The sequence below is a fragment of the Lytechinus variegatus genome, chromosome 1, assembly GCF_018143015.1.
Source record: "Lytechinus variegatus isolate NC3 chromosome 1, Lvar_3.0, whole genome shotgun sequence".
NCBI lineage: Eukaryota > Metazoa > Echinodermata > Echinoidea > Temnopleuroida > Toxopneustidae > Lytechinus > Lytechinus variegatus.
The window spans coordinates 72,942,380-73,006,729 of NC_054740.1; the positions used below are offsets into that span (position 1 = coordinate 72,942,380).

General features: G+C 37.3%; 4 protein-coding genes across 7 annotated transcripts in view; 3 read left to right on the forward strand and 1 right to left on the reverse strand.

Moving 5' to 3' along the window:
• Positions 1–19,910, forward strand: part of LOC121422249 (nose resistant to fluoxetine protein 6-like) — a 23,081-nt gene extending 3,171 nt beyond the window's left edge. The window contains exons 4-16 of one of the 3 annotated variants that reach the window (XM_041617162.1): positions 1,140–1,242; positions 1,647–1,813; positions 10,303–10,527; positions 11,135–11,317; positions 11,618–11,711; positions 12,445–12,537; positions 13,154–13,310; positions 14,195–14,274; positions 14,819–14,920; positions 15,442–15,589; positions 16,710–16,896; positions 18,000–18,142; positions 19,732–19,910. In XM_041617162.1, coding sequence (XP_041473096.1) covers positions 1,140–1,242; positions 1,647–1,813; positions 10,303–10,527; positions 11,135–11,317; positions 11,618–11,711; positions 12,445–12,537; positions 13,154–13,310; positions 14,195–14,274; positions 14,819–14,920; positions 15,442–15,589; positions 16,710–16,896; positions 18,000–18,142; positions 19,732–19,857 — 1,808 coding nt within the window. In that variant the 3' untranslated portion in view covers positions 19,858–19,910. Of the gene's footprint in view, positions 1–1,139; positions 1,243–1,646; positions 1,814–10,302; positions 10,528–11,134; positions 11,318–11,617; positions 11,712–12,444; positions 12,538–13,153; positions 13,311–14,194; positions 14,275–14,818; positions 14,921–15,441; positions 15,590–16,267; positions 16,347–16,709; positions 16,897–17,999; positions 18,143–19,731 lie in introns of those variants that run through there. The other 2 variants (XR_005971141.1, XM_041617170.1) reach the window with 2 other exon arrangements.
• Positions 19,911–33,261: 13,351 nt separating this feature from the next.
• On the reverse strand, positions 33,262–34,317 carry LOC121431838 (5-hydroxytryptamine receptor 2-like). Its single transcript, XM_041629600.1, has one exon. It carries the CDS (start codon positions 34,315–34,317, stop codon positions 33,262–33,264), a length of 1,056 nt encoding a protein of 351 aa, XP_041485534.1.
• Positions 34,318–37,392: 3,075 nt separating this feature from the next.
• On the forward strand, positions 37,393–48,056 carry LOC121422267 (procathepsin L-like). The gene is made up of 7 exons (XM_041617187.1): positions 37,393–37,487; positions 37,520–37,682; positions 38,509–38,661; positions 40,955–41,179; positions 43,070–43,235; positions 45,507–45,618; positions 47,848–48,056. The coding sequence occupies exons 1-7, from the start codon at positions 37,393–37,395 to the stop codon at positions 47,945–47,947; spliced, it is 1,014 nt and encodes a 337-aa protein (XP_041473121.1). The 3' UTR covers positions 47,948–48,056.
• A 6,875-nt stretch (positions 48,057–54,931) lies between these two features.
• Positions 54,932–60,695, forward strand: LOC121422276 (chondroadherin-like). 2 transcript variants are annotated; one of them, XM_041617199.1, is made up of 3 exons: positions 54,932–55,200; positions 57,974–58,274; positions 58,770–60,695. In XM_041617199.1, exons 2-3 carry the CDS (start codon positions 57,984–57,986, stop codon positions 59,745–59,747), a joined length of 1,269 nt encoding a protein of 422 aa, XP_041473133.1. In that variant the 5' UTR covers positions 54,932–55,200; positions 57,974–57,983; the 3' UTR covers positions 59,748–60,695. The 2 variants fall into 2 exon arrangements, with proteins under 2 accessions (XP_041473133.1, XP_041473143.1); XM_041617209.1 differs by having other exon boundaries at positions 57,977–58,274.
• The last annotated feature ends 3,655 nt before the right edge of the window (positions 60,696–64,350 follow it).

Here is a 64,350-nt window from a genome sequence, read left to right on the forward strand (position 1 = left end):
CATCGGGTCCAGTTTTCCCGACCATTCGAAAAAAAGGCCCCTAAATTCCCGAATGGTTAGGTCTAATTTACCCAAAGTTTCGTGAAAATTAAAGCCAAATTCTCGAATGGTCGCGGGTAAACTGGACCCGACGTTTTGGTAATTTAGGGAGCCCTTTTCTCGAATGGTTGGGTTTTGCGATCATCAGATGCGATGTGATGGCACAAGCTGGCGAAATTGCATGCTCATAAAACGTTCAATTTTGAAGGTATTATGTTTGATTTGATTATTGTAAGGTTTGATATTTGTGATAAGTGTAATGTGATTTTACGATATGTAAATTTTTAACTTTACGGTGTTTTGTCAACAACAAACCATATATAATCAGAGCATTAACGTTGATATCATCATTCAAAAACCACCAGGACTACAGCTAACCATCGATTCAATTTTATCTTAATAATACAGTGTAAAAATGCTGTTTGAAATTTTAAGCACGTTGTATAAGCCCTTCACTCTAACAAATACTTTATAACACTCTAAAAACAAGAAATGTTAACTTCACATTTGAAATGTTGGAGGAGTGAAAACATTTTCTAAATATTGCATTTACCACTTTAAATGGTTCTACCCAACACTTAAAATGTTGGATACAGCTTTATACAATTAAGGTTGGATGTAACATTTGGAAAAGGTTGTCACTCCTCCAACCTTTCAAATGTTGATTCAACATTCGAATTTTTAGAGTGTAGACTTTTGAAACATCTGGTTGAACTTCTTAAACTAGTTGTTAAAAAAGTTTAAACAACTTGTTGTTAGAGTGACGGGCTAAAATAACGTGCTATTTTTTTTTACTGTGTAGTTATGTCCAACAAACTAGTTAAAGTAGCCCCTTCTTAAGTTCACATGCCTTTTGTAGATAATATCGCTTTGAAATTCAATTCAAGTAAACAATTATTTTTCTTCCGAGTAACATTTTTAGTATGATTATCTCCATTTTTTCACCCCTTTCAGAATTCCAGGGGGTGCTGCCTATCAAGAATAATGCACGCAGCACCCACCAGGAAGATACACCCCGCTTCCCAGGGCGATGGCATGCTCCCTAGCTCCTTCTCCTTTAAAATATATCACTCATTAATTGGAATTCTCTTTCCGTGCAGACCTGATATCCGCACCTTTTAACGACACCGACATATCAGCAGCAATTGTGCAGTGCTCCGAAGAACCTCCTGCTCCGTTCACCAAAGGCTTCTGGGCAACTCTGTGAGTGTTCCCTTTTAACATATAGCATTGACTGCCAAGATACTTAAATAGGCCTGTTCAAATCGATATTTTCAACATTTATTATTGACATTTTAACAAAAAACATTAATCGTTAAGATATTCAGATACGTTAAATCTGTGTTAGTTCGGTGCAACATTTTATGATTATGAATATAAGAATGAATGAAACCTCAATCGCCTTTGATAAAAAAAATCGAAATGAAAGATTATTGTATAAGTTAACTCAATGCACGTGTATTGTAGCGATGTGAGCATGATAATATATCATTTTCTTTTTGATAAGTTTGAAATTTACCTGAAGAGCTTCACGTTCAGAAAAAAAAAAACCAAAATCACTCTGAATTACTCATGATTACTGCCCTTCTTTATACTCAATTCTTCAGATCATTGAGTTGTTTCTTTGCCTTGTTAATGATTACCGGGGCCCTCCAAGATGAATTGCGGATTTGGCGGTCTAAGGACAGGCACGGAGGGTCAACTTTATCAAAACCCTCACAGAACGTACCTGCATCACAAAACACGACTGCAGAAATGCCAACAGAAGTTTACGGTAGGTATGACATTTCCACCATCTCCATCACTACCACCACCGCAGCCGCATAAGCCACCATCACTAAAATCATTACCAGTGTAAATCTCTTTTCTTTCTCTATTTTATTTTCCGGGGGGGGGGGTATGGAACCACACATAAATGGAATACTGGATCCACCCCTGACCAACACCACGAACTGCCACCACCTCCACCACCACCGCCTTCACTATCATCATCTTCATCATCATCACCAACATCATCACCAGTTTAAACCGGGGTGTCTGGAAAACGAAGACCGAAGACCGGGGACACATATCACACTCGTGTGAAAGCGTTTGTAGTTCACGCACGAAGTGTGTACAAAGCAGTGCAAAGTGTGTACAAAACACGTGCGCGGGTTAGAATGGACTTTGGACCTTGCCCCCTACACATGTTCTCCCATTGACATAACGCATGTCCCCGGTCTTCGATCTTCGTTTTCCAGACCTGTTGTTGGGTGTCTGGAAAACGAAGACAGAAGACCGGGGCCATCGCATCCGTCTAGCTAAAATAAACCATTATTATATTCAGATCAAATTCAGGAATATTCTGATATTGGATATGTAATGAATTATGATTGGTTAATGATTAATTGTATGGATATCGTTATGTGAATGATAATTGATTGAGCAATATATCGCGCTCAGCTCAGCTGGCATTAAAATTTTATACCATTGACATAACGCATGTCCCCGGTCTTCGATCTTCGTTTTCCAGACCTGTTGTTGGGTGTCTGGGAAACGAAGACAGAAGACCGGGGCCATCGCATCCGTCTAGCTAAAATAAACCATTATTATATTCAGATCAAATTCAGGAATATTCTGATATTGGATATGTAATGAATTATGATTGGTTGATAAGTTAATGATTAATTGTATGGATATCGTAATGTGAATGATAATTGATTGAGCAATATATCGTGCTCAGCTCAGCTGGCATTAAAATTTTATACCATTGACATAACGCATGTCCCCGGTCTTCGATCTTCGTTTTCCAGACCTGTTGTTGGGTGTCTGGAAAACGAAGACAGAAGACCGGGGCCATCGCATCCGTCTAGCTAAAATAAACCATTGTTATATTCAGATCAAATTCAGGAATATTCTGATATTGGATATGTAATGAATTATGATTGGTTAATGATTAATTGTATGGATATCGTAATGTGAATGATAATTGATTGAGCAATATATCGTGCTCAGCTCAGCTGGCATTAAAATTTTATACCATTGACATAACGCATGTCCCCGGTCTTCGATCTTCGTTTTCCAGACCTGTTGTTGGGTGTCTGGAAAACGAAGACAGAAGACCGGGGCCATCGCATCCGTCTAGCTAAAATAAACCATTATTATATTCAGATCAAATTCAGGAATATTCTGATATTGGATATGTAATCAGTTATCATTGGTTGATAAGTTAATGATTAATTGTATGGATATCGTAATGTGAATGATAATTGATTGAGCAATATATCGTGCTCAGCTCAGCTGGCATTAAAATTTTATACCATTGACATAACGCATGTCCCCGGTCTTCGATCTTCGTTTTCCAGACCTGTTGTTGGGTGTCTGGAAAACGAAGACAGAAGACCGGGGCCATCGCATCCGTCTAGCTAAAATAAGCCATTGTTATATTCAGATCAAATTCAGGAATATTCTGATATTGGATATGTAATGAATTATGATTGGTTAATGATTAATTGTATGGATATCGTAATGTGAATGATAATTGATTGAGCAATATATCGCGCTCAGCTCAGCTGGCATTAAAATTTTATACCATTGACATAACGCATGTCCCCGGTCTTCGATCTTCGTTTTCCAGACCTGTTGTTGGGTGTCTGGAAAACGAAGACAGAAGACCGGGCCATCGCATCCGTCTAGCTAAAATAAACCATTATTATATTCAGATCAAATTCAGGAATATTCTGATATTGGATATGTAATGAATTATGATTGGTTAATGATTAATTGTATGGATATCGTAATATGAATGATAATTGATTGAGCAATATATCGCGCTCAGCTCAGCTGGCATTAAAATTTTATACCATTGACATAACGCATGTCCCCGGTCTTCGATCTTCGTTTTCCAGACCTGTTGTTGGTGTCTGGAAAACGAAGACAGAAGACCGGGCCATCGCATCCGTCTAGCTAAAATAAACCATTATTATATTCAGATCAAATTCAGGAATATTCTGATATTGGATATGTAATGAATTATGATTGGTTGATAAGTTAATGATTAATTGTATGGATATCGTAATGTGAATGATAATTGATTGAGCAATATATCGTGCTCAGCTCAGCTGGCATTAAAATTTTATACCATTGACATTACGCATGTCCCCGGTCTTCGGTCTTCGTTTTCCAAACCTGTTGTTGGGTGTCTGGAAAACGAAGACAGAAGACCGGGCCATCGCATCCGTCTAGCTAAAATAAACCATTATTATATTCAGATCAAATTCAGGAATATTCTGATGATTGGATATGTAATGAATTATGATTGGTTAATGATTAATTGTATGGATATCGTAATGTGAATGATAATTGATTGAGCAATATATCGTGCTCAGCTCAGCTGGCATTGAAATTTTATACCATTGACATTACGCATGTCCCCGGTCTTCGGTCTTCGTTTTCCAAACCTGTTGTTGGGTGTCTGGAAAACGAAGACAGAAGACCGGGCCATCGCATCCGTCTAGCTAAAATAAACCATTGTTATATTCAGATCAAATTCAGGAATATTCTGATATTGGATATGTAATGAATTATGATTGGTTAATGATTAATTGTATGGATATCGTAATGTGAATGATAATTGATTGAGCAATATATCGCGCTCAGCTCAGCTGGCATTAAAATTTTATACCATTGACATAACGCATGTCCCCGGTCTTCGATCTTCGTTTTCCAGACCTGTTGTTGGGTGTCTGGAAAACGAAGACAGAAGACCGGGGCCATCGCATCCGTCTAGCTAAAATAAACCATTATTATATTCAGATCAAATTCAGGAATATTCTGATGTTGGATATGTAATGAATTATGATTGGTTGATAAGTTAATGATTAATGATAATTGATTGAGCAATATATCGCGCTCAGCTCAGCTGGCATTAAAATTTTATACCATTGACATAACGCATGGCCCCGGTCTTCTGTCTTCGTTTTCCAGACACCCAACAACAGGTCTGGAAAACGAAGATCGAAGACCGGGGACATGCGTTATGTCAATGGTATAAAATTTTAATGCCAGCTGAGCTGAGCGCGATATATTGCTCAATCAATTATCATTCACATTACGATATCCATACAATTAATCATTAACCAATCATAATTCATTACATATCCAATATCAGAATATTCCTGAATTTGATCTGAATATAATAATGGTTTATTTTAGCTAGACGGATGCGATGGCCCCGGTCTTCTGTCTTCGTTTTCCAGACACCCAACAACAGGTCTGGAAAACGAAGACCGAAGACCGGGGACATGCGTAATGTCAATGGTAGTAAAATAGTTGCAAACGCCAGTTTAAGTTGAGTCTGCTTGTACGTGATTGTGCAGTATGAGGTGTATTGTATGCAAGTTTTCAATTTTATGACAGTTTTGAGAATTGCAATTGCTGAATTTCGTGGGTGAAATAAATTATGTACGTTATAATTGTTATGTATTAATTATGCCCTAGCTGATAACGATATCCTTACAATTAATCATTAACTTATCAACCAATGATAACTGATTACATATCCAATATCAGAATATTCCTGAATTTGATCTGAATATAATAATGGTTTATTTTAGCTAGACGGATGCGATGGCCCCGGTCTTCTGTCTTCGTTTTCCAGACACCCAACAACAGGTCTGGAAAACGAAGATCGAAGACCGGGGACATGCGTTATGTCAATGGTATAAAATTTTAATGCCAGCTGAGCTGAGCGCGATATATTGCTCAATCAATTATCATTCACATTACGATATCCATACAATTAATCATTAACCAATCATAATTCATTACATATCCAATATCAGAATATTCCTGAATTTGATCTGAATATAATAATGGTTTATTTTAGCTAGACGGATGCGATGGCCCCGGTCTTCTGTCTTCGTTTTCCAGACACCCAACAACAGGTCTGGAAAACGAAGATCGAAGACCGGGGACATGCGTTATGTCAATGGTATAAAATTTTAATGCCAGCTGAGCTGAGCGCGATATGTTGCTCAATCAATTATCATTCACATTACGATATCCATACAATTAATCATTAACCAATCATAATTCATTACATATCCAATATCAGAATATTCCTGAATTTGATCTGAATATAACAATGGTTTATTTTAGCTAGACGGATGCGATGGCCCCGGTCTTCTGTCTTCGTTTTCCAGACACCCAACAACAGGTTTGGAAAACGAAGACCGAAGACCGGGGACATGCGTAATGTCAATGGTATAAAATTTTAATGCCAGCTGAGCCGAGCACGATATATTGCTCAATCAATTATCATTCACATTACGATATCCATACAATTAATCATTAACTTATCAACCAATCATAATTCATTACATATCCAATATCAGAATATTCCTGAATTTGATCTGAATATAATAATGGTTTATTTTAGCTAGACGGATGCGATGGCCCCGGTCTTCTGTCTTCGTTTTCCAGACACCCAACAACAGGTCTGGAAAACGAAGATCGAAGACCGGGGACATGCGTTATGTCAATGGTATAAAATTTTAATGCCAGCTGAGCAGAGCGCGATATATTGCTCAATCAATTATCATTCACATTACGATATCCATACAATTAATCATTAACCAATCATAATTCATTACATATCCAATATCAGAATATTCCTGAATTTGATCTGAATATAATAATGGTTTATTTTAGCTAGACGGATGCGATGGCCCCGGTCTTCTGTCTTCGTTTTCCAGACACCCAACAACAGGTCTGGAAAACGAAGATCGAAGACCGGGGACATGCGTTATGTCAATGGTATGAAATTTTAATGCCAGCTGAGCGCGATATATTGCTCAATCAATTATCATTCACATTACGATATCCATACAATTAATCATTAACCAATCATAATTCATTACATATCCAATATCAGAATATTCCTGAATTTGATCTGAATATAATAATGGTTTATTTTAGCTAGACGGATGCAATGGCCCCGGTCTTCTGTCTTCGTTTTCCAGACACCCAACAACAGGTTTGGAAAACGAAGACCGGGGACATGCGTAATGTCAATGGTAGTAAAATAGTTGCAAACGCCAGTTTAAGTTGAGTCTGCTTGTACGTGATTGTGCAGTATGAGGTGTATTGTATGCAAGTTTTCATTTTTATGACAGTTTTGAGAATTGCAATGGCTGAATTCCGTGGGTGAAATAAATTATGTACGTTATAATTGTTAGGTATTAATTATGCCCTAGTTGATAACGATATCCTTACAATTAATCATTAACTTATCAACCAATGATAACTGATTACATATCCAATATCAGAATATTCCTGAATTTGATCTGAATATAATAATGGTTTATTTTAGCTAGACGGATGCGATGGCCCCGGTCTTCTGTCTTCGTTTTCCAGACACCCAACAACAGGTTTGGAAAACGAAGACCGAAGACCGGGGACATGCGTTATGTCAATGGTATAAAATTTTAATGCCAGCTGAGCTGAGCACGATATATTGCTCAATCAATTATCATTCACATTACGATATCCATACAATTAATCATTAACTTATCAACCAATCATAATTCATTACATATCCAATATCAGAATATTCCTGAATTTGATCTGAATATAATAATGGTTTATTTAAGCTAGACGGATGCGATGGCCCCGGTCTTCTGTCTTCGTTTTCCAGACACCCAACAACAGGTCTGGAAAACGAAGATCGAAGACCGGGGACATGCGTTATGTCAATGGTATAAAATTTTAATGCCAGCTGAGCTGAGCGCGATATATTGCTCAATCAATTATCATTCACATTACGATATCCATACAATTAATCATTAACCAATCATAATTCATTACATATCCAATATCAGAATATTCCTGAATTTGATCTGAATATAATAATGGTTTATTTTAGCTAGACGGATGCGATGGCCCCGGTCTTCTGTCTTCGTTTTCCAGACACCCAACAACAGGTCTGGAAAACGAAGATCGAAGACCGGGGACATGCGTTATGTCAATGGTATAAAATTTTAATGCCAGCTGAGCTGAGCGCGATATATTGCTCAATCAATTATCATTCACATTACGATATCCATACAATTAATCATTAACCAATCATAATTCATTACATATCCAATATCAGAATATTCCTGAATTTGATCTGAATATAATAATGGTTTATTTTAGCTAGACGGATGCAATGGCCCCGGTCTTCTGTCTTCGTTTTCCAGACACCCAACAACAGGTTTGGAAAACGAAGACCGAAGACCGGGGACATGCGTAATGTCAATGGTAGTAAAATAGTTGCAAACGCCAGTTTAAGTTGAGTCTGCTTGTACGTGATTGTGCAGTATGAGGTGTATTGTATGCAAGTTTTCATTTTTATGACAGTTTTGAGAATTGCAATGGCTGAATTCCGTGGGTGAAATAAATTATGTACGTTATAATTGTTAGGTATTAATTATGCCCTAGTTGATAACGATATCCTTACAATTAATCATTAACTTATCAACCAATGATAACTGATTACATATCCAATATCAGAATATTCCTGAATTTGATCTGAATATAATAATGGTTTATTTTAGCTAGACGGATGCGATGGCCCCGGTCTTCTGTCTTCGTTTTCCAGACACCCAACAACAGGTCTGGAAAACGAAGATCGAAGACCGGGGACATGCGTTATGTCAATGGTATAAAATTTTAATGCCAGCTGAGCTGAGCGCGATATATTGCTCAATCAATTATCATTCACATTACGATATCCATACAATTAATCATTAACCAATCATAATTCATTACATATCCAATATCAGAATATTCCTGAATTTGATCTGAATATAATAATGGTTTATTTTAGCTAGACGGATGCGATGGCCCCGGTCTTCTGTCTTCGTTTTCCAGACACCCAACAACAGGTCTGGAAAACGAAGACCGAAGACCGGGGACATGCGTTATGTCAATGGTATAAAATTTTAATGCCAGCTGAGCTGAGCACGATATATTGCTCAATCAATTATCATTCACATTACGATATCCATACAATTAATCATTAACTTATCAACCAATCATAATTCATTACATATCCAATATCAGAATATTCCTGAATTTGATCTGAATATAATAATGGTTTATTTTAGCTAGACGGATGCGATGGCCCCGGTCTTCTGTCTTCGTTTTCCAGACACCCAACAACAGGTCTGGAAAACGAAGATCGAAGCCCGGGGACATGCGTTATGTCAATGGTATAAAATTTTAATGCCAGCTGAGCTGAGCGCGATATATTGCTCAATCAATTATCATTCACATTACGATATCCATACAATTAATCATTAACCAATCATAATTCATTACATATCCAATATCAGAATATTCCTGAATTTGATCTGAATATAATAATGGTTTATTTTAGCTAGACGGATGCGATGGCCCCGGTCTTCTGTCTTCGTTTTCCAGACACCCAACAACAGGTCTCGAAAACGAAGATCGAAGACCGGGGACATGCGTTATGTCAATGGGAGAACATGTGTAGGGGGCAAGGTCCAAAGTCCATTCTAACCCGCGCACGTGTTTTGTACACACTTTGCACTGCTTTGTACACACTTCGTGCGTGAACTACAAACGCTTTCACACGAGTGTGATATGTGTCCCCGGTCTTCGGTCTTCGGTCTTCGTTTTCCAGACACCCGTTTAAACCGAGTTTCATGAAGGTTGTCAGTACTGACTAAATTGTCAGTGCTGACAACTTAAAAGAAATCCTTGGTTACTATGGTAACTGTCGGAGAAAGTCAGCTTGTCAGTGCGAACAAATTTCATGAAATGGTCCCTATCATCACCACACCACCTAATCCTACCATCATTCTTCTGATATTCATCAAATTCCTCAACATTTAGCTACTGATTTGTGTTGGTGATTCACAAATGTATTTTATTAGAAAGGATCCTAATGGCCAGTGAGTGACCCAACGATCCACCAATGAGTCTATTATAATCATTAACTTGTCAAATCGTCATTGCTAAACAAATTACCGTTGTCTTTTCTGTCATGACTATTATGGCCGATTCCAGAAAAAAAGTTGCAATCAAATCAAAACTTAAAGAGTAATTTCACAACACACTTATCCCTAAATATCCAAAATAATCATGGTTTTATTTCATCAAAAGTAATATTGAAACTGATTACAGTGACTGGCAAGTTGGCGGGGGGAAGGAATGGGTTATCAATATCACTTAAAAAATATGAAATTTATTTTTAATATGTTGAACGTCTTACAGAGGTGAGGGGAAATCAAGACAATCATGACAATGGAACACAGACCGATCAGGGAGTAACCAACGAGGGGTTCAGGATGGAGATTGATGGCGATGGCCAGAACAGGATGGACCAATCCAAAGGCAATGAACTTGATAATGACATCAGTTCAGAAAAGAATACTTCAAGCTCAACATCGGATGGGGATAGTTCTCAGTTATCTCAAGTCATTCGGGATGCTGGGCGAGGTATACATGATTTCCTCCACCTCTTCCATCTTTCTCTATCTCCTTCACTCCACCCCGACCCATTTCTTTATCAAAATGGTAAAGAATGTGGCGGATATATATGTACATCCTAAACACGCACTCACGCAGTGTCCCTTTCTCTTTTCATTGACTCGTTTTTTGTTTTGTTTCTTTTAACTTCCGATGTAGTGTTTAATCATTTCTCCTGAATTAGAATATATATATATATATATATATATATATGCAGCAGATTCACTATCATTCCACTAAACTGTATAGTCTTGGGTCTCTGGTCACACCGAATACAGACATCATAAGTTTACATGGCAGAATTCTAGAACCTTGTGTTATCCTAAGTGTGCCAAATTTTTGTAAGACTTTCATATTCAAACGTCTTCAAATTATACCGAATTCTCTCCAAGCAGTAATTTTTCATGCTTTCTTGCTTTCATTCCTGTTCCCCTTCTATCGTTTCTTTTCCGGTTGTTTCACATCAGATGTAGATATCAGTTATAATCGAATTCTTGCCCTTATTCATGTCCATTCATTTACCCTATTTCTTCACTACGAATAATTTCATAAAAGAAATTACATTGATTTATTTCAGTGATTTCTCGGGTCTGTCAAGAGGTGACTAGAAGCTTCGCTTTTAACCTAAATCTGGAAAGTCTGATGAACACCAAGACGACGAATGCAACCATTCGGTGTTTGGATGGAATCCGGGTACTTAGCATGACGTGGATAATACTTGGTCACGTGCCCTCTTTCCTGATGGGCAATACACTCTATGGTAAAGTTATTGATGTATCATAATATTGCCAAGAATTCAATATAGATTGCCCCTTCAATATTATATTTAGTTTTATAGAATCGACTAAAAACTGAGAAAAGTATCCTAATTTATAGGATAGGGAAGAAAAGTATATTTTAAGATAAGGAAAATGAAAAATGGGAGAAACAAATTGGTTTATTCTGCTTGTGGATTATTCAAAGAACATTAAATTCATCGCTGTTAAGCCAAATGAAATTCATGAAATGTTTTTAACTAATATAATGTACCGAATTTTACCCCTTTTCTAAATGTCTTTAGCAAACGCTCCCTTCGCTCTGGAAATGCTTACCCATTTTGGATTCCAGGTTGTCGTTAATGCCTATCTAGCTGTCGATAGCTTCTTTTTCTTAAGGTGAGAACACCATCGGATGAAAATATGAAGCTGGTGAATGAAGGACAAGAACCGTGACAATATTTTAATCTTGATATTTATTTAGAAATATATACACTTCAGTTAAAATACAATAGAGGCTACGCGGCAAATCTTTTGAAACTATTTAGATAAGGTTGTAGTCTTCTATCAACATGATACATTGTTGATTGCAGTCAACACATTTTCAAGGAATATTTTTTAAAAATAATTAAAAAAAATAACAGAAGACGTTACTTTAAGCAGAACTTTGAGGAAAACATCATCAGATTTGTATTTAAATCTGAAGTCAAATTTAAGCATTTTCTTTACCAAGTATACGTAGGCTTTATACTGCAGAAAATGTTTAATGTTGGGAATAATGATTAAATAAAATTCGAAGTAAATATTCGTTTATATGAGAAAAAAAATCTGGTCGGGGTTTAAAAGAGAGCCTAACATTGAACTTGTAGTATCATATGATTTGATAACCTTGGGTATTCCGAATTGTGCCAACCCTGTGTTGGAATCTGTGCTTAGCAAAAAAAAAATCATATTAACATAAAACGTGTGACATTCGTCTCAAATCTATGCATTTTTACATTTCATTTATTCGATATGACTAAAAAAGATTTGATAGACCATCGATAGCATAACTTTATTGCCTTCATAAAATATAGCATTTGACCATAAAGCTATCTTTGAGTTTGTTCTAACGATGCTCTTTTCTCTGCAGTGGCTTATTAGTGACGTACATGACCTTAAAACGAATGGTGAAAACAAACGGACATATACCTTGGTTTTGTTTCTACTTTCAGCGTTACTGGAGGTAATTATTATTATCAATATTACTATTCATGTTATTTTCCTTAAAATAATAATCATCAAAACTGCATTACTGATATTGCTATTTATATTAATATTATTAATGATATCATTTTCAGCATTATCATTATTATTGTCATCACTATTGCTATCATTATCATTATTGTTTTTATTATCACTATTATTTTCATTATTATTATCATCATTTTCACCATCATCATCATTATTGTTGTTATCATTGATTTATTAATTATTTCTAATATGCCCACTGTATGGACTTTTCCTTAGGGTTCAAATGCAAAGATACAATTACTTAAATAATTGAAATTATACATTAAAACAGAATATCTACAGTAAAAAAGTAAACTGTCATAGAATTAGTACATATGAAATAAAATCAAATTTGTAAACTGTTGTATGTTTTGATTCATCCAGGAAAAGTCAAATTACGAAGGAAAATATAAATCTATTCATCAGGACTTACTTGTTAATAAAATACGATTTTTTTTCTATATTATTAATTAAGACCAAAAGAAAACGACAACGAAACCAAAATAATTATGATACTTTATAGATTAATCAGGAACCGTTTTGGTTTTGAACTGCTCTTTAAACCATAGACTTACCCCGGCGATGGCATTTTCCATGTTGATTTGGATGTATATAAGACCACTGCTCGGAGAAGGTCCAAAGTGGGCAGGACAAGTCATTGACCATGGCTGTAGCGAAGGGTGGTGGGCAAACTTACTCTACATCAACAATTTCGTTCACGGCAGAGTAAGTCAAGACCCACCCCATTATCATTTTTTGATGAAGATATGTAGTCTCTAGATGCAAAAGAGCTATTTTGATCCCGAATCACGCACTCCTCTCGGAGTGAGAAAAGGGAAAAGTCATTTTGGTTTGACATTTGCAAATCTTAAGAATGAAATTTTAGCTCTTTTGGAGCGAAAATGTCCCTAAAATGCAAAGCCGCTTCAAAGGAGCTAACATTCACTCTTCAAAGATGTACAATTCACTCCAAAAGGACTGGTCCTCTAGTTTTACTCTAAGAAAAGTGTGATTAGAGACAACATTGTTTTTGCATTTAGAGACTAATTTTATCATGATCCGTTATTACAATTAAGGTTTGCTTGACACCATGCACCAGGTTGGAGATTTAAACATATTCATTCAATCTACCAAAACTAAGATTGAGAGCTTGGTTCATGAGTCCAACTAGTAGACAATAATTTTGATAGGGTATTTGAGAAAGAAATTTAACCAAATTTCAGTTTGATGCAACAGAAATAGGCAAATTAATATGGCGAGACTGCGAATATGGACGTCGTTAGTTTACATTGGTCTTTTTTGTATATACTCATGAAATTCTTTCAAGATGATTTGCATAATTTCTAAAATTTTCCAGAAACTTTCTTTCCTGCCAAGCCTTTCACTAATTGAATAAGTCATGTATTTTTATACGTAATTGATATCCATTGACTTATTCAAGATGATTTAGCACTTCGGGTAATCTTCCCCCCTAACCCCATTCTCTCTCCCTCACTCCCCCCCTTCTCCCCCCTCTCTCTCTGTCTGTCTCTGCCTCTTTCTTTGTCCATTTCCCTCTTTGTCTGTCTGTCTGTCTATCTATCTCTCTTTCTCTCTCTGCTATAATGTAGTGTATCAGTTGGGTGTGGTATCTTGCAAATGACTTCCAGTTCTTCGTTATCAGCCCCATTTTCATACTTCTGTTATACAAGTAAGTATACAAATGAGCGGTAATTAATTAAAATTGACAACTTATACGAAATGACATACTGATATAAGCTATGCACTACGGCACTAATATATCTCACAGTTCTTTCATGTAAAATGGTTATAATAAAAACCAAAGGTGAACAATTGCAACTTAGAAAAAATAATGTGGTTTGCAATATATACAAGTATATACACAAAGAGAGGTAATTGTCGAACAACAATCTCACCTATTAAAGTAGTATTGCCATTGTAAGAAAGGATATAACTCGACGAATGACCTTTAATCATTTTTACAATACATTTGTCACTTAATTGGTATCATCCATTTGCGCATCATTGGCAAAATTGATTGTATACAGAAAAAAAAACAATTTCTTCTTTTTTTTGAAAAGTCAGGAAGTTTTGATAAACATTTTGGTCCTTCATGACTGTCGTAATTACTCATTTGTAATTAATTGATCAAATTTCTGAAATATCACGTAACTTATTGAAAATATCGATTACCTGTTCTACGTAATAATACATTATATATATTGTTTTCAAAGGAAACCTCGGATTGGCTTTGGAGCTCTGATCGTCACATGCGTAGCAAGTGTTACGACGACGGCTGTTTTGATGGTCATCAATGATTTCAACGCTCGTCTCAAGTATGTCACAACCATTCATCATTTATGGATTGAATTATTAATATTGATCATAGTGCTTCAGTTGAAGTAATGATGAAAATGATGATAAAGCAAAGAAATATATTGCATCATTATGTTGAATATCATTGAAAATGCGTTGTCATTGCTATCGAATCGATACATGATAATGTAATGTTACACTCTGAAATCTATGGACATTTTCACTATAAATGATAAATATATTTTACGATTAATTTAGTTCCATTATTGAGGGTAATAACAATTACCACCTTTATCCTCATCATTATCATTACTATTACTCATCATCATCATCATCTTCATCATCATCATCATCATCACCACCACCACCACCATCATCATCATCATCATCACCACCTACTCCGCCTCCACCACCACCACCATCATCATCATCATTATCATCATCATCATCACCATCCCTATCATCATTATGTACACAAATGATAAGTAGGTAAATAACGCACTCTGAAACTATCATAACTATCTTCAATTATTTCAAATAGCGGTATGTTGGATCTAAATTCAAATGCCGGCGAATTTCAACAGACAATATACGTGAAGCCATACTGTCGCATCCCACCCTATCTGGTCGGTATGGCTGTGGGGTATCTTCTTCACATGAACCGAGATAAAAGAATCTCCATGCATCCAGTAAGTTCTCATTCAAACTCCTTGTTCTATCTGTGTTTTTTCTTTCTGCCTTCTAAAAAAAAGAGACAGTAGTAATAGGAATTGTAGACGTGGTGGTGGTATTAGTTGTAGCAGCAGCAGTAGTAGTAGCACTAGCGCACCTACGGGGGGGGGGGCAGGGGTATCTCCCCCCCCCACTGACGAGCCACAACCCATGCAAAGGACGTATCCCTGCCCCCCCCCCCCCTGACGAGCCACAACCCATTTATGCAAAGGACGTATCCCTGCCCCCCCCCCCGACGAGCTTGAAGACCTTTATTGCCCCCTGACGAACTTGAAGACCTTTTTTTTTTGCTTGTCAATTTTTTTTTCTGGTACGAAATCCTTTATTTGTGATTGAAGACCTTGTTTTTGCCCCCCCCCACCTCCTGTGGAAAATCCTAGGTACGCCACTGAGTAGTAGTAGTAGTAGTAGTAAATAGAAAATGTAGAAGTGCGTCTTGTTAAACGTCATATTGATTGAAGGATAAGGGATTTTAAAAAGTCAATATTTATTCTTTTTCCCAAAAAAGATTACAGATGGTGTTTTGAACAATCCAAATTTTGAAATCCTTTTTGAAGCAATTATGCGTAATATAGGATTCAGACTTTTATGAGAACTGTAACAATGTATGATTATGTATTTATATATTTTTGAAGGTCTAACATGAAGATGTCAGTACGTACATTTTCCAGCCGCAATTAATGTCAGCTTAATCTACTTTTTCAAGCTGGCAAAGTAAGCCATTTGACTTTAACCACTTTAGTTCGAAAATCACCAACAACATTTAATCTTTGTAAAACAACCCTGCAACACATTTTTTTTCTTCTCACCCCAAAGAAATAATTTGAATCTTAAGGTGAAATTTATACTAGTACTTTTTGTAACAATGATTTATTGCTTAATATAATTTCAATGTACCTGCTAAACATGTAGTTCCACACCTGTTTTAGGGGTGATATTGTATCTTATTTTTTATTTCTTAAAAAAAAAGGATCGCCGTTTCGCAAGGTGTAACTTATTATTATCCATTACATGACAAGAAGCTCTCACCTATGTAAAATTATTTTTTCAAATATACTTATTAATTTTTCTATAAAGATAATGGCTGTTCTTGGTTGGATAGCTGCATCTGCCATAGGGATGGCGTGTGTGTATGGTTTCTACCCAAGTTACCATGGTAACGAATTATCTACTGCTGACAGCGCGGCCTACATGGCGTTGTCGAAGTTTGCTTGGGCTGTCAGCGTGGCTTGGGTTGTTATCGCTTGTCACCATGGATACGGAGGTAAGATCACGATATAGACCTACGTTTAATTAAATCCGGTCCCCCCTTAAATAACAAGTCCACCGTCAACAAAAAAGTTAATTTGAAGAAAAAGAGAAAACATCCGACAAGCGGTGAACATTTCAATTGGATGTAAAATAAGAAAGTTATGATATTTAAAGGTTCGCTTGATTTCACAAAACAATTATATGCATATCCTGGTCGGTATGCGAATGAGGAGACTGATGGCGTCATTCACCCACTATTTATTTTGTATATTATTACATGAAATATGAAATATTCTCATTTTATCCTCATTGTCAGGTAAAACAACGATTATTTCCTCTCTTAACATGTTGAATTAGTATTGTTTAACATTATATGGTTTAGTCAAGTTGTTCCTTATCCCATTCATCAAATCTGTAAAACAAAGAAATATTGTTTAATTCAAACAATAAAAAAACAATAGGAATAGTAAAAGAGTGACATCATCGGCTGGCTCATTTCAGTCATTTGCATGTCACTTAGTTTTGAAAGATAAGCGAAAATTTAAAATGTCATAACTTTCAGCATTATGCTAGTTCGATTTTTCTCTTATTTATTCAAACCATCATTCTCATGGCCCAGGAGTAGACTTGACCTTTGATAAAGCAGAATATAGGGTTTTTGCAAATTTCCTTTTTAACTGTTTTATATTTGTTTGTATTGTTCGTTATTCTTATCATTATTAACTGAGATGTTCAAGACAAACTTTGTTACCGAGGTGAGAGGGAGGGCATATTGTGAATTTCAACCTGGCCACTTGATATCTCTCTCCCTTTCTCTCTCACTAACATACGCATACATACAAATTACCCTTATCATTCATCACTCTGTTTAAGACAGTTTTGTCACAGAAGAGAATTTTGTCTTGCGTGCAAAGTTCACCAGTTATAATTCATTCAATGTCCTTTATTATTTTTTTATCTTTCATGTCTGAGCCAGTGTGTTTTGTGTATCGTGTATCGTAATTTTAATACCTAGAAACAAAGGTATACCCAGCCTACTTATCTAATTACCTTTTCCCCTCCTTTCCCCTCCCTAAAACCTCCCCCATCCCCCTATCTTTCTTTCTCTGAATAAAGGCTGGGTCAATTCGCTGTTGTCTTGGAGATTTTGGATACCCCTCAGTCGGCTCTCATATTCCAACTACTTACTTCATCCCATCATACTGACTATCATCACTTTTAATTTCCGAAGCACGTACTTTTATTCCAACATCATGTTCGTGAGTACCTCGGATACCATTTATTTCAAATAATATAGAAAAAAATCTAGATATAAATAAATAAATATGTATACACTTTATTCATTCATCATCAGTGTGGTGTGTTACCCCTTCATTAATCTTGAAAGTCATTCTAGAAATATGGTAACTTTAAATAGCATTATGCATATACTCAATACTTTTGATGATTTTCTCCCCTTAATATGGATTTCCCAAGCTATACAATAATACCCACTTTTCTTTTGAGAAGGCATGACACTGAATAATGGTCTGAGCAGGGGCCGCGGATTCGGAATCCTGGGGGCTTCACCCCCTCCATTTTTTCCCGAATCGTGTACAAAAACATTTATTCTTCCATCTATTACACACCCTTCCCCAAACACAGACCCATTTAATGTACACCCACACACCCACTCAATAACAAACGCTGCCCCATTTAGTACACACTCATACCCACCCTCATATATTACACCAACAGGCACCCATCATTGCCCATACTATTATCTATAACCCACCCATATTGACACACTCATTCGCCCACATACTTCTTAAGGCTTGGTCACACCGCCAGAACTTTGCTGGAGCGTTCCCGGAGCGGTGAAAAATTTAATCACCGCTCGTAACCGTTCACCACCGTTCAACAAAAGTTGGCCCCCGTTAAGGCAACACCGTAGACGCTAGGCACCGCTGATGGCCTCTCCTTCCGCTCCGAAAGTTTTGAGCTGCACAGAATATTGCGAACGGTGGGGAGCGGGCAATTTCTAGCTCCGGCAAAGTTCACCACCGCTCCAACAATGGCCTTTCCCATGGCGGCAGAAGCCCAAAATTTAAGGGGGACCACCAACATTTTTTGACAAGCAAGCAAAAAAAAAAAGAAAAAAGGTATCAACCTAAAATTTAGGGGCCTCCGCCGCCGGCTATGGCCCTTCCTACCGCTCCGAAAGTTTCGAGCTGCGCAAAACATTGCGAGCGGTGTGAAGAGGGCAATTTTCAGCTCCGGCAAAGTTCACCACCGCTCCAACAACGCCCAGTCAAAGTTTGCCACCGCTAGACACAGGAATCTTGAACGCTGGGCCACCGATGCTTCGCCAGCTTTGCCCGGACGATGATTAAATGTTGCACAAACTTGGTGGAGCGGTTGTAAGCGTTTTACGAGTGGACACGGGATTGCTGGAACGGTGTCGGGCGTTGAAGCAGCAATCCATTGCAGTGATGAACTTTGGTTGGGCGTTCAACGCTCGCGTCACCGCTAAAACAACGCTCGCTACCGTTAAACCAACGCTAAAACCAACTCTGGCTTCAGCGGTGCACCGCTAAGGCAACGCCCTTGATTTTGATTTTTTTTTTCATTTTTGTTATCGGTGACGAGCGTTGTCGAAATTCTGCCCCCTCTCCCTGCCGTTCAATGAACGGTCCAACAAAGTTCAGGTGATGTGACCGGGCCTTAGGCATGTCATAATTTTCCATTCCATTAGGTCCATTTCTCACAAAGTGGGCTATTTTATTATTATTATTATTAGTAGTAGTAGTATAAGTTTTCACATTAGTTTTATCATTGTTGCTGTTATTTTCTTTATTGATGAATTTAGGCGTTTGGAGTATCGGGAATAATCCTCCTGTCGTACGGTGCAGCTCTCTTCCTGTGGCTGGTGGTAGAGACTCCATTCAGCAACCTCGCCAAGTCACTCATGGGATCATCCAAGAAGAACAGCTAAATACTTTAGGCATAAATCAATTAATTTGTAACATCACAATAATCACGATGATATTACTTGCGATCAATTGTAAGTCAATTTTCTGTCCCCTATATATATATATGTATGTATATATATATATATATATATATATATATATATATATATATATATATATATATATATATATATATATATATATATATATATATATATATATACATATATAAATATATATATATATATATATATATATATATATATATATATATATATAGTCAGCCAGTTAGGAGACGAACACGAAATTCATAATCCTGCTTCGTTAAGAGTCGGGATGAAGAAAAAACACATTGGTTTTATTTTATAGGTCTACAGAAACGCGATAAAAGATTATCAAAGACGATATAATCATTTATTTCATATTATTATCGATGTATGAAATGGGAGCGAAAACAATTACAATTACAAGATGTAATGAGCTTTTAATTAAATTACTCGGATAAAATCCAGATGGACTGTGGTAAATGTCAAGCTAAATTCTGGATATTTAAATTTTTAATATTCATTTTCAAATCTCAAATCTCAATAAAAATATCAAATATTCAATTGTTTGAATTTGAAATCTGGAGTAAATATTCGGCCAACCGTAGCCGATCTGTATTTGTTATAGATCCATAAACTTTAGTGTGTACTTTATTTTCCTTCAGCCTTACTGTACGGACGATACCATACCAGAGTAATCATAAAGCAGAAAAATATGCCTTGCATATAAATCTAGTTGCCAAAAGTGCCTGTGTCAACTATTAATAAAGGCGTAATCCTCAAAGAAACAAGGCAAACGCCAAGCGTTGTCTCGCCTGCATATTGCAGCCATGAAGAGACTGCATGTCAAAACTATGCTATATGACTTCTGAGGCTGTCAGCATTAATCGTATAGGCCTACTTTATCCCTAGAAAATCAGATAATACTAAGAATGATGTTAATACTATGAAGTTATAATTTCCATGCAAGAAAATGAATGTTAGTGAAAAAGAATGTAATTGATAATAATGTGAGTAAAATTGTAAAATTAAATTAATTAATTAATAACTTATTGTTTGAAAAAATGGAGGATAGGTTGTGCATGAAAGATAAATATAAAAAATTATTGTGTGTGATTTTTAGCCATCTTGACTTCACTTTAGCAGTAGGGTTTTCTAAATTGATCTGTGTGCATATGATAAGTAAATGATGCAAGAGTGAAGTACTACAAGCTATAGAAAGATATTGTGTGTACAACACAGCACAGTGCCAGTCATGGAAAGTTCATTGACCTTTGACCTTATTCAAATTCGACTCATATTCGAACTTGACCTGTGCCTTCAAGAGATGGACCTCTGGTATGAATTTGGTGATCCCACCTCGAAGCTATAGAAAGTTATTGGGTGCAAAACACTATTTTTGACGACGACGTCGCTGACGCCGGAAATAGTGATACCTATGTCTCGCTCCGCTACGCAGGCGAGTCAAAAACAAAAGACATTCCTACCCTAAAATTCTAACACCAGTTGATGATTAATAATAATGGAAGTCAATTGGAATACGAGGACAACCGGGCGAAAAAAATAGTTTAAAAATCCGCTAATTACCTACACAAAAATTACATTTAAACCAAATTTGCAATAATTGTGCGTACAATTAGTTTAAAAGAAGTTCCTTTCGAAACAAAATGTATTTTAGATACTTGATAATACATGTATATGGCCCATCAAAATTTCATACACTCTTAACTAGCACCCTTCATTATTACATATTGGTTAATAAAATTTACTGGTTTGAAATAATTATTGACTCATTGTGATAATATCTGAATTCAAAATTAAGAATATGACCTAATATACAATGCATGTTTGTATACGATAGGTAAACAAATATGATAAGAAAGAAATAAATGTATGATCATTATTATTATAGGTTGGTAAAGCTTCATAAAATACAATAAATTATTTTGACATGGCGACTCTTTGCATTCTAGGATTTAATTGGGCAAGATAACCGATGTCACCATGGAAATAAGTTACTTTTTTTTAATCGTAAACTTCTATACGTTTGGTGTTACATTACAGTAAATATTATTACGGATGAAATAAATGTTATTGTGATTAATGGAGAAGAACATGCCACAAAATATGAATTGACAGTCCTGGGATTTCTACTTTGGTGTCTTACTCTTGTACGATTTGTCTGTTAGATCAATTCATATTATTTTACACAAGGATTGACTTTTGACTTTTGTAACTCACATTAAGTAATACACATATAATTGTACAAACTGTAAGCAGTTATGGTTGTTTTTATCATGAAGCATGGCCAATCTACTTTATTGTTATTCCATAATTTGCCTAAAACATTTACTCTTTGATTATTCGACCTGCGAACCTTGAAAATATTTTTTTTTTTTAAACATTTTTTAGTGTTTTCTAATAACCTTTCAATTTCGCAGAATGTATTTCAGGCACAGTCCTCTAGCTTCCTCATTAGTAAGTAAATACAAGATAGGTTGAATCCAGGTACTACTCACGGCCATAACATCAAGAAGCACCTTTATCCAGGGTGGTGTTTCATCAAGGGAAAACTGGAGGATGTACGATATCCAAAGGATACAAGAAGAGCCCCATAAAAGGAGAACCGTCAGCACACCTTTGAACCGTTTGTAGAATCCTTCCTGACTTTGTCGCTCTATTTCCCTTCTCTGATCGTTTTTATTTTGAGGATGGGTTGGTGAACGATCAGTGCCATCATCTACCGCATTCTGGCGAAGATTTAAGTTGACACCAACCGTCTTCTTCTTATAGGCAATCGCTAGGAGATATATGTAAATCCCCAAAGTGAATGATAGAGCGAGGGAGATGGGAAGTAAGAGTATCAAGCCTTCGAGAGATGATACCTGGTCGTTACTTATACTTAGACCGTCATCTAGACAATGCTTCAATAAGACACCTGATATTGATGAAAAAGGTGGAACTGGTAATGGTAGATAAGTACTACCCACCAGTAATATAGCTATCATTATTGTCACGAAGACGATAGCGAATTTCGATCTTGTCACCAAGCTAGGGTACCGCAATGGCCTCGAGACCAGGAGATATAGATTGAAGGTGATTCCACAGATACAAGCCATGACCGACAGGACAAGGGTGCGATGGAAGAAAGCAAATATCTTGTTGGTGATGAAGCAGTTTTCTTCGGTCTTGAAACAGAACCAGATGAGAGACCAAGTAGACCATACAATCCCTAGAATCAGATTAACAATTGCCAGTGTTTTGTACAGGATTTGCATGTATTCGTTCAGGCTCTTCTGTTGCTGAATAACCACTAGAACTACTGTGTTTAACAGAACACTCATTACGATGATAAAAACGTAGATGGCTGCTACTTCGGAATGTATTTCTCTGACTGCCAGCAATGTGCTGTTTGGAGTAGGTCCTTTTGCCATTTTGCACCCCTCACTGCGCCCTACTGCCAACATTGATCGTGAAACAGTAAATACATCAAGGTGATCGGATGTTAGTATTCAAAGAAAGGCAGAACGTGAACATCGGCAATGATTGACATCGAGGGCTGATTTTTTGTTTACATGAAAGAAAGACCATTACCTGTCAAAATCAAATCATGGAAGTTTGAGGTTAACCTCCCTCTTTCCTGGTCAAATCAAACACCCAATGATTGTATGTACAGATAACACGGTTCCAATAATGTCACTCAAGAAGGAGATGTTTGTTCTATAGCCAAGATATTTCTCAAAGTGGCGTACCACCTCGCCGACGCGCCACTTAAGTAGAAAAACATAAGAAAAAAAGGTTTTGCAAGCTCCAGATGCACCATTGGGGGGGGGGCCTCTTTGGTACAACTTTGTACTCTTCAGTTTGTGCACCTATTAAGATGCAGTTAAGTACATGTTGCACCCTTTTTCGATCCTTTTACAAAATATTAAAAAAGGTCACACTTTAGATATGCAAAGGCGAACCAAAAGGAATATTTTGGTACCAGGGAAGGAGGGGGGGGGGGGGGGGGAGGGGCCGGGGTGCGATGCTACAAGTGCTGGGTCTAGGGTGTCAAGTTGACAACTTTCTTGCTTTCCTGTATCCCCAGAAAGAGAGTAACACAGCAAACATACTTGCAACACATTCACTCTTAAAAATGTTGGACAGCATACTACCCACGCAACAATTGATTGTGGGTAATTTTAAAACAATTATGTGCGCTTTGGAAGAAAACTACACAGTCTAGGTTGAAAACAATACCCATAGTTGAATAATTGTTTTAACCAATTGTGTGGAAAGTCCCAGCATTTTAAGAGTGTTCGTATATGGACTTCAAATCTGGCAAATGACTGATCGAAATCATTGCCGCTAATGGCATGGAGCTTTATTTCCTGGTAAACTAACTATATAGACGAGGGTACAGTTGACATTTCTATAATGAACATCGATTCTCTCTACCAACATGGCCCGTTCACTTTCAACGTCCATAATTTGATCGACTGTCAATAACACACATAAAAAGAGCGAGATGAAAGTCATGAACGCATTAATTAAGGAAGCAAACGTTTGGCTTTTAACAGAAATTAATCATGATAATGATAGGGCTTGTTGAATAGATTTTGCGTACATCCTCGCTATCTCGATTATTGCTTAATATCTCCGAAAGGTTGATTTAGAAAACTCAAGGATGACGAGGAATCTGCGGTACGTGAGCAATGTGACAGTTGAAAGGCTTAATACAACGCGTTATTTTTAAGATTCTTTTATTACTCTTTCACTGTACACATGGATCCGCTCCTCTCTATAACATCTCCTTGATACACCAATATGCCCCTTCTAGATCTCTTCGTTCTCAAGACTCTGGTTTGATGGTTATCCCTAAAATCAAAACAAAGTGGGGGGAACGTACATTTGCCCATGCTGGGCCATCCGCATGGAATTCTCTTCCTCGGACCATTAAAGATAGTAGCTCTGTTGAAATGTTTAAATCTAATCTTAAAACCTATATGTTTAATTTGGCCTACAATTGATATTTATCCCTTCTATTTGTCTTCAGCACTTTTAATCTAAATACTTTTCCTTCTTTTCACCTCTACTTTGCACTAGTGCGCCTAGAGCATTTGATATTCTTATGGATTTGGCGCCATACAAATCATATATATTATTATTATTATTAATACTTAGTCTTTATTTACATATTGTACACATGTACAATGTGACAAAGCAACCACAAACAATAATTTGATTTGATTCGATTTGATACATTTTCTTTTTTACAGTTGTACAACACTATGTTGAATAAAACATAGTAAAGTAAAAAAAATATATATTACAAGCCACAATGTACAATATGACGTAATATAATACGTTCTATCCCCGAGAATTCTCGACGAGTCATAACAAATTAATACAATCATAATTTGCAAATGACATACAGTATAATTGTTAAGCCTATGGTCTCTATTTCGAACGGATATATTTAAAGGGGAATCCAACCCAAATAAAAACTTGTTTTTATAAGAAAAAGAAAAATCAAACAAGTTGATAGGTGAAAGTTTGAACAATATTGGACAAAAACAAGAAAGTTATGAATTTTTTAATTTGTAAATATTGGTAATCACTATACCTATGGAGACTTTTTTTGTATTTATATGTATACCTATGGAGACTTAAAATTGGCCGCTTATGTGATGTCATAGTGATGTAAGGCAAGGGCTACTCTTCCATGTACTTCAATACATATTATGGCTAAAATGTCATTTTCCCCAAAAGTTTTATTTCAAATTGTATTTTTCTTTCATGAGGACATTAAACAATATACTACCTGGGTTATATTAAGATTACTGCCCCAGGGGAATGGGTAATTAGGAGAAAACCACAAATCCCTGATAATAAAGAACATGGCCTATGGGAAAGTTGTCCTTGCCCCTTGTCATAATTTACTTACCCAGTTGCCAATTTGATATCTACATGGTATTAGTGATCTCAATTTCAAAGCAGCTATAACTTTCTTATTGCTTGTCCGATTACTTTCAAACTTTCACCATTCTGTTTAATTCATATTTCTCCTTCCCAACACAACATTGTATGGCCAAGGCTGGATTCCCCTTTAATGATTCCTAATTGAAGAACGACTAAGTAAAGAAATATTGAAGAAAAGAAGCCAAAAAGTCATTTTGCGGACTGTATCTTGATCTATGAAAAATGTATTATTTCAACGTAGCAGAATTTGTTATTTCTTGGTCATTGTTTAATTTCCTAAACATACGTCTCTTTTTTAATATCTAGAGTTAATCATAAAAAGTGGAAGTGATTAGTAAGATCAACATTGAATACCTTATAGGCATCAACAATGAACAGTAAGAAAGAACAATACAACGAAACAAACGAATGAAATAATTTTACCGACCACACTTATCAATCTCAGGCAAAATTAATTCACGCATCCAATATAAGTCCAAACTGAAATTAAGTCTTCCCAAATAAAAAATATAGTATTTAATCAAAACAATATTCCGCTTTTATAGCGCTTAATACGTCGATCCGTCGCGACGCCACTAAGCGATTTTCAGATAGGCCTACGTATACCTTACGTGTACATTATTATTATTACCCTGGTCATTGTTGTATCGTGGGTTCTTGAACTAATAAATATGTACAGTAACTGAAAGTAAAGGCAGAGAACTAAATAGGTCCAGTTGCAGAGAAGTTTAATGGCAGACTCCCAGAATATCTGGATCTCAAAATCAAGCAGGCACAGCCTAGGATTGGAATCTCTGACATTCAGAACTGATCATGCTAGGCATGTGCACAAACACAATAGAGGTGGTGAAGAATGCATTACAGAAAGGTAGCTACTGAATTACAATTAATAGTTGCCATGCAATGTCTGAATACAACATTCTCCTCCTTGTTGAAATTTGATACTACTACTAGGTCATTACACTTTGGTTTGTTTACAAACATTGATCAAAGTATAAACAAATGAGTTACAATCAATTATTAGTTTAGTGAAGAGATCATTGTCAAAGGAAAAGTTTGAATGTGAATTTTGTGACACGCATGTATATTTACAATAAATTGAGCATAACATTATCAAATCTTTCAACAATAAACTTCACTTTTGTTTTTATAAATTTTTACTTTGCTTTGCAACCAAATTGAAAAACTAATTCAAGATTTGATTTCTCACATCAACTTAAGCAATATACCAAAAAGATGGTATCAAATCTTTCCTAGATTTATTATTTAACACCTCACATAATCCTGAAGGTATTTTGGTTCTTTCCTTACTCTACTACTTCTCCTTCTCTCTTCTAGACCTCTTCCCCTAATCTGTCCATCTTCAAGGTCTCTTTCTGTGACCTGACTCTCTTCTCTTTCAGCAACAGAAGTGTGATTTTCTGTTGTACATGGGGACAAATGAAAAGCATTCCAAATTGTATGATCATCCAATTCAAATGTTGCTTTTCCTTTCTGTTTTATGATTTTTCTCTTCTCCCCAAACTTTGGAGTACCTTTCTTTACATATCTTTGCTTCCTAACTCTAACAAAACTTCCTACTTGGAATTCTGACACTCTAGCTTTTCTTTTAGCATCTGTGTACTCTTCAGACTTTCTTTGTTTTTGGTTTACCCTTTGTTTGACTTCATTCTTCTTTCTTTCAGTCTTAACTGGCATTCTACCCTTTACATCTAACTTGGTTCTCATCTTCCTACCATGTAATAACTCTGATGGAGACAGACCTGTTACTTGATGAGACGTAGATCTATATGCCAACAAAAGATCTAACGTTGTCTCTTTGAACGACCTTTTCCCTTCGATCATAGCATTTTGAATGCTAGACTTCAAAACCCTATTGAACCGTTCTACCTCGCCGTTTGCACGAGGGTAGTACAACGACGATCTTACATGAGTGATACCATATTCTTCCAAGAACTCTTCAAACCCATGTGACACAAACTGCGGTCCATTGTCTGATACTAAATGTGTTGGAATTCCCTCTCTAGTGAACAATGTTTTGAGAACCTGTATTACAGATCTGCTTGTTACATTGCTACAAAACGCTACTTCAGGCCACTTGCTATGTATGTATGGTAGTCAACTACTACAATTGCATATCTTTGGTCATGAGGTGCATTCTCAAAAGGACCAGTAATGTCAATTGAAATCTTTTCCCACGGTGAATTAGGATATTCTACAGATTGCATTGGTGCACTTGTGTGCCCGATGTGATTTGTCATTTTCTTGACAAGTGACACATCTTTTGATTGTTTCTTCAACGGTTTTGTCAATATGTGGGAACCAGTATGTTTCAACCTTTGTTTGGTTCTCACAATACCCTGATGTGCTGAATGAGCAAAATCTACAAACTTGGCCTGAGGTGACGTTGGAATTACAATTCTATTCCCTCTCATCACAATGTCATCTACTACAGACAATTCATCTCTCAAGATAAGATATGGTTTGATCTCAAGAGGAAAGGATTTATGGTTACCAGACCATCCTTCCTCAATGTACTTTCTGACCTGTACCAATACTTCATCATTATTAGTTGCATCTTGCCCTCTTTGACAGTGACAGGTGAATCTACCCTTACTTGATTTAGAACATACTCTTCTTCATCTACTACATCTGACCATTCTTCCTCACCTAACGGTAAACGTGACAAAGCGTCTGCAACATAGTTTTCTCGACCTGCTTTGTACTCTACAGTGTAATCAAATTGCAACAACTGAGCAGACCAGCATGCTATACGCATGGTTTGTCTACCTGTACCTCTAGTACTCAACATGGTAACCAGTGCTTTATGATCTGTTCTAAGTACAAAGTGTCTACCCCAAAGGTAAGTATACCATTTGTTACAAGCCCAAACACAAGCTAACGCTTCTTTTTCACCTGTCGAGTATTTCCTCTCCGCGGGTGACAATGACCTGGAAGCGAATGCTATCGGAATCTCCTGTCCCTCTTTGACTTGGGAAAGTACAGCCCCTAACCCATAATCAGATGCATCAGTGGTAACTACAGTATGTAAATTCGGATTGAATAACCCAAGAACAATTCTCTTTGCAATCGTACTTTTGACTTTGTCATAGGCCTCTTGTTGCTCGCCCCCCCCCCCCCCTCAAAAGGTACATCTTTACACAAAAGACGTCTCATTTGTTCTACAACAGTGGCATAGTTTGGTAAAAACTTAGTGTAGTAGTTTGTCATTCCTAACACTGACCTAAGCTTACTAACATCTGTAGGTGCTGGTGCCTCTAGAATAGCTTGGACATGACTATCATCAGGTGCTAGACCCTTACAACTCACACAATGCCCTAAGTAACTGAGTTCTGACAAGTAAAACTGACATTTACTAGGGTTCAAACGCAATCCTGCGTCTTCCAACTTCTTCAGTACATTGTTCAAATGTTTGTCATGTTCTGATCTGTCCTTGCCATACACGATAATGTCATCTAGGTAGCATTGAACTCCTGGTAGTCCTGCGAGGATACTACTCATGAGCTTCTGAAATGTGGATGGCGCCGACGCTAATCCGAAACAAACTCTCTTGAAGCGATATAATCCATCGTGTGTGATGAACCCAGTAAGATCGCGACTTTCCTCATCCAATTCGAGTTGATGATACGCTGACGCTAGATCCATCTTGGAAAACACTGTGGATCCTTCCAGCTCAGAAAATAGCTCACCGATATAAGGTAACGGATAACTATCAACAACAATGGCTCTATTTACTTCACGTAAATCAACACACAGCCTGATATGCTTCCCGACTTTTTCGCGGCAACTACAATGGGAGAAATCCATTCACTTAAATCTATTTTCTCTATCACGCCTTCTTTCTTCAACCGCTTCAATTCTTGTGAAACCTGATCCTTCACAGATAAAGGTAACCTTTGTTGAACGGGCGGATGATTAGCTTTGACTTTGACGCGATGTTTGAAGTTGTGTGCACATCCCAGACCTGGTGCAAACAAAGTAGGAAATCCCTGAAGAATGTCGCTTGATGTAGACGAAGTCGACTCTGACGTTGGTGTCAGAGAATCACTTCTGACCGTCTCGACGCAGAGCTTGCTGCCTTCAATCTTAAGCTTCAACTCGTCGAAGATGTCCAAGCCCAGTAATGCTGAACGTCTGTGTACGACGAAAATCTTGGCGATCATTGACTTGGCGCCAACCTTCACCTGTGTCTCAAAGATTCCAACTACTGGAATGTTTCCTTCCGAGTATTCTGAAATGTTGACGTTTGCTGACTTGAGAGCATCGACTATAGTGTTTCTTGTAGATGCTGAGCGGAATTATTGACACACTAGAGCCTGTATCAATAGTCATGTGAACCTTGGCTTTCCCAGCGAGCTCAACTTCACACCTTATTGGCTTTGTAGGATGAGTGTTCACGGTTAATACCTTGGGCGTTTCAAGTTCATCAGCTCCACTTTGAACTTTGCGGACTTTCCGGCAAACCTTAGCCCAATGTTCAGTCTTGCCGCAGCTGTAGCATTTGCTCTCTCTTGCCTTACATCTCTCGTCGAATGCTGCATGAGATGGACTTCCACAATTTCTGCGACTGTTTTCTGTGTTTTCTGCTCTGTTTTCTTCCTTTCTCTTCCCTCCACTCTACCTTCCTTCATTTTCCTTCTGTGTAGTTCATATACCTTCTCACTGTCACTTTCATGTCCCTTGGCAATTGCTTTGGAGTCTCGCTGTGCATCTTCGATGCATCTACTAAAATCAAGAACTTTCTGAAGATTCAAGTCCGATTCTAATAGTAGCCTCTCACGGATACGGAGATTGTGACAGCCTTCTACTACCTGGTCTTGCAACATCTCGTCCTTCAAGTTTGCAAAAGCACAATATTTTACAAGTTCTTGCAAGGCTGCTACATACTCAGCAACTGTCTCATCTGGCCTCTGTTTACGTCGTCTGAATCTATATCTCTCAGCGACTACGTTGATTCGCGGAACAAAGTAAGCTTCTATGGCTGCCAATGCCTCCTGGTATACATTGGTAGCCGCTTGAGCTCCATGACCTGGGCGTGGCTGTGATGGTGATGGTGAGATGTCCAGTGAGTAAAAGATCCGCTGTCCTTCAGCTCCCAGACAATGTAACAGAAGCGCTTTCTTCCTATCTGGCAGAAACTCGCTGCCTCCTGAGGCTAGGAGATAATTCTCGAATTGCTGGAACCATAAATTCCATGGAGTCGTCAATTTTCCAGGGTTTTGCAGAAAAAATGAAGGTGGAGGTATTGACGTCATATTAATGACTAAAATCAGGAACAATATCAGAAACTATAGAGTCATTTGAAATTAATGAAAAGACATCCTCGTCGCCAGAATTGATGTTGTATCGTGGGTTCTTGAACTAATAAATATGTACAGTAACTGAAAGTAAAGGCAGAGAAACTAAATAGGTCCAGTTGCAGAGAAGTTTAATGGCAGACTCCCAGAATATCTGGATCTCAAAATCAAGCAGGCACAGCCTAGGATTGGAATCTCTGACATTCAGAACTGATCATGCTAGGCATGTGCACAAACACAATAGAGGTGGTGAAGAATGCATTACAGAAAGGTAGCTACTGAATTACAATTAATGGTTGCTATGCAATGTCTGAATACAACAGTCATCGCATCCTGACATGCCCGTACAGAATGCATGCATTCTCTCCACTCCTTGGGGAGCATTCCGTCAAGCAATGTCAAGAGGCCGAAGATTCAATTATTGCTAGGCAAATACTACATAGGCTTGCGTATCTAACCGGGTAACTATCCAACACCTGGTGTGTGTTTCATGGGTTCTATGACATTTGCTAAAGGCGATAATAATGGTCCCGACTGAAAATCTGCACGTTAAGCAAAACATGATACCTAACCCCCCAAAATACATAAACCCGAATCCCAATCGTTACATTATTCAAACCAAAAACTCGACTACAATCTTAACACTAACACTGTCCGCTCTAGATATTAAGACCGGAGAAATATTGCAGGAGCATTGTGTCGTGTCACCATTTTAAAAAGCTGTTCGCAGAAGCTATACTTTACGAAGGACTGCGTGGTGATCCTTTCTTTAGGTATGTTATGTACACAAAATACTCATTGGTGTTGATTTAGCTCCTAAGAGAGGATCACCATTCATTCGTAAAGTCGATCACAACTCATGATCAGCTTTGAGAAACGGTTTGCGTTGAGAAACACCCATCTGGGTAGAGGGAGGCAAAGTGTCAAGTGTGCATTGAAGCCTTGCGAAAGGACGACAAGGCTTAGTCGCTGAGAGGTTCGAACAATCGACCTTCTAATTACTACAAGACGAGAGTCAGAACCGCTACACCACGACGCTTCCACACTACTGATTGGCCTATAATTCATAAGTAAAGTCTTCGGATGTGGTAACATCTCAATTGATCTGCTCATATGGTGTTCCAAGAATGTCATTTAGATTAGAGGTTGTATTTACTACATACATGTGATACAATACTCCTGGTTACCAAAAACACACACACATAAAGAGAGAGAGAGGGGGCGGGGGACGTTGTTTAATCAAATGAGACAGTTTGGTTACCCTAAATGTAAAGCAACCGTTACATGAATACGATAAAAGTTCCAGATCGGACTTGAAATTACTTCGGATCCTACGATCTGCTTCGGTTTAACCCATATTTGTAGACTGAACTCTTGTATTAGATATCGTATAGTTTTTAAGGAAAGCCAGTTCGTATATGTTAAAACAGGACAATTGAGGGGATCTCTAGTAGCACCAGGCCAGGTCACCAATCATATAGCCGAGCGTGGTTTTAATATACGAGGAACTTTTACTGAGAACACACGGGAATATGTGGGCCACCCTGTTCTAAATAAGAAATCTGGACCCTGACTTGAAAGAGTTTGAGTCAGAACAATTGCAACCTTGAGATAGATCTAAAGGAAACTAAAATTTTGATCAGAACGACCTTGAGATCTTCTCAACTTTGCGATTAACCGAGACTCTCTTATTGTGATATAATACGGGACCTATCTGCTTTTACAAGACTGAACTCTTGTATTAGATATCGTATAGTTTTTAAGGAAAGCCAGTTCGTATATGTTAAAACAGGACAATTGAGGGGATCTCTAGTAGCACCAGGCCAGGTCACCAATCATATAGCCGAGCGTGGTTTTAATATACGAGGAACTTTTACTGAGAACACACGGGAATATGTGGGCCACCCTGTTCTAAATAAGAAATCTGGACCCTGACTTGAAAGAGTTTGAGTCAGAACAATTGCAACCTTGAGATAGATCGAAAGGAAACTAAAATTTTGATCAGAACGACCTTGAGATCTTCTCAACTTTGCGATTAACCGAGACTCTCTTATTGTGATATAATACGGGACCTATCTGCTTTTACAAGTTGACATATTCTTCAATGTCCTATAATGCAGTACCGTTTGAGAAATTTCCGACACAATTTCCTAGCCTCTTCGTTGGTCAGAAGATACACCATGGGTTGGGTCCAAGTGTTGCTCAATGCTATCACGTCAAGGAACATCTCAAGCCAGCTTGGCTCCTGGTCCAACGAGAAGTGAATGATATACGGAATCCAAACTGCACAGAAAGAACCATAGAGAAGGAGAACCGTGATGATTCCCTTGAATCGTTTGTAGAATCTGGCGTTGTGTTCTTCTAACATTTGGCCACTGAGCTCAAGAGCGTTATCACTTGGACGACAACGAGGTGAATTATCATAGTCCGCATTCGCGCATTTTCGTTGCAGAACCCCGAGGTCTCTTGCTTGCCGCCGCAGCCGTATGTTGACATCGACGCGTCTTTTCTTGTAGACGATTACTAGAAGTTTCCCGTAAATGGTTAAGGTAAATGCAAGGGCTATACATACTGGAACAACGATGAGCAAAGCGTCGATGGCGTGAGTTTTATCTGTTAGAATACCAACTCTGAGGTTCAGGCAACGGGCGATCACTGCATTGGTGATCTCTGAAAATGAAGAGTAAGGTATCGGTAAGTAGACCAAACAGATCAGTATGACAACAATGAGCGTTGAAGCTAGGACAAGAAAGAATCGTTGTTTCGTGACAATGTTGTGGTAGCGAAGTGGTCTTGTGATCAGGAGATACAAATTGAAGCTGATGCCGCAAAGACAGGCCATTACACTCAAGATAAGACATCTTTGGAGGAACGGAAACACCTGACTGGCAACTGTACAATTCCAAAGGCTTTGGCCATAAAACCACACGAAGGACCAGGTACACCAGACGATACCGAGAAGCATATCCAATGTTGCCAATGTTCGGTAGAGGATTCTCATGTATTCCTGGAGTTCTGTCTGTCGGGTAATGACAGTCAAAACGGCGATGTTCAGAACCACTTCCGTTACGAGAACAGCAACATAGATTAAAATAGTTAGAGGTTCTACATCTCGGACAAATACACATGTGCTGTTTGCATCGTGCGTTGGATTCATGATGTGCTTATTACTTTTATACAACTGAGTAGACACACCAATCAACAACACCAACTAATAGAGAGGTTTTATCTGGAAGTCATAGAGAAAGAAGAATAACTTTAGGGAATATCACTCATGACGACCTAAAACCAGGCAGTTTATAGTTGTTCAATTGATCTATTAGTTACAGTTACGTTTTAGTCAGATGTCTCAAATACAGTTTATTTTATTGGTGTCATCGTCAACATTTCAGGAAGATCTGAAGGTGGACTGCATGTATAAGCTCTTCAGAAGATGACCTAAGGCAGTAGAACCTAAAGCACTTACTACTACCATACTTGTGCATTTAAGCAGTCTGGTAGGAACTGCCAGTAATCCTCTAAGCATGCTAAGTAACGCTTTTCTCTGACGTCCTCTCATTGCGACAGACATCAATCTGATGATCAAGTTAATTAGTACCAACTGTGATTTATATTTCAATAAGGATAATGTTCACTTTTATTTATTATCTAATATACATAACTGCTTTGCGGATTTATTGGGTGGGTGAAGCCCTTCGTTTGATTTTAAATGATCGATGACCTAGAAGAATCGGGGTTTAATATTGATTCATTAGTATACCTTGTCAAACTTTGGGGAAAATATTGTGAAATTAAGCATTTCACAAGAAATCATTTGGTTTTCGGGTTATTCATCCATTCGCCTCATTAATCATATCTGAATGAAAACGGGATAAAGTTGATCAAGTGATCCAATCTCGTCACGGCGTTCTTAAATAGGGAAGGGAACGGAAATTAAATTTCAAGTTATATCTTTGAGTCCAGATGCAAACAATGTTCATGTCCTAGTGATGATCGGCAGCTTTAAAAATAATTAGATTTAAAATGAATACTGAGCGTATAGTCAATTACGCATAATTGTGAAGAAAAGGTCACTTATTTTCGATATAGGAAAAGCGATTCTGTGTAACTTTCTATTTAAAGGTATCAGGTTTGATAGATGCTGTAAACCTCCCTTTTCATTTTCCTTTAAAGATTTACAATATATCAAGTTTATTGTGACTACTATTAGCCATCACCAACAATTAACATTAATTTAAAGCTCAATAATGAAGTAATGTTGCCCATTTTCTTTCTTTTTTCCTTCATAAATCGTGTAGAATGTGTGGTGTATGGTGTCATCCAAATGTGTGCAGAAATAAAAAAAAATCACATGCGGTATTATTCAACCGTTGGACAAATAAGATCACTATTCGACGCTATTTTTTTTATGCAAGTTGAACATTGCTCTCTATCACTAGACATTCAGTAATTTCAGTTGCCTCTCTAACTTTTGGTCTCCCTGTTTAATCGGTAATACTGAGTTTTCGCAATTGCACCGGGGACGGATTCTAGAACATAGTAAACCTATTGAAAATGTCCGTCAAATCACAATGAATCAATGAATAGCTGAGAGCTAGGCCTTTGTCGAAAATTGGTGAACCGGAATAGCAAATCGTCTTCAGATTCTTAGCTGACGTAAATTGCGCAAATAAAATGTCGTTTGTCCAGCTGGAATGGATCCGCTAATCATGTGTGACTTTTTTTTTATAATAATTGTTATTATCATTGTTATTATTATCATAATCACCAATATCATTATTATCACTATTGTTATTATTCTTCATTTCGGCAATGAAAAGTATATCACAATTATTACAATGTCATAGATTATGCATTTAATCTTCTGATTCACCGATTTTCGACGAAAACCTTTTTTGTCCTGAAGGGCTTTGGGCAATAGATTACCTACGTTCCAAAAAGCGTCCGTGTAGGAGTTGCGTGAACTGCCTTACAACGACATGAATTTGAACTCATCCATATTCTAATGACGTGCGGACTTTAATGATGGGGCGTTGTATAAGCAACTTACAATAAACTGCAAATCTACTTTGGGTCCCCAAATATATCACATGTCTAGTTAGTATTTTTTTATTTACATCATCATTCTGCTTCTTGATTGCGACAAGGAGTGTTCACTGATAAGCCATAGTTGAAGTTGATCTATCAATTGTATAATTGGCTACAGAAAAAGGATTGCAAATATTTTCTTCCCACTCCCTCAGTGACTATTCGTCTTCATGGCGTTTGATATATCATGGATACCGTGTTTGATTGGTAACAATCAGTAGGCATTTGACGTGCCAAACCGATATATCCCAGACAAAGGGACAAATCAGATCCCAAAGAAATCTTTTCAAGCACGCAACTCTAAATAATATCAAGATTTTTTTGAAGAATCCAGATCGTGTCCCTGTTGGTATAACATTTAGTCTCATAAAGTACAAAAGGTTTTACATGGAATCATCACTAACTGGTAAGGTTTATTGGCATAATCCGCAATTGTAACATTCTGTATGTATCTTGACACTCTCTGTATCGAGAACATAAGGATATTTGATTGTATCCCATGACTTAAAAGGGCGCTTTAAGTCCTTTCACTTCAATGGCATTATTCTTAGCATGACATGACGTTTGCTAACGATAACAAGCTCATCATTTCACATGACATCAAGGTTATTTCGATTGCTAAATTCTACAATAGCATTCGATCATGTCGATAGAACCAAACAGACCAGTCAAATCGATCAAGCAAATTCACGCATTCGGGATCGATAATAGCTTATATCCGTCTTTTGTCTGTTAAGGCGTTTCTGAGACAAAATAAAAATGGTCCTGTGAACAAATCGAGGTAACAAAAGTTACACAACCCTCGAATCGTCGACCTTGCGTGTAGAACAAAAAAAAACACTTTTTGTGACTAGGCCTATTCCTAACCTGCCGTACATGCTCGACTGAATTGTAATAGCATACATGTACAAGCTCGTGAATTTGGCGTTCTCGGTATAATTCCAAGCTAACGGTACAACTAGGTCCAAAGACTATAAGCTCTCAGCTCACTTTCAGGATCCGTTCTCGCACATTTGGTAAAGTATACCTAACGTAGAGTGTGAGCTAAAGATCGACCGTTAGACGGTTGAGGCAAACGTGTGTTGTTATATCCCTATATCATTTAACATTTATTGGTCTTAGAAAACACCTGCTTGCTTCCATAATGTCAAATCTGAAACTTCTAGTAGCATTAATTGGTCTTGTTTGCTGCACCGCTGCTGCTATCGCGAAACAGGAGAACCCGGACCTTGACAGCGAGTGGTCAGACTGGAAAACCACCTTTGGCAAAGCGAGTGGTCAGACTGGAAAACCACCTTTGGCAAAACCTACACTGATGCTGCTGAGGAGAAGGAGAGAAGGTTCGTATGGGAGGAAAACCTGAAGCTGATCAACTTGCACAACACTGACAAGAAAAAAGGATATACACTACGAATGAACGGATTTGGGGATAAGGTAAGGGAATAAATACCCTAATCATTTTGTGGCATCTTTTATTTTCATTCATCATTACTACTACTACTATTATTATTCATTTCGGCAATGAAAAGTATATCAAATTATTACAATGCGATAGATAATTCTTTGAATTTTCTCCACTTTTATCACATACAGATATAATAAATAGCTTTCCCTGTCTGTATGCTGAAATTGATAAAACCTTTATACAGCCTTGGAGTAGTTATATATTTTTTCCTGACATAGCACTTTAGGCCAAATAAGATAGAGAAAAAAATAACCCAAAACTTCTCAATAGCTCCGGGTCTTCATCCATTTGAGCACTCAATAACTTCCGATTCTATTTTCCTCTTCACATTGAAAGCAAATCTAATTCATAATCTGGAAATCAAGAAAATTGTCGTTCTCTGTCATTTTTCGTCAGTTCCGAACTTAAGGTGAAACTGCTATTCCGGTTCACCAAGTTTCGACAAAGACCTCCCATCTGACAGGCATTTTGCTCTACGTTTACTATTTTCTTGAATATGTAATGCATATCGGTCTGAAAACTGCTTAATTAAGCCTATTTTCAAACCCTATTTTTTCTTCTGCAAAATACTAAGATGGCAAGCACTTAATATGCATGAAACTTACATTGTAAGATATCTTAGTGCTGTAAAGGCCAATATAATGGAGTAACAAGCTTTAAACAGAAAGGAAGTTAAAGTCAGGATCATGAATTGTATTAGAAAATTATGTCTTATCAGTTTTCAAATAAGAGCTTTCAATGACCTCCTATGAATACCCTCTCCTTACCACCATGACCATGATATCATTTATACAGAGACTGCATGAGTTCCGTAATACCCTGATTGGCTACAGGACCTCCAATTATACCATGCAACAAGGAAGCACCTTCTTGAATCCATCCAATGTTAATTTACCTGACACCATTGATTGGAGAACAAAGGGATACGTCACTCCAGTCAAGAATCAGGTAAAATTGTGTTAGTCGTGGCACTCTGCACGTATATTGGTGGGCAGGTATGTGTGTGTTAGGATCGCATCATTTCAGGGATAATCAGTTTAACTTTGCAACTTTCAAGCATTTACTTCAAAATCCCACGCCGGAACCCCGAGCTTTTACAAATGTAACTTTGCACCTTTCAAACTGTTCCCAGCATCGATAATGTACACAATTCATTTATTTCTTAGACAGGTCTGAGAGTGAAGCGATGCATCGTTAGAGAATTCATTTTGAAGATATATATTTTACAATGAAGAGATTCCGTCGCGCAAGAAAAAATATGATAGAGCCTCTTCGAATAAATCTTTCAAGAATTGTGTGTTTCTTATTGTTAAATGACCTATGTGATATATACTTGGCAAGAAAATATACTACTTACGGCTACAACAAACCAAACACGAATCACTACTCATCATCATCAACGCCATCTTCGACGACACCATTATCATTGTCGAAGCGGTGTCAGGGTATTTCAATTGGGGGGGGGGGGAGGGGGATCCGTAGCTAAATGTGGCGGATTCTTTCTAAAGTGGTAGTATAGTAGTAGTAGTAGTAGTAGTAGTAGTAGTAGTAGTAGTAATAGTAGTAGCAGAGCAGCAGCAGCAACAGCAGCAGCAGTAGTAGTAGCAGCAGCAGCAGTAGTAGTAGTAGTAGTAGTAGTAGTAGTAGTAGTAGTAGTACAAGTAGTGGTACAAGTAGTAGTACTACTAGAAGAAGTAGAAATAGTGGTAGTAGTAGTAGTAGTAGTAGTAGTAGTAGTAGTAGTAGTAGTAGCAAAGCAGCAGCCGCAGCAACAGCAGCAGCAGCAGTAGTAGAAGTAGTAGTAGTAGCAGCAGCAGCAGCAGTAGTAGTAGTAATAGTAGTAGCAGAGCAGCAGTAGTATAGTATTCAATTCAATTCAGCAGTAGTAGTAGTAGTAGTACAAGTAGTGGTACAAGTAGTAGTACTACTAGTAGAAGTAGAAATAGTAGTAGTAATAGTAGCAGTAGTAGTAGCAGTAGTAGTAGTAGTAGTAGTAGTAGTAGTAGTAGTAGCAGTAGTAGTAGCAGTAGTAGCAGCAGTAGTAGTAGTAGTAGTAGTAGTAGTAGTAGTAGTAGCAGTAGTAGTAGTAGTAGTAGTAGTAGTAGTAGTAGTAGTAGTAGTAGTAGTAGTAGTAGTAGCAGTAGTAGTAGTAGTAGTAGTAGTAGTAGTAGTAGTAGTAGTAGTAGTAGTAGTAGTAGTGGTAGGAGTAGTAGTAGTAGTAGTAGTAGTAGTAGTAGTAGTAGTAGTAGTAGTAGTAGCAGCAGCAACAGCAGCAGCAGCAGCAGTAGTAGTAAAGTAGCAGTAGTAGCAGCAGTAGTAGTAGTACTAGTAGTAGTAGTAGTAGTAGTAGTAGTAGTAGTAATATATAGTAGTAGTAGTAGTAGTAGTAGTAGTAGTAGTAGTAGTAGTAGTAGTAGTAGTAGTAGTAGTAGTAGTAGTAGTAGTAGTAGTAGTAGTAGTAGTAGTAGTAGTAGTAGTAGTAGTAGTAGTAGTAGTAGTAGTAGTAGTAGTAGTAGTAGTAGTAGAGTAGTAGTAGTAGTAGTAGTAGTAGTAGTAGTAGTAGTAGTAGTAGTAGTAGTAGTAGTAGTAGTAGTAGTAGTAGTAGTAGTAGTAGTAGTAGTAGTAGTAGTAGTAGTAGTAGTAGTAGAAGTAGTAGTAGTAGTAGTAGTAGTAGTAGAAGTAGTAGTAGTAGCAGCAGTAGTAGTAGTAGTAGCAGCAGCAGCAGCAGCAGTAGCAGTAGTAGTAGAGTAGCAGTAGTAGTAGCAGTAGTAGTAGTAGTAGTACTAGCAGTAGTAGTAGTAGTAGTAGTAGTAGTAGTAGTAGTAGTAGTAGTAGTAGTAGTAGTAGAAGTAGTAGTAGTAGTAGTAGTAGTAGTAGTAGTAGTAGTAGTAGTAGTAGTAGTAGCAGTAGTAGCAGTAGTAGCAGTAGTAGCAGTAGTAGCAGTAGTAGCAGTAGTAGTAGCAGTAGTAGCAGTAGTAGCAGTAGTAGCAGTAGTAGTAGTAGTAGTAGTAGTAGTAGTAGTAGTAGTAGTAGTAGTAGTAGTAGTAGTAGTAGTAGTAGTAGTAGTAGTAGTAGTAGTAGTAGTAGTAGTAGTAGTAGTAGTAGTAGTAGTAGTAGTAGTAGTAATGGTGGTGGTGGTATAGTAGCGTAGCTGCCATCAGGGAACAATCCTTTTCCTGTTGCAAAGGTGTTTTGTTATCATTCCTTACATTAATGCGTTCCTGTACGTTGACCATAATAGGGCCTATGCCACTCCGACTGGGCCTTCAGCACTACCGGATCGCTCGAAGGACAGATGTTCAGGAAGACATCAAAACTGACCAGCCTCAGCGAACAGAACCTGATCGACTGCTCCAGCAGTTATGGAAATGAAGGCTGCCAGGGCGGTTTCATGAACAATGGCTTCCAATACATTCAAGACAATGGCGGTATCGATTCGGAGGATTGCTATCCCTACCGTGCAGAGGTAATGCTAACAATTTGTTGGTTTTTTTCTGTGGGATTACACCACAAATGAATACAAATCCACCAAGAGGGGAATTCTATGGGCTCATTCAGAAAGTATCGAAATGTGTAAGGTGCTGCAAAGGATTCAAGTTTATCATACTGAGAATAGCATTCTTGCATAATACCCAATACACATGGTATTTGTTGCTGGGCTCAAGTTAGGGGGTCCGGGGACATCCCCCCCCCCCCATCATTCGTCAATGTGATGTTAGACCTGATGGTTTGTTGGTCAAACTAAGACATACAGCAAGAAATCATCACATCTATTTTGGCTTGAATACAAATGTTTTATCCAGGGTCCCGTAATACAAAGGTTAGCGACCCGGGTTATAGCGATCAATCGTACGCTTGATTTTTAAAATTAATTGAGATCCTTGCTATTAATCGCAGAAAAATCTACGATGATTTATAAGATTTGTGTAATGGGCCCCTTGCTAACTTGTAGGTGAGCTGACTCCTTCAGAGGTTGATGATATTCATCTTCTTGCCAATGTTTCCAGCAAATGATAAAAAAAAAATCACGGCCTTTCTTTATACGTCGTGCGTGAGTCTTCAATGGCTGGTGTTGAATAAGTGACTTATCCTTTCAGAGATATATAGACATGACTAGAGTCCATGATTCTCCATTAACTTGTTCCTACATAGACATGGCAATTAAACTTGGGTGGCCAATTTTCTTATACAATTGAATTGTAACCAATCGGACAGATGAAGGATGGAAATTATGATGCCCAGGTGAGTGTTTCATAAAGCTGTTAATGTTAAGAGCGATTTTAAGAACGATTGGTGATCCTTTCTTGTGTTATTGTATACGCCAAAATGGTCATTGCTGCAATGGTTTAGCGTTCTTAAAGTCACTCTTTACTTTCGAACAGCTTTATGAAACGGAATCCAGGAACAATGGAATAAGTTAAAGGGATGGTCCGGACTGAAAGTATTTATAGCTTAATAAATAGAGTAGAATTCACCGAACAAAATGCTGAAAATTTCATCGAAATCGGATATCAAAAAACAAAGTTATTGAATCTTAAAGTTTAGCAATGTCGTGTGAAAACAGTCATGAATATTCATAAAGGCCTGTTCACACCGCCCGAGCGTTATTGGAGCGGTCGTGGAGCAGTCAATAAGGAGAGAGGGTCGAATTTCGCTCATAAAATTTGGGAAAAAATTGAAAACAAAAATCGAAAAAAAAAACAATCGAAATCGAAAATGGTGAACGGAAGCGAGCGGTGATGATTTTTTCTCTCCGCTCCGCGACCGCTCCAACAGCGCTCGGGCGGTGTGACCAGGCCTTTAGGTGGGCTGATAATGTCACATACCCACTTTTTCTTTTGTATTTTATTATATGAAATGAGGTTTTTTCATTTTTTTTACTCCAAGAACTAGAAAAATTGGATTAACAACTGATTTAGTGCATTAGATATTTATTGCTGCAACTTATTTCATTATAAGGGAGACTTATTATTCACACAAGTATGAAATAATGAAAAAATATTATTTTATGTAATCGGCATAAGAAAACGGAAAGTGGGGATGTGACATCATCAGCAAACTAATGAATATTCGTGACGACTGTTTCCACAAACTATTGTTAAACTTTAAACTTCAATAAAATTATTTGTGAACCGATTTTGACAAAATTGTCGGCATGTTGCTCAGTGAATTCTACTCTATGTATTAAGTTATAAATATTTTCAGCCCAGACCATCCCTTTAACAATAAACGGGCTCAGTTGAAGCCCCCCAGCAAGGCCCTCTCTCTCAATCGATCGTGCTCTATCTGTCTCTCTTTCAGCTCTCCCCCCCCCTCATTCTCTCCATGTCTCCCTCTCTCTCTTTTCTCATTTTAGAGTCAGATATGTCAGTACAACCCCTCATGCAATTCTGCTGAAGTCACTGGATATGTTGACATCAAGCGTCAGGATGAGGACGCCCTCAAGTCAGCTGTTGCTGGGGTTGGACCTATCTCGGTTGCCATAGACGCCTCTCACTTATCTTTCCAATTTTACCATGCCGGTAAGACTTGAAATGACATAGATGCATTCTAAGCAATAAATCATACTACATAATATATCGATATTACCAGGAGTCCGTTGCAGAACAGGTTGTAAGCAAACGCATCTCTAAAATCATTCACAACTTTATTTCAAGCCAATAAAAAGCAAGCATTCAGGACTTGCGCTAGATATTTTGACTTGCGTTTAATGCAACTCTTCTCTTTGCAACGGGCCCCAGCACTTGTTGGAGCAAGACACACGGCAGAGCCATTTCAATGGACTTGTGAAAATGACAAATGTTTTAGCGAATATGTTTTTGACTGAATAGAATGCTAAAAATCAACCAATAATGTATCTATTTACCAGCGTATTGACTACTTTTACCAATCCGTGTATTAACATGATTAATGAGTCGGGGGAGGGGGTATTGTGCTGCTCAGCTCCGTGAATTTCCCGCCTGGAAAACGTCGTCTTGGGGGGCAAATTTTCTGAAAAATGAGGTCAGAGGTCACTGCCATTGTGGAGCAAATGTGGAGCAGTGTGTTCACAGTGTGAAAATATCTTCACACTGTTAAATTTGAGCATTTCAACACGAGTAAGAAACATTCAAGTAGTCGACCATGACTGTGGACACGCTGTGAACAGTCACACTGTCGAGGTGTCCACAGTGTGAAAATATTTTCACACTGTTGAATTTGAGCATTCCAACACGAGTATGAACCACATTCAAGTAGTCGACCGTGACTGTGGACATGCTGTGAACAGTCACACTGTCGAGGTGTCCACAGTGTGAAAATATTTTCACACTGTTGAATTTGAGCATTCCAACACGAGTATGAACCACATTCAAGTAGTCGACCGTGACTGTGGACATGCTGTGAACAGTCACACTGTCGAGGTGTCCACAGTGTTAAAATTTTTTCACACTGTTGAATTTGAGCATTCCAACACGAGTATGAACCACATTCAAGTAGTCGACCGTGACTGTGGACAAGTTGTGAACAGTCACACTGTCGAGGTGTCCACAGTGTGAAAATATTTTCACACTGTTGAATTTGAGCATTCCAACACGAGTAAGAAACATTCAAGTAGTCGACCGTGACTGTGGACATGCTGTGAACAGTCACACTGTCGAGGTGTCCACAGTGTGAAAATATTTTCACACTGTTGAATTTGAGCATTCCAACGCGAGTATGAACCACATTCAAGTAGTCGACCGTGACTGTGGATACGCTGTGAACAGTCACACTGTCGAGGTGTCCACAGTGTGAAAATATTTTCACACTGTTGAATTTGAGCATTTTAATAGTGTTAAATTATAGTGTTAATAAAATTTTCACATAGTCAACTATGTGAGCACACTGTGTGGAGTGGCACTGTGTTCATTCTAGCAGGGAATATCTATAGCATATTTGCTTCTATTGCCCCCCCCCCTTGCTTTTGATGACATCCATTCCAAAATGACCCTAGAAATATACGGTTTATGCTTTTTACCATTCTCCCGTTTTCCGTCCGTAGGAAATAGCTAAAGTGTCCACACAATATAAGTTTATGTTACGTTCTCATCACATGTATTTACATGTATGTTGTATTTTTACTCTTGAATCACCTACTTTTAAAGGACAAGTCCACCCCAACAAAAACTTGATTTGAATAAAAGAGAAAAAATCAACAAGCATAACACTGAAAATTTCATCAAAATCGCATGTAAAATAAGAAAGTTATGGCATTTTAAAGTTTCGCTTATTTTCAACAAAATAGTTATATGAACGAGCCAGTTGCATCCAAATGAGAGAGTTGATGACATCACTCACTCACTATTTCTTTTGTATTTTATCATATAAAATATGAAATATTTTTATTTTCTCGTCATTGTCATGTGAAATGAAGTTTCATTCCTCCCTGAACACGTGTAATTCCATTACTAGTATTTTAACATTTTGTGTTTCAGGCAATGGGGTCCTAATCATCAAATTCATAAAAATTGAAATATTGTATAATTCAAACAATAAAAAACAAAACAAATAGTGAGTGAGTGACGTCATCGACTCTCTCATTTGGATGTAACTGGCTCGTTCATATCACTATTTTGTTGAAAATAAGCAAAACTTTGAAATGTCATAACTTTCTTATTTTACATCCGTTTTTGATGAAATTTTCAGCAATGTGCTTGTCTGATTTTTCTCTATTGATTTAAATCAACATTTTTCTGAGGTGGACTTGACCTTTAAGCAAATTTTGCAATTTTTTGCAAATTTTGACTTCACATTTTGATTGTATTTTTCCAAAGGTGTGTACGATGAACCCCAATGTGGTAACACTATAGGCCAACTGAGTCAAGGTGTTCTAGTTGTTGGTTATGGAAACTATGGAGGAGAAGACTATTGGCTCGTTAAAAACAGGTAAGAATCTCGACAATGCTCATAAATAATACCTTGGTCACTTTCGATCTACGGCGGCCGTACGGCGAGTAGACAACAGCCGTTTTATTAATTTCAATTCAAACCACCTATATGTAGCTGGTACAAAAAATGTTGAAACGGCTGTTTTCGACTCGCCGTACGGCCGCCGTAGAGCAAATGTGACCATGGTATAAGACGGCCAAAAAATCCTTTATTTAAGCTGGGTTTTGGTCTTAATAGGGCTTTAGTTTAAATAAAACAAATTCATTGTGAATAAACATTGTAGGTCAACAGTGTAAATAAAAAAAACGGAGTGTATCTCTGATTCTAACATGAATTCATTCATAATGATATGCATACTGATCATCTCAATCAATCGATATGTTAATGCTTGTTTGTTTGAAATAGCTTACTTTTATTCCGTCTACATGGTTCAAAAGTGAGTGTATTTTAGATTGTAACTTTCCAGTCCTCTTCTCTTTCTACAGAATCTTTAACGTGTCATTGACGAGATGACGAGTTTCTATAATCTTGCCATATAGAAATAATAACGCCAGGAGTGAGTAGAGATGGGGATGGGCTAGGGGACGCTCCCCACCCCCCCCCCCCCCGAAATAATCCCGACCCAAGAAAAAAAACTGGAGAAAATGAAAGAAAAGGAAATTATATTGTTTTGAAATATTATGCAAAAATCTATCACAAATTGGATTTTGTAATAAAAATTTAAAACATTTATGCTCGTTCTCTTTTTGTAGATTTTAGGAGTGTTTTTAACACAATCGCACCCCATCTTCTATAGCTCGCAAATTGATTAGAATGAATGTAGACCTTAAACTAATTAGATGCATTCATAACTTCTTGGTAGGTAGAACACAGTATGAAAAGGCGATTTGTCATCAATCAAGCATTGCTACCACTTACATGCGGTGCCCCCAGGGGTGTGTCCTCTCCCCGGTTTTGTTTTCTCTTTACACAAGCGATTGCGTGAGTACAACCTCTTGCTGCCTCATTCTTAAATATGCTGATCGCACAGTCATTATTGCACTATTGTCGAATCAGGTTAACGATTATGTTTCACAAGTAGACAAATTCATTCGTTGGTTCGACGACCATTACTTAACACTGAATACAACCGAAACCAAGGAAATGGTTATTGACTTCCGTCGAAATGGTGCAGAGCACGAGACTGTGATCATGCATGATCAGGTGATCGAACAAACCAGCAGCTACAAGTACTTGGGGACAGTAATAGATGACAAATTGTCATGGAGGGAGAACGCGCAGTTGGTTTATGGAAAGGCTAGCAAGAGGTTGTTCTTTCTCCTCAAGTTAAAATTCTTCCATGTTGACAGCACAATATTAACTCTGTTCTATAATTCAGTTATTAAAAGTGTCATTCTTTTCAATGTATTATGTATATTTGGCAATCTCTCAAAAGAGGACAAGATGAAACTGGAAAGGCCCCGTAAAATAGCGCGAAGAATAATAGGAGAAGATTTGGCCTGTATTGAATCCCACTGTACCGATCAAATCGTAGGAAAGTCAGCTCAATCATGAAAGACACTTCTCATCCACTCAATCATTACCACTCATTCAATCGTTCTGTCATAAGACTTTGTCCCACTCCAACCCGCCTTTCCCGTTTAAGATAACCATTCATATACCCGACTATATCCACAAATTCAATTCACAAGCTCAACGCTAAATAACTTTCTATTCCCAGCGAAATGATGGACTTATGAACTGATATCCCGGAAAGTTTCATGATAATAATCACATAAAAGCAATAGTAGTGATGATGATGACAACAATAATAATGATAATAATAATGTCAATAATCATTGTAAAAATATTTGAATGATAATAATTTTAAGTATTCTTGACGACTCGAACTTTTGCGAATGTGTTATTGTATCTGCTTCATACCTGTTTCGTTGTTTCTTTGTTTTATTCTGTTCATGCTTGTCTAATGTAATGTTACACCAGTGGAAAACACATTTCTTTTTTTTAATCATGTTTGCGAAGACAAAATAAATATCTTGTATCTTTGTCGAAATTTTTGCTCGCTCGCATTTAAAAAAATAAATTTTACGAGATAGGCCATATCTAGCCGACTCTTTTTTTGCTCATTGCGCCAATGAACTTGTCAAGATAAAACATCCCGACATCTCGTCAATGGACAAAAGTGCATTTAAATCTTTTCATTTTCTCTTTATTTTGCATCTACAGCTGGGGGACAAGCTGGGGTTTAGATGGTTATATCATGATGTCTCGAAACAAGAACAACCAGTGCGGTATCGCTACTCTGGCTAGCTATCCACTCGTCTAAACATTCATATTGTGGCGTATATGAAATATAGGACTACCTCATGGGGAGGGGCATATCTAGAAGCGGATTTCGTTTTAAAAAACGACATGCCCGGTTGCTTTTTTGTGCCTGAACGGGGGGGGAGGCAGGGACGGGAACAGCTTCTGGGATGGGGCTTGTGACATCATCCTCGTCAAATCGATTATTTAAGATATTTTCGTCATGGACCTACTACTTGGGAGCATAACAACCTAGCAAGCTTCTTTGCTACTTTGGAATGTAAAACTTGGCATTTCAAATCATCTAGAGTCTACCACTGAGAATATCTGCACAGAAAACTTTTAGAGGTCGAGTGAGGTTTAGACGTTCTGTGAGTTACATAAGTTGCCTTCAGGGGACCGTTTCATGAAAGTGTGACTACCGACAAGTTAGTTTTCTCTGACAGTTACCATAGTAACAGTCAGGTGCTAGTGCATCTCATTCAGCCAAAAGCAAGAATTTCACTGAAATTGTAAGCGCTGACAGGTTAGTCAGTGCTGACAATAACTTTCATGAAATGGCCCCAGGTCTTAATCTTTATGATTAATGTGAGTCAAATTACTTGGAAAGTAAGTCGTATTACATATTTAATATGTCTTTATATGTCCCATGACATATTTCGATATGAAATGACACAAAAAAGTTTGCGATGATCTTGGGTGTGTCTTTGATGTGTGTGTCGTGTCGCACATATCATAAAGTGTCATATAGAGATACAACGTAACTATATTGTGTTGGACTTGTACACTTTGATATCAATGTATTGCCATAGAGATGTATACTAATTATCTCTAAGTGTATTGCCTTGAAATTCAGGGGTTTTCTAGTTGACATTGAGATTTTCTTTGGACTCGGTAATTAAATGTATTCCACTGATTTTTATTGTGAATTTAACAGTGGTCTTAATTTGTTTGTTGGTTTAACTATGGGTAGCTATAAACTATTGAATATTTTACATCCTAATTTATCGAAATTTTCAGCATTATGATTGTTTTTCTTTTAATTCATATCAAACTTTTCGTTTGGGGCAGACTGGTCCTGTAAACTATTAGTGAGGATGAATTTTGTTTTAGTGGATGTATCAAAAAAAATTACAGAAAAATTCATTTTTACCGGAGGCCCGATCAAAATAAAATATCCCCCTCTTTATTAAACCACATCAAACCTATAAGATGTCTAACCATTTTGTAAGTGGGCAGTGGTATTTAGCATCATATAAAAAACTAAAACTGCCAAGAGAGAGCGCTAGATATGAACACTTATCAAAGAGTTTCGATGAGTGATTTAAAGCTTGTGTATAGTTTTTAATAAATCCACCAAAATGCACCTATCACTATTCCAATTCATTAATAGCTAATATGAATGGATATGCCCTATAACAGTTATGATGTGGAGGATATGAAATGAAAATGTGTTTTACAGGATAAATTTTGCGATTTTACATGGAAATTTAACTTGATCGGGTCACCCGATCAAATTAAAATATCTATGTTTTTGTCTTTCAATTAAATCCTATTCCAAATCATGGAATGGGCTGAAACTTTCAAGATATGTTCTTTGTCTGTAACTTTTGGATATCTAATCACTAAATTTATAAGATAAGTGCTTGAATGCCCATTTTTTTTAATTTAAAACAAGCATCGCTGAGAGAGGGCGCTATATATCCAAGATTTGAATATTTGAAATTTTCTCAGAGAAGTGCAGTTAGAAAAATATCTAACGGTCTCTACGCTTCAGTAAGACTGTCATATTAGATGATATTCGATTATCAATCACATTATTGACCCTTTACCAAAGCTATACACAGGCTTTAAAAATTTCACTGGGATTGAACGGCTGGAGAGAAAAAGATAGAACCGCATATTTATCATGTCTAATGATTTTATTTCGTTCATTATTGATGGAAATTTAATTTAACCACAGACTTAGGGGTTGTTTCATTAAAGTTGTCGCACTGACTAAATGGTCAGTGCTGATTTCAATGAAATCCTTGGTTTTTATTGGCTAAGAAGCACTGGCCTCTGACTTTTGCTATGGTATCGTCGGAGAAAGACAACTTGTCAGTGCTGACAACTTTCATGAAACGGACCCCAGGTTCACATATCACACAATACAAGATATATGATCAAATAATGGGGAAGGGGGTCTATTTATTTTACAATTTGTACAAATAATTAAGTCATATAATGTCAATACCTTGCAGCACTTTGAAAAATAATGTCAATTCTCCGACCATTCGGTGTCACATTTGCAAAATAATATTTACAATACTCATTTTGTACTTGAAATGTGGTGGTTGAACTATGTTTGTTTTGTTTGTTGGTTACATGTAATGTATGAAAATGCATTTATTTATTCATGTTTCATAGTTTGATTGATTAATTAATTTGATTTTATTTACTCTAAACATGTGCGTATCATGTGTTTCGATAGGAATATGTTTATTAATGGAATATAATGTACTATTTTATCATATATTGTTCCTATATTTTGTAAAAGTGCTTAGAAACATGTATTAAGCGCAAATACATCGTATAAGTATCATTATCAATAAGCATAACAGTGAAAATTGAAGATAATTTGTTATTGTTTATTATTGTTTCAGTGTTTCAGGCGAGAGTCCTCTTTCATTCAAAGAAGCAAATGAAAGTATTTTGTGGATACAATATAGGGCCTTTTTTGCACACGTTAATCTTGAATCATCATGATAAAAATGATTGTAATTATTCTTGAGAATCATCGGACCAGTCACACTAAAAATTGGTACCGTAATATGTGTGAAACTTAATTGGAATTCACCTCCAGATTAGAATTTGTGATGGTGTTTAGCATTCATGATTCTAGTTTGGCATCACACATGCTAAAAATTCGTCATTAGAATTATTTTTGACTAGAATCATAATTCAAATTTCGAATTTCTACCGTGTGAAAGGGCGGTATGTTGCAATGTTTACCTCTAGTCCACTGATCTCCCCATTAATGGGAAGATCAGTGCTCTAATCCGGTCATTTATTTTTCTGAAAAGGGAAGGGTGCTCTTTGAAAAACATTGAACTTTTGTCGACAAGCGCCCCCCCCCAAAAAAAAAAAAGAGTTGTTGATACACAAAGTAGGAGGAAAAAATTACACATCGTAAATCTTTCACAATTCCCCTTCTTAAATTATTAAGGAACATATCTATTTAACGGGGAGGGGCTAACCCTCGTCTGAATGGGCCTGTTTGTGACTTTTGATTTTTTTTAATCAAGATATCAACGGCACCGTATTAAAACACGATGGTATACTCAATCACTCCATGTCTTAATTGAATAACTATTTAGTTATAATTTTAGTATGATTTAATCATTAGCCGAGAAAGGGACAAAATGATAAAGAAACAGAAAGAGAGAGGGGGGGGGGATAAGTGAGGGGTAATTGGAATGAGATGGAAGGAAGAAAGAAAGCATGCTGATATGTTACATCTTCATCGAAATATATTTTCGCCGAAAGGCTCCATAGACAATCATAATAGTTATGATGAATATAAAAATAAATTGGGTTAGGCGGCGTATATATTTCTCAATTATGAGGATCAATTATCTTCAATTTAAATTATACGGAATTAACAATACAAACAAGGTATGATACTGGCTCGTCCTGGTGTTATTTTTTGTCAAATTGTATAGTCTCGTTTAGGGTAATGATAATGGGAATCGTGCGTGAAAGCAAAAGTAATTGTCATTTCCTAAAATCAATCACAAACAAAATAATTTTTTATATATTTTTTTAATTTTGATCCCCTTACTTGAAAGAATACATTTTTTCAAGAAGAACATGAATGTTGCGAGAAACAAAATTTTTTTTTTCGAAATGCTATAAAGGGAAACAAGCAAATTCATACCCACTGGTGGACCCAGGGGGCGAGGGGCCCGCCACCCCCTATATTGGCGGAGCAAAAATAAGGAAAGAAAGAAAAAGGAGAGCAGAAAAGAAGAGGAGGAAGACGAATGAATAAAATAATATGAGGGGAAGACTTGGAAAATGAAATAAATCTTTCACGTATAAAATTTTCGCGCGCGCTTCGAGCTCACATTGCCTGTTAGGTGATTTGCATATCTTTTTCAATGTGGAGATTAAATATCAAGTTTGGAAGTCAATATACAAAACATATTTTACCTCGGAAATCGAAATTTCATTATTTTGTGTGATTTCCATTTTTTAAAGTGCTCTGTAACAATGTCAGTTTTATGGTATGAATGTTAACAGTTTCTATTTGCGCTGCGCGCTCGCAAATTTTAATTTATCAGTTACCTATTATTTTCGTGCATTCCATAGAGTTTTCAAAATATTCCTTTTTAATTCTGATTGTCAAAAAGTATCAGCTCGCGCTCCACGCTCGCATTTATTGGCGTGTTAAGTATGTTTCGATTTTGATTATACAACAAACTACTTAAAATCCACTTTTCATGAAAGTTCATCGCAAAAAGAAGTCAGCGTTTTTATCAGTCATCATTTTTCCCTAATTACAAAAAAAGACATTCGATTTTATCTTGATGCGTTTATTTTTAGCTAATGAGTCAACATCCGATCATTGTGGTATTTGCAAGGTTATGTTTAATAATAAAATGATTCATTTGCCTTTCCTGATACAGTAAGATTCATTCTTGATTCAGGTGAATGACACTAAGCCCTTATATTGGATCGCAATGTAGAATCCCCCTCCGAAATCAATTTTAAGAATAGCGATCTGCTTTCAAGATTTGAACTTCAATTATATTTTTCTATTTAATCACATATTGACTGACAAAAAAAATAGAATTTCGAAAGGGGAAATTGACTACCAGTATTTTAACATAATGAATAGTTGTTTGCTGTTCTCCCCAGAGGGAAAACCCGAAATCTTATCCCACGTTTTTTTTTACAATTAGGTAACGAAATAATAACAATACGATGCTTTATTTTCGGATTGCAATTACAGTCCTGGGGTCATGGGGGTGTTTATAATTGTTCGTTATTACAATTTTACGAATCAAGACACATTACATAGCAAAAGATATATATAGAATTGAATCCGTCACCAATGATCATGATGATAGCAACAGGGTAATCAGGTTATGTGAAGTTATTATTGGTCAATGCATGTAGACTGAGAACGTAAAGTAAAACATGGTGACAATAACGATTATGAATGTAGAATTTTGAATTTAATATGAAAACTGCACAAGAATCTCGTTTTTAATTATATCTGATCAGATATGAATATTAACCCTTGGGGGTGGGGGGGGGGGGTAAGGCCCCTAAATTTGATCTGCATGATTAAAGAATATACCCTTCTTACTTGCATTTCTCCTTTGATTGGCAGACACATTCGAATTTTTCTATGTGTTTATTATTAAACGTTTTGACACTCTTTCTGCGCATATTTTATGGCGACCCGAATGTATTTAAATGGCCCTGGGAGTTTGCAATGTCTTTGTCTGGAAAATGGAAAGTGAAATAAAAAAAAACAATAAAATACACCCCAAATATAGATAAAAATTGATAAATAAGTAAAAAAAAATAATAAATTCGTTTTTTAAAATAAATATGTTAGCTCATGCCCCTTTTTAACAAATATGTTGGTAGGGCAAATGCCTCATAATATATACATGATGTGTATTATTTATTTTTGGTCGACCGGAAACAACCGGAGACGGAAATCGGCAAAAATCAGTGTAGAAAAAAAGAAAATTATTTTAAACTTGAGTCTTGAGAGCAATCATCCGATAATTGACAGCGAATTGCGTCTTTAAAGGTATGTCCTGTTTTTATCATGTGTGTCGACCTATCTTAGCGTAGGTCGAGAGCAATGTGAGTTTGTCTTTGTCATGTTTGTTCTTCATGGTTTTCTTATTTGTATGCATGTGTTTATGATATTTTTATAAAAGTGCACTCATGATAAACACACGATGCGATTTGATTGGAACCTGGTTTTGTGTTGCTCTCTTGCTGGGGAAAACCACCGATGGCGGATCATGGGAAAACCCCGGGGAAAACCCACAAGGTCACACAAAATGACAAAAATTGCAAAACGAACGAAGAAAAGGACACACACATACAAGATATATATATACATATATATATATATATATATATATATATATATATGTATGTATATATATATATATATATATATATATATATATATATATATATATATGTGTGTGTGTGTGTGTGTGTGTGTGTGTGTGTAAAGCTTTACATGTACAACAATTTAAGCTTGATTTAAGCTACGCCTACCATTGTTCTCTTCATCCATTTCTTTACAATATATATGTATATATATATATATATATATATATATATATATATATATATATATATATATATGTGTGTGTGTGTGTGTGTGTGTGTGTGTGTAAAGTTATACATGTACAACAGCTTTTGGCAACTCTTTTTTATTTAAATATTGTAAAGAAATGGATGAAGAGAACAATGGTAGGCGAACCTTGGGGAACCTTGATTTAAGCTACGCCTACCATTGTTCTCTTCATCCATTTCTTTACAATATATATATATATATATATATATATATATATATTACTGTTCACTGTTGCGCTGTATTCTAAGAGTAAGCATACCCCCCTTTTTTTCCCCTTGCAGCCAGTTTTTGCGTTTACGGCCCTTTTATTGTTGGAAAATAAATACAAAAGGTCCCATTAGTCTGCCGTGCAAACCCTTTACCCTAGCTAGTTATACGGGTGTGAATTTGCAGCCTACTTATCCCTTATGCCCGGTGTTAGTAGGCCTACTGAAATCCCTCTCGCTCAATAGAAATGAAACAGGGACGTCCTTAATTGAAACAAATTATTGAAACAGCAAGTTTTGTATGTGCTAGTCTTTGCGTGGAGACACACTTGTTGAAGTTTCAACCAGGGTCTGTGCCTACAGACTAGGGTCCTATTGTTAGTTTTCAAAACCCTTCAATCCTAGCCTGACAATATACATGTAGATCATGAATAGACCGATTGATGTTTGTGGACCTACGCAGCGACACAAACAACGCTGCGTGAAATTTTAACGGTATCAAGTTGGCCTGGGAACACGAATACTCAAAATCTGTCTCGTCGATACATGCAAAGCAAGTCATTACGAGTCTGAGCATTATTTGAAACTTTACATCCAGTTTTTGAGCATAGAGCTGAATAGTGGTTGAAGCATTGCAAGGAGCGCCAAGATCTGGGTTGTCGATCACTTCAAGTTAGTAAAGTCACTGTAGTAAGTATAATAGCTAGGCAGTAGCTTTCGTTTTTCAATAACCACAAAAATGTTATTACTCATATCATTAGAACAGTATACGCAGGTAGAAAGACAGATGTTAATGGAATAATTAACATTCAAAGGAGTATTTGTTGAATAATATACAGATCTGTTTGTTTCACGATTAATGTCAATCATGTTTGGGTTTTGGAGGTGGTATACTCGAGGTCTACTCTGTCAAAGTTTGGTTATTGTCGAAAAGAAAATAATGTTCAACCATATAGTTATATGGGTCGACAGATTCCCGAAAAGAACCCCCTGAAAAAATGGTCGATATATTTTCAGCCTGTTAAATCTGAAAAGCAAAAGAGAGGTTAACCGAAGCTGGTGTACATTTAATTTGCTCAAGCTTCTTTCCTAGAAGGATAACAATCAGCAAAAACAAAACAAAGGGTATGATCGTTTCCAAATTCAGAAACAGAAGGAGGGTGTGTGCGTACATTATCCCAGCCCTTCCATTTGTACGAGATCTATAATAAATGCAACACTCTTGATTTGATGTATTTTACTCCCGGGGGGGCCACTTCCATTCACGAGTGGATACCATGCGCGACCATGGGGTCTCGAAAAGCAACCTAAACACGTAATTTCCATATTCTGAAAATGCACCCCTTAACAAGTATTGGCGTGTGAAACACTACTCTTAACTATGGAAGCTTAAAAGTGCCACCGAGATGTTGAGATAATTATCCTGGGAAGTCGACATCATGATAGCAAAATATCAGATGACGAGATCCTGGATCTCATCATGTTGACATCTTTTAGAAGAGATGATGAGATGACAAGATCCCCGGATCTCGTCATGTCGTCATCTTTTAGAAGAGATGGTCAGATGACAAGATCTTCGATCCATGATCATGTCATCTAATCATCTCTTCTAAAAGGTGTTGACATGATGAGTTCCGGGATCTTGTCATCTCATCATCTCATCTTAAAGATGTTGACATGATGAGATTCGGGATCTTGTCATCTCATCATCTCTTCTAAAAGATGTCAACATGATGAGATCTGGGATCTCGTCATCTTATCTTTTGCTATCAAGATGTCGACTTCCCGAGATAATTATCTCAACATCTCGGTGGCACTTTTAAGCTTCCATACTTAACAAGTATTGGAAACAAAACGATACTCTTGGCAAATATTCCCTGAAATGAACCCCTAAACAAGAACAGGAATGTTTTATTGTTACGGGTCCTTTATAAAACATTTTATTTTTGTTTTATCATCCCCGCAAATTCGACCCTAAACACGTAATTTTCCTAGCGAAATAGATACCCTTTTTTCATTATTTTTGTGTTTTTGACACCCTTATCACGTTACGTACGTAACGTGCCCTATCGTAAAAAGGAACATCCTCTTTACGTGTTTTTTGGTCGCGCATGGTATCCACTCGTCAATGTAAGTGGCCCCCCCCCCGGGATTTTACTGCAACTGACGACAGTTAAGACTGATTGACCGATGTTCATCTTTCATCTGAATATCTAAACCTGTGACTTGCGAACAAATATGTCGGAGCGCAGAAGGAGGGAGGGGGGGGCGTTGGCGACGGAAGCCAAAAAAATTAAGGGTGTGTCCATGAAATTTTGGGATGGACACAGGTAAAAAATTGGACAAGCGCCCTCAAAAAAGGTTACCAACCTAAATTTTATGCGTTGCTGACCAAAAATTTTTGACAAGCAGAAAAAAAAAAGTCATCAACCTAAAATTTAAAGGGGGTGGGAAACACAGGGGGTCCATGTGAATTTAGGGGGGGACGCAGGAAAAAAAATTGACGAGCCCCCCCCCCCCCAAAGAAAAAAAGAAAAAAAAGGTTATCAAAAAAAATTTAGGGGCCGGGGACCGTCCCCCCACCTAAAATTTAGGGGGGACACGTCTTCCCCACCTAAAAATTAGGGGGCACGTCCCCCCATCCCCCCGCTTCCACCGCCTATGGGGGGGTCTTTTTATCTGGCAGCCATCATAATTTATTGACTATCCTAACGTAGATCTAAAAAGTAATGAACGTGAAACCAAAAGCTGCATAAATTATTAATACCATTTGTGGGTAGATGACTCATATGTTTATAAATCAGTAATTGAATATGGCCCCGAAACCGATAGATCAGTTTTGTGTATAGTAAGAGGGCCATTGGGAACTGGCGTATAAATATTGAGGAATGGGGGCTAACCGCCCCCCCCCCCCTCCAGATCGAATTATATACACAATGACTGGCTGACTCGTGACTGTTTATAGAATCTCCAAGTACGACCATGGACCTATTGATTTTACTCATTACGTCAGTGGGGCTCGGTCGCAATATAAGAAGAATTCAAAGTCTATAATAATAAGAATTAGACTTGATTTCAAAATGGTAGAATAATGTCGCTTGATCGCAAAATATTGCCCCACTAGCCAGGTCCTGCCCATCAATATGTTCTGGCCCATTACGCCTCTGGTATTCTCCAATCAAGATGATCAGTACAGCTCACGCACTACTCTGTAAATTATTCATTTATTCCCCTTATACATATTAAATGCAAATAAAGGATCACCCTCTCATCTTGCTCATAAAGTGCGGACAAACTGTGCAGTCTGAAGTATTGGCATTACCCTGATTACCGAAGCTCAAAAAAAGCTTCTTCATGTTCAGTCCTATCATTTCCTCAAGGAGTCAAAACGGCTTTTACATTCTCTGTCTTTGCTATTCGGCAATCGTAATCTTGTCTCATCCTTTAATATTTTTTTTTGTAGTAGAATCAAGATGTTCAAGACGAGAATCATGTTCTACCATCTGTGTGTCCTGTTTGTCCTTTTTTCCTGCCTGGCGACTACCCCTGCGGCAGCTACAACCTGTGGTCAGTTGTGTCACTATGTCCCCTGGGCCAGAGATGCAGACTGTTCCAGCAGACACCTACGCCGTATTCCAGAGGAGTGCGTTGGCTCGAAGGCTCTGAACTTGAACAGGAACAACATTTCGGAGGTTCCTAGCAGAGTTTTTAGTCCTTTCCATCATTTGAAGTATCTCCAGATATTGGGAAGCCAAGTTAGAACGGTACTGAGCTAGCTTTTAACTCTTCGATTTAGATAGAATTCATGTTTGATAATTAGGCCGCTCTCAATTTATGCGTTTAAAAAAAATGCATTTTAAAACATTTTTTTTTGCTTTATAATGAGTTTTTCTATATGATTATTTTACTGGACCTTCCGCAATGCACAATTATGTCTTAAACGTCAATAACGCTCTTATTTACTATGATGTGATCGATTCGTATCTAAGCTTGATTAAAAATAATTATTCAAATCTACGATGGCCCTTTTATGATTAGACGATAGTAACTTTACTGTACGTTAATTGGATCTGACCAAGAAATACCTTGCTGCAGCATTTTTTTAAGAACACGGAAGTAGGAAATGACTAACGCGTTTCCTTTCCGCCATTGTATTGTTATATAATCAAAGCTCTCTTCAAGTTTGGACAACGCGTGATTAAGAACAATAATCGAATGATGTATTCATTGTGACATTTTTTTGTTTGCTATATTCACAGGTACAGGCAAACTCTTTCGGCGGAGCTAAACGGCTGAAAAGCATCAATCTCATGTTCAATGTCATCACTGTACTACCAGAACACTCCTTGAACGATACGGATAGCCTGAGATGGGTGTATCTGACAGGTAACCGGATCCAGACAATAGCGTCGGGGGTCTTTCAGGAAGTACCTCAGATTGAGATGCTGTACTTGGATGACAACCAGTTGGATCACCTGGATGAGGGTGTCTTCCAGGGTCTATCTAAATTGCAACGACTGCTTTTGGGTGGCAACAGACTACAGGAAATCTCAGGCAGCACATTCAGAGGTGCTGCAGGACTAAAATACATCGACCTCTCAAGGAACCAGCTCCGCGTACTGTCAAGGGACACGTTCCAAGGTCTGAGGAACTTGAAGACGATCAATGTAGCCTCCAACGGATTGACAAGCATATCTGCAGGTACCTTTTCCTTCAGCGAGCTCACCTCCCTCAACATCTCAAGCAACGACCTGACTACCCTTCCTTTGGAACAGCACGAACTTGCCTCCCTGGATGAGATAGACGCTAAGGGTAATCCTTGGAATTGTGACTGTTCCTTGGACCACTTCCGAGAGACTTTAATATCGATTTCCAACAACAAAGGAGTGACGTGTAAACAGCCTTCCTCAAGGGCTGATACAAACATTGTCTCCTACACCAGTCTCTGCATCGCTCCTACGCCGCGTATTCCAGACATAACGGAGAAGCCGAAAAAGTCCTTCCAGATGGGACCGGATACCAATGAGGAGGATCCAGAAGTAGAACAAGTTGCTCCCTCTGGAGGATTTCCTCCAGAGATCATAACGCTCATCGTTGTATTAACCATTGCCTCCATAGCACTCTTTGCCATCGCTTTGTTCCTTGCCGTATTCGTTGTTCGTCCTGTGCTTCAAAGAAGACGTAACAAGAAACTTGAAATGACGAAAGATGAAAAACCCAAACCTCAGCAAGTGTGAACGATTGAAATACTTGTTGTTTACGTCGCGTTTACGGATGCCTTACATGAGGGCAAACTGATGTGTGTATGATGCAAGATGTATCCTAAAACTTGTCAGAAAAGGAATAACCACCACTGGAATATGTTTGGAGTGAAATTGACCGTGCATAGCTTAGTATTTAACTAACTGTGAATTTTTCTACTCGGATTGCATATATTTCTTATCAGTTTTATCATTTGTTTCGTTTTCTTTCACACTCTCACATTGAAAGGACATTTACATGCCTATCAACTGTATTCAAAATGATGTATTGGCTAGTTATACATGCATACAATGATTTATTGCCAGTTAGGGACTAATAATGACATTAATCTTTAACTTAAACATATGTAGGTATAAAATTGAGCTGTACATACAATTTAGAATGTACGAAGAAAGGAAGTATACATTTTATAGATTTATTTTTATATACCTTTGTAAAGGACGATAATATTAAAAAAACGTTGAGTTTATTGTTTCTTACCCTTATTTTGGGGATTAGTCCATTCTGGCCTGTTAAACGTCCTTGTAAGACATTTCTTTTTCTAGATATTTCTTTTATGTTTTCATTTCCGTCTGATCCTTTTCTATCCATTTAATATCCTTTCTTTGCAAGCTGTAACTCGATCTTTTCCCTTTGTCTCTTGTTCCATTTCTTTCTTTTTTCAGTCTCTTTCGTCCCTTTCCCAACTTTTACATCTTGCCTTTGACATGGCCCTTGGAAGCGGGGTAGCTGTAGCACCCTCAAGAGTTGTCTGGCTGTGCTTGACAGGCAGCACCTTGGGCAGCACCCCTTGAAATAAGGTTGTTTTACTGAAGTAACGCAGTTTGTATTATGTGCAATGTTTATTAACTATTCATTATAAGTTTATCACTTATGTATAAAAGTTTGATTATCGAAATCAAATAAAAAGATTTTAAAACGAATTCAATTCCTTTGTCAAAATTCATCATTCTCTCTCCCTCTCTCTTTCTTTTATTTTCACCTTTATTTAATGGCCCCAGTGTCTAATTGTTCCTTGGTATCACGCATGATCGACCAACAATGGGTCTGCACGAAGAAGACGGGTTCATCGGTGAGGATTCAATCAAGTATGAAAAAGAGGACCAAAATAAAAATGAATTTCAACATTTTCTGGGGACCGTTTCATCAACATTTTTGTCTGACAAGTTGTCAGATCTGACATCTTTCCTTGATTCTGATTGGCTGAGAGGATAGTAACTGTCGGATAAAATGGGACTTGTCGGATAAAACGTCCGACAAGTCCTTTCATGAAACGCTCCCCAGGTGTGTTTTTTCACACCCCTTGAAAAAAGCAGCCTTTCACAAATCAGGGTTCCCACAGTCATGGAAAATCCTGGAAAAATTTGTGGTCATTATCATGAAAATCGGGGAACTGAAAATTTGTGAAAAGCCATGGAGAAGTCATCGAATTGCATCAACCTTCTGGCTATGGCAACTTTCCAGTTTGACGTGTCTCGCAACTCTCATACACTGACGATCCTCTGTTATTACTATTGGTGTACATGATAACCATTTCCCCCAGTTTTGAGACATCCAAAATTCTACATAACTCCCGGGACGTCACGAGAAGTCATGGAAAAACCAGCAATTTAGTTATGTTAAAGTCACGGAATGTGGGAACCCTTCGAATGGCATTGTGGTTATTTATGTGGTGTCCCGGTTTATAATGTATTTATTTCACCCTGATGCAAGCGCTTTATGCGCGGAATCGGATCCAGCGTTCTCAAATGGTGGAGGGGGGTGGGGAGGAATGTATTCACATTTTTTTCCTAAAATCGACGAACAGAAAGTAAGACTGTGTCAAAACGATAAGAATATTACTCGATGGCTTCGCGCACTCGCAGCTTTTTTTTTGAAAATTTCCCCCATACGCCATGTCTGGCCCCCACAGCATGCAAGTTAAGCGTCGATGAGACTTCGTGATTTTTTGTGGGAGGGGCAGTAGCTAGGATTTTTTGTGGGGGCACTCTGGGATATCACTTTAATGGGGGCAACGTTTTTTTTTCTGTGTGTGTGTGTGTGTGTATGTGTCGCAGGGGCAGCTCCAGCTTTCGCCAATATGAGGTGAGGCCCGACATAATTTCTCCGTTCGGTCGCTCAAAGTTGATTTTTGTTTCTTTGAAAGGGTAGTCCTCACAGTCACCTTTTAGCTTTATGCTATAAAAAACATGAAACACTTTGATAAGCCTAATGTAAAAGTGCGGGCGCGAAGCGCGAGCTATTTTTTATTTTCTTTTTTTTTACTTTCATGTATTTTGTCCTGAAAATTCAACAGTCTGGGCAATTTTTGTGATCCTGAACAAGACGCAAATGTAACTATATAATTACTGCGAACGCCTTGTGCGATCAGGAATTTTTAATGTTCTGGTTTGATCGGAAAGGGATCTGCTATACAGTATTAAGGAATGATTGCAGTTACCCATGAAGACGATACATATTTAAAATTAAAAAATTGTCATTCTCCGCACTTTTTTGTCATCATGAAGGGATAGGTATGTAATTATTGATGCGAGCCGCGGGGGAAAAAAAATTGAGATTTCAGACCTAAAAACGGAACATTCTATTCGTGTTTTGAAAATCATGAACTATTTGGCATCTGCCTACATTAATAATGCGAGCATGATCCTAAACTGCATAATATTAGCACATTTTTTATAGAGAACAGGCTGCCCATATCAATAAACATACGGTGCCCCTGTTCTATATTTAGACCTTGAAACTGGGCACTCTATATATTTTTTAATCATGAAGATCAATAATGACAGCTTGAAGCGCGAGCTGAAAACATTTATATTCCGATCTGAAAAGGGGTCAATTTAGTCATTAGGAATCATGAAAATTTTATTTTCTTATTTATTATTCTAATATGCTTAATGAGTGCGTGGACTCTGTTGATATTAAGGCTTGAAAACTATATATTTTGAGCATTTTGTATTCAAGAATCGGACGTATGAGTTAATCATTTTTTAACAGTTAATGCAAGCACAAGCAATTTTTTTTGTAAACTGTAATGAAAAGAGGATTTTAAGTAGCTTTTAATAAAATAGATATATAGGTATATATAACTTACCAATCAAAATGCGATTGAACATCACTAGTTGATAGACCTGCGTTTTGACAATTACATCTGAAAATTGATACTTTGAAGACTGTATGAAATACACGAAGACAATAGGAACTTGGCAAAATAAAATAATGAGACCATGCAGCGTGATCTAAAATGTTTATAGGCCTATTCAAACCACAAAACTGACATTTTACAGATCACTTAAGGGTACTCCGAACTGAAAATATTTATATCGAAATAAATAGAGTAAAATTAAGAGAGCAAAATACTGAAAATTTCATCAAAATCGGATAACTAATAGCAAAGTTATTGAAATTTTAAGTCAAGCGATATTTTGTGAAAAAGGTGAAATGCACGTCATCATGAATATTAATTAAGTGTGCTGATGATGTCACATCCCCACTTCCCTGTCTCTTATGTTACTACATGAAATCATGATTGTTTATTTGTTCATACTTGTGTGAATAGTATGTCTCTTTGTAATGAAATAAGTTGTAGTAATAATTAATTTATACACTAGATCAATTGTCAATTCATTTTTTTAAGTTCTTGGTAGAAAGAAATATGAATAAACTCAATTTGATATAATAAAATACAAAAGAACAAGTGGGGATATGACATCATCAATTTGCTCATTTAATGTTCATGATGACTGTGACATGCTAGAACCGTTCCACCGGATTTATGCAAATCTTTAAAATCTCATAACTTTGTTATTCAGTGTCCGATTTTGATCAAATTTGAGTGGTTTGTTTGTCCAATTTTTCTCTTTCTGTTTAAAAAAAATATTATTTTCAGCCCGGACAATGAAAGATCGATGTCCTAGCTGTAGTATGTTTTGCATATCGACTTCAAAATTTGATATCTTAAGCAACATATCAGCCTATTGAGCAAGATATGCATCTAATCGAACAGACAATGCGAGCGCGAAGCGCGAGCGAAAAATTTATAGTGACCTCACCTTATTCTATTCACTCGTCTTCCTCCTCTTATTATCCTCGTCTTTTTCCTTCCATCTTCCCACTTTTTTCTTTCTCCCCCTTTTGTTTTCTCTCCGCCATTTTTTTCAGGGGGGGGGGGCACGTGTCCCCCGTAGTTACGCTCCTGGGGTCCTCTCTACAGGAAAAGGGAGTTTGGGAAGAGAAGATCCTTACATCCCAAAGGTTGCTATATATAATTCGGGGGGGGGGGCACAACTCCAACCCGCTGGGACTGTGTGGCACTGTTTTCATTTCCAATGAGATTCGAACTCTTTTAAGAATTATTCATGTTATTTGTAAAATTTTATTTGTATCTGAAGTTTTTATATTTGCAATTGAAATTAACTACTATTCAAAATGTGTACTCGTCGCTCCAATAGTGTTAGTTCAACATAATTTTCCAAACTTTTCATCAAATCTGCTGAGCGTATTGTGGTATTCTGTGATTTGTAAAATAACCTTAAAAACGGACATACTGAATATTTTCCACATGCACTCATCGGAGCAAAA

Coding starts and splice junctions, on each gene's coding strand:
- LOC121431838 (XM_041629600.1), bottom strand. CDS start 34,317: ATGAATCCAACGCACGATGCAAACAGCACATGTGTATTTGTCCGAGAT.
- LOC121422267 (XM_041617187.1), top strand. CDS start 37,393: ATGTCAAATCTGAAACTTCTAGTAGCATTAATTGGTCTTGTTTGCTGC. Junction 37,488..37,519: donor AACCCGGACCTTGACAGCGA/GTGGTCAGACTG, acceptor CCTTTGGCAAAG/CGAGTGGTCAGACTGGAAAA. Junction 45,619..47,847: donor TATTGGCTCGTTAAAAACAG/GTAAGAATCTCG, acceptor TTGCATCTACAG/CTGGGGGACAAGCTGGGGTT.
- LOC121422276 (XM_041617199.1), top strand. CDS start 57,984: ATGTTCAAGACGAGAATCATGTTCTACCATCTGTGTGTCCTGTTTGTC. Junction 58,275..58,769: donor TGGGAAGCCAAGTTAGAACG/GTACTGAGCTAG, acceptor CTATATTCACAG/GTACAGGCAAACTCTTTCGG.